Source organism: Sorex araneus, chromosome 3 (genome assembly GCF_027595985.1).
Source record: "Sorex araneus isolate mSorAra2 chromosome 3, mSorAra2.pri, whole genome shotgun sequence".
Classification (NCBI taxonomy): domain Eukaryota; kingdom Metazoa; phylum Chordata; class Mammalia; order Eulipotyphla; family Soricidae; genus Sorex; species Sorex araneus.
Genome location: NC_073304.1, coordinates 54312339 through 54384427, shown reverse-complemented (window position 1 = coordinate 54384427; position 72089 = coordinate 54312339). Strand labels below are relative to the sequence as shown.

At 37.8% G+C, this 72089-nt stretch overlaps 1 protein-coding gene across 1 annotated transcript; it reads right to left on the bottom strand.

The window, feature by feature from the left end:
- Positions 1–12003: 12003 nt before the first annotated feature.
- On the bottom strand, positions 12004–39256 carry FSCB (fibrous sheath CABYR binding protein). Its single transcript, XM_055132082.1, is given in 3 exon segments — positions 12004–12144; positions 12146–12577; positions 39182–39256. Coding segments are annotated over 3 exon segments (648 nt in total).
- Positions 39257–72089: the final 32833 nt, after the last annotated feature.

Sequence of the window (72089 nt, the reverse complement as noted above, 5' to 3'; positions counted from 1 at the left end):
ACTGCTGCAATCCACAGCTTTGAGTTTTAATAACTCAGTGAAAGATGTAAGTCTATAGAATAAAATAACGTAGAAATTTGTGTTCTGTGCAACATAAATTTCTCAAAAGAAAAAAATGCCTCACACTTGTTTTCATCTATTTCAAAGCATTTAATTTTTTTCTTACTTAATTCATCAACTTTACTAAAACTAAGGTCTAATATGATCTGCCCCTATTCAAAGCTACTGTTTTATCTCCCTGCAAAACACAAAATACAATTTGTCCCCCAACAACATTCATAGGCACGTTATGGAAGTGGAAGCAAGAACAAAATGCTTCCTTCCTTTTTCTAAGTGTAAGATTTAACTTATACTTATTACTATTTATATAATATTTCTTTCCCTAGAATGGGCTTTAGCCAATCTAAATAAGTCTTCTTGATTTTAGGGTGCCAGCTAGGAGAGACCCTAATAAAAAGACTCCAAGACATATCATAGTCAGAATGATGGATGTCATAGATAAGGACACAATACGGCAAGCAACAAGGTCAAAGAAGGACATCACATAAAAAAGAAGCACCCCTTACATTTACAGCAGACCTATCAGAAGAAACCCTTCAACCCTTCTACACTGCTGGTGGGAATGCCGACTGGTCCAGCCCCTTTGGAAAACAATATGGACACTTCTCAAAAAATTAGAAATTAAGCTTCCATTTGATCCAGCAATACCACTTCTGGGAATATATCCTGGAGAGGCAAAAAAGTACAGTTGAAAAGACATCTGCACTTATATGTTCATCGCGGCACTGTTTACAATAGCCAGAATCTGGAAAAAACCCGAGTGCCCAAGAACAGATGACTGGTTAAAGAAACTTTGATACATCTATACAATGGAATGCTATGCAGCTGTTAGAAAAAATGAAGTCATGAACTTTGCATATAAGTGGATCAACATGGAATGTATCATGCTAAGTGAATTGAGCCAGAAAGAGAGGGACAGACATAGAAAGATTGCACTCATCTTTGGAATATAAAATGGCAGAGTAAGAGACTAATACCCAAGAATAGTAGTTTATAATACCAGGAGGTTGTCTCCATGGCTTGGAAGCTAGCTTCACACGCTGGGGGAAAGTCATCCCAGATAGAGAAGGGAACACCAAGTAAAATGTGATTGGAAATCCCGAGTGGGGTGGGAGATGCATGCTGAAAGTAGACTAGAGACTGTACATGATGGCCACTCAATACCCCAATTGCAAACCATGACACCCAAAAGGAGAGAGAGAGAACAAATTGGAATGCTCTGCCACAGAGGTGGAGTGGGGTGGGGGGGATGGGGTAGGGGGATGGGAGGGATACTGAATTCATAAGTGGTGGAGAATGGACACTGGTGGAGGGATGGGCTCTCAAACATTGCATCAGGGTAAAACAAGCACAAAAATGTGTGAATCCGTAACTGTACCCTGACTGTGACTCACTAATTAAAAAAGCAATAAATTATTTAAAAAATAAAAATAAATAAAAATTAAAAAATATAAAAAATTTTAAAAAAGAAGAAACCCTCCAAGCCTGAAGACAATGATGTGATATAGTGAAAAATATATGAATTCAATGAAATGAACACCTCAACAAGAATACTTTATCAAGCTAAACTCTCACTCAAACTCAAAGGAACAATACACTATTTCATGGATAAACAATAGCTCAGGAACTTCATAGACTCAAGACCAACCTTTAAAAAAAGACTAAAGGGTCTACTGTAAGACAAGAAAAACCCCTAAAAGCACAACAAACTCCTACAGAAAGATAGCACAAAACGCCATGACAATAATCTCTCTCAATGTCAAGGTCTAAATGCACCAATTAAGAGACATAGAGTGGCAAAATGGATTCAGAAACTGAACCCAACATTCTGCTGCCTACAACAAACACATCTGAATAGTCAAAGCAAACACAGACTCAATGTAAAAGGATGGAAAAGAATCCTACAAGCAAACAACTCTCTCAAAACAGTCATGGAGGCCTTACTAGTAACCTGTAACATAGATTTCAGGTTGAAAAAGATTAGAAGGGACAGCGAAGGCAATTTTTTACTAATCGATGAATATATAAAGCAGGAAGAAATCACTCTGTTAAAGGAAAAGCACCCAATGAGGGACCAGCTAAATACTCAAAACAACTGCTAACAGATTTTAAGGAAGATGTTGCTAGCAAAACAATAGTAGTTGGAGACTTCAATACCACCTGAACACCTCTGGATAGATCAACAAAATTAAAACTCAGCAAGGAAATATTGGCTTTGAAGAAAAAATAGAAGAGAGAGGGCTAATAGATCTATAAAGGGCTTTACACCCCCATAAAAAAGAGTACACAGTCTTTTCCAGTGCACATGGAACACTTTCCAAAACAGACCACATGCTGGGTCACAAAGCATACCTCAATAGAATCAGGAAGATAGAAATTGTATCATCTTTTCAGACCATGATGCATTGAACATAGAAGTTGATCATGCACAGATGCAGAGAACCAAATCAAACACCTGGAAATTAAACAACTCAATGTTGAACAATGAGTGACTCAGGGAACAAATCAAGGAAGAAATCAAAATGTACCTGGAAACAAATGAGAATGAAGACACAAGCTACCAGAACCGGTGGGATGCAGCTAAAGCCGTGTTAAGGGGAAAATTTATAGCTCTGCATGCACATATCAGGAAGGAAGAAAGGGCCCACATGAATAACTTGACCTCACAGCTCAAGACTTTAGAAAAGGATTAACAAAAGGAACCCAAACTAGGCAGAAGGAAAGAAGTAATAAAACTTAGAGCAGAAATCAATGACATGGAAACCCAAAAAACAATCCAAAAGATCAACTAAACTGAGAGCTGGTTCTATGAGAAAAATAAACAAGATTGATAAACCACTAGCAAGATTCACAAAGGAAGAGAGAGAGAGAACCTTAATTAAACAAATCAAAAATGAAAAGGGGGGCATCACAACAAAAACCAAGGAGATTTATAAGATCATCAGAAATTACTTTGAAAGTCTGTATGCCATGAAACAAGAGAACCTAGAGGAAATGAACAAATTCCTGGATTCCTATAACCTCCCAAGGCTAAACCAAGATGATTTGTAATAACTAGATAGACCTATTACTATCAATGAAATTAAAACTGTAATCAAAATTCTTCCAAAACACAAAAGCCCAGGTCCAGATAGATTCACTTGTGAATTCTTCCAAACATTTAAACAGGACCTATTACCAGTTCCTTTCAAGCTTTTCCAGAAAATCGAGGAAACAGAAACACTCCCCAACAGTTTCTATGAGGCACATATCACCCTAATACCAAATGCGAACAGAGATATGACAAAAAAAGAAAATTATAGGCTGATGTCTCTGTTGAACACAGATGCAAAAATCCTCAACAAAATATTAGCAAATAGAATCCAACAACTCATCAAAAAGATCATACCCACAACCAAGTGGGATTCATCCCAGGGATGCAAGGATAGTTTAACATTCAGAAGTCAATCAACATAATCCATCATAACAACAAAAGAAAAGATAAAAACCATATGATCATGTCAATAGATGCAGAGAAAGCATTTGACAAGATCCAGCACTCATTCATGATGAAAACTCTCACCAAAATGGGTATAGAAGGGACCTTCCTCAATATAATCAAAGCCATCTACCACAAGTCTATAGCAAGCATTATACTCAATGGGGAAAAAAATTAGGGCTTTCCCTCTAAGATCAGGGACAAGACAAGGATGCCCCCTATCACCACTTTTGTTCAATATAGTACTGGAAGTACTTGCAATCTCAATTAGGCAAGAAAAAGACATTAAGAGCATCTAGGTAGGAAAGGAAGAAATCAAGCTCTCACTATTTGCAGATGATATGATACTATATTTAAAGAATCCCAAAGTCTCTACCAGGAAACTCCTAGAAACAATAGACTTAAAGTAAAGTTTCAGGCCATAAAATCAATAACCAAAAGTCCATGGCGTTCCTATATGCAAATAATGAGAGAGAATAAAGTGATGCAATCCTGTTCACAATAATGAGTCAGAAAATCAAGTACCTCAGAATCAGCTTAACTTAAGGAGGTAAAGGACTTGTACAAAGAAATACAAAAAGAAATACAAAAAGGATACAAAACATTACTTCAAAAAATATAAGAGGAAACAAGAAAATGAAAACATATTCCCTGCTCATGGATTGGGAGAACTAACATTGTCAAAATGGCAATACTTCCCAAAGCATTATAAAGATTTAATGTGATCTCTATAAGGACACCCATGACATTCTATAAAGAAGTGAATCAAACACTTCTGAAATTAATATGGAACAACAAACCGCTATGAATAGCTAAAGCAATTTTAGGGGAAAAGATGGGAGGCACCACCTTTCCCAACCTGAATCTCTACTACAAAGCAGTAGTAATTAAGCTAGCATGGTACTGGAACAAAGGCAGAGCAGTAGACCAATAGAACCGGGTTGAATATCCTTACACACACTTTCAAATATATGATCATCTAATCTTTGATATGGAAGCAAGAAATGTGAAGTGGAGCAAGGAAAGCCTCTTTAATAAATGGTGCTGGCAAAACTGGACAGTTACATGCAAAAAATTGGCTCAGATCTCTACCTAACACAATGCACAAAACTCAGATCAAAATGGATTAAAGACCTAAACATCAGACCAGAATCCATAGGGTACATTGAAGAAAAGGTTGGAAAAATGCTCCATGACATTGAAGATAAATGTATCTTCAAAGAGGACTTGCCACTAACCAGGCAATTGGAAACAGAGATAAACGAATAGGACTATCTTAAAATAAGAAGCTTCTGTACCTATAAAGAAACAGTGACCAGAAAATAAAGACAATCTACAGAATAAGAAAGGATATTCACCTGCTACCCACCTGATAAAGGGTTGATATCAAGGATATACAAGGCACTGGTTGAACTCCACAAGAAGAAAACATCCAACCCCATCAGAAAATGGGGCAATGAAATAAACAGAAAGTTTCTCGATGTTGAAATCTAAATGGCTACAAAACACATGAGAAAATGCTCTACATCACTAATCATCAGGGAGATGCAAATCAAAACAACAAGACATCATCTCACACCACAGAGACTGGCCCACATCCAAAAGAACAAAAGCAACTGGTGTTGGTGTGGATGTGAGGAAAAAGGGACTCTCCTTCACTACTGGTGGGAATGCTGAGTGGTTCAGCCCTTTTGGGAAACAGTATGGGCAGTCTCAAAAAATTAGAAATTGAGCTCCCATTTATTTGACCCAGTAATACAACTTCTGGGAATATATCCCTGAGAGGCAAAAAAGTATAGTAGAAATGACATGCACTTCTTTGTTCATTGCAGCCCTGTTTACAATAGCCAGAATCTGGAAAAAACCCAAGTGCTGAGGACAGGTGACTGGTTAAAGAAACTTTGGTATATCTACACAGTGGAATATTATGAAGCTGTTAGAGAAAATGAAGTCATGAAATTTGCATATAAGTGAATTATCATGGAGAGTATCATGCTGAGTGAAATGAGTCAGAAATAGAGGGACAGACATAGGAAGACTGCACTCATTTGTCGAATATCACTTGTATCACTTATCGTCCTGTTGATCTTCGATTTGCTCGCACTGGCACCAGTAACGTCTCCATTTGTCCCTGTCACATGCTAGTGCAGCCCAATGATATCTGCTTGCTCCAGGAACAGGAAGAGACTCAAATCGTTCATTCAGGGATTTGATGAAGAAATTTGACCACCTAGTTGGTGGGTGGCCACGAGGTCTTCTTTATATTTGTGGAGTATAAAGAAACAAAATGGGAGACTAACACCCAAGAATAGTAGAGATAAGGACCAGAAAGATTGTTCCATGGCTTGGAAGCTGGCCTCACATGCTGGGGGAAAAGTCAGCTCTTATAGAGATGGGACCACCAAGTAAAGGATGCTTATAGGACCTGCTTGGGATGGGAGATATGTACTAAAAGTAGACTATAGACCAAACGTGATGGTCACTTAATACCTGCATTGCAGACCACAACACCCTAAAAGAGAGAGAGTAAAAGGGAATCTGCCCACTACAGAGGTGGGGGAGAGGATTGGGGGGAGTGACACTAGGAACACTGGTGGTGGAGAATAGGCACTGGTAGAGTAATGGGTACTCAATCACTGTATGACTGAAATGTATGCACAAAAGTTTGTAAATTTGTAACTGTATCTCACGGTGATTCATTAAAAAATTAAAGCACTGTAGCAGTGTCGCACTGTCTTCCATTGTTCATTGATTTTCTGGAGCGGGCACCAGAAACATCTCCATTGTGAGACTCGTTGTTACTGTTTTTGGCATATCTAATACATCATGGGTAGCTTGTCAGGTTCTGCCATGCAGGTGGGATACTCTCAGTAACTTGCCAGGCTTTCTGAGAGGGACAGAGGAATAGAACCCAGGTCAGCCAGGTGCAAGGTAAACACCCTACCCGCATGCAAGGCAAATTGCTCTACCATATTAAATTTCATTTAATTTTAAATAAATTTTTTTTAAGTTTTCTTGATTTTTTTGTAATCAAGTTCAGAGTCAAGATGGTTTGTGAAGAAGATTCTGGCCTCTAAACTTAGTAATTTCTTCTCTATCAATGCAAATTATTTCCATATATGAATTCCATAAGCTAAGATTTTCCTATATAAGTATTAAATATATGCATTGCCTGCTTTTAAAAATGGATACTATAATGTGATATTTCTACCCAAATTCTGAATCTATCATAGGAACTTTACTTAATCTCTCTACACCTTATTGTCAAAGTACCACAAGAATGTTACTTAATTTCTGAAACACGTTAGTTTCTTCATCTGTGGATAAAAGCATTTAGTTTTGACATTGGCTTTAAATTAGACTACATGTTTGTATCTTGCTCTATAATTTACTCACTTTTCTATACCAGATAAATGGCTCATCTTTTTTCAATAATTTTCACTATTTTTAATACAATTGATTAAAATGCATCATAGGGTTGTTAATAAACATAAAAATAAATTCTGCAAAATGGTGTGTAAAGATTGATTTTTCTGACAACTTAATTAGTCATAGTATCCAAATAATCAGTCAAACACCTTTCTTGATATATTATGTAAAGAGATTATTTTTAGATAGAATCAACATTTAAATCAATAGACTTTAAGTACAAGAGATTCTTGAGTATGAGACTCAAATCCATAGTAATGGGGTCTTCATTAATACCCCAAAGTAGGAAGAAATTCACTTCCAGATTACCTTGTGTAGAATTTGAGCTGAAATATCAGTTCTTCACTGATTTTGAAGACTGTTGGCCTGCTCTGAATATTTTAAGATTTCTGTCTTCAACAACACACAAATCACTCCATTAGATATTATTTGATAATTATCAGTGTTGGGCCAGAGAGATAGTACAGAATGTAAGGCATTTGGCTTGCATGTGGCCAACCTGGTTTGGTTTCCTGAGTCCCCAATACCCCTCCCCTGCTAGGAGTGATTCCTGAGCACAGAGCCATGAGTAAGCCCTGAGGACTTCTGGGTGTAACCCAAAACCAAAAAGAAAGAAAGAAAGGAAAATGATTTATCAGCTGTATTAATAAATTACACTATGTAAAAGAATATACTACCTGGCATATAAAAATAACCTTTTTCCCGGGTTCTATTTCCAGCATCCCATATGGTCCCCTGAGCACTGCCAGGGGTAATTCCTGAGTGCAGAGCCAGAAGGAACCCCTGTGCATTGCCGGGTGTGACCCAAAAAGCAAATAAAATAAAATAAAATAAAGTAAAATAATAAATAAATAAAAATAGCCTTTTTGGTTTTTATGGTGTTCCTAATTATTTAAATCTCTCAAATACCAAATGTAATTAGAACTTTTAGAGTACATTTTAATCTGAAAACAGTGGGAAATGGATGAATGAAAAGATGGTGTATTAAGTAATATGTCACTTTAAACTCACATATATTATAAATATCTGTGTTAACATAATTTAATGTTAAAGATATTATTATGAAAAATCCACTTGTTAAGTAGAAGAAAATCAGAGTAAGAAGTACTTGAAAAAAATATCATAAGTCTAGTATGTTTGGTGGTTGGGAGAAGAGGGCCTGATGAGGTATTAGACACAGAAACACAAGTATTTATTTAAAGTATTTGAGAAGAAGTACAGAAAAGCTATCAATTGAAGTGGCATCCATCAGTCAACAGTTAAAATCCTTTACCCATAACAAAGCATATTTGTGTGAATATCAGGTAATTTCTATGATTCAATGAATTATCAAAACTGAAAGAAGCTTTGACAGTCTGATAGAGTCCCCCAACTTTCAACGTGTTGAAATAAATCAGAGACATCTTAATAACAATTCCTTAAAATCATGTGATTTACTGAGTAAAATAGCACATGATTTAAATGTATATAAAAGATTATTACTAAGAACCTACATTTTGTGATAAATTCTTGAAGGTAAAATAAGTAACTCACAGAATATATATATATATGTATGCATATATATATTCTTATAATTACACAGGGAAAAGTTATGTAGTTTAGAAGACAAATATCTCTGGTCCATAACTTTTATTATGTATGTGCATATGCTGGTGTCACAATTTCTGAGCTGTTTCTGTATTCTGAAAACTAAGTATTAAAAGTTGTTTTTCCATTAAAATACTTATGGAGAGTTTCCTTTAGAAGGGATCACTAAGAAAATGATGACTAGAGGAACCAGTTGGGATGGGAGATGCATGCCGAAAGTAGATAATGGACCAAACACGATGACCTCTCAGTGTCTGTGTTGCAAGCCATAATGCCCAAAAGTAGAGAGAGAGTATGGGGAATATTGTCTGACATGGAGGCAGGGGTAGGGTGGGAAAGGGGGTGTATACCAGGGATATCGGTGGTGGGGAATGTGCACTGATGGAGTGATGGGTGTATGATCATTGGATTGTAACCCAAACATGAAAGCTTGTAACTATCTCACGGTGATTCAATAAAATTAAAAAAAAAAAGAAAAACATTAAGAAATTTAAAACACACACAATACCATTAAAGAATGACAAAATTTTTGTTGTTTTGCAAAAGTAACTATTTCTATGTTTATTTCTACTTAAGTCAACAAACATTAAATAAATCATTTTATATATTTAAAATAAATAAATAAATAAAGTAAATGAAGGAAATGCTCTGAGGGAAAAACCCTGCACTATAAAACCAAGCTCCCGGAAGAGAGCGACACAGAGAGTCTCTTGCCCCTGAACCTGGCTGTTTTTCCTGGGGCCCCTCGGAGTGGGTGGGCTTCATTTTCCCTCGGCCGAAGACCTCTGGAACCTAGCCACAGTCATGCTCAAGGCCCCTCTCCACATGTTCAGATGAGCCTCACACATGAAGTTTCCTCAGCAGAGGAACCCAGGTGTGAAGGACCTGGGGCTGAGACCTCCAAGCCTGCTTGGATCTGCTCTTCTGCCCAGATTCCCCATTTTCCAGTTTCTAAATGGTCACACCTGGGGTCTGCCCCCGGCGCCGTGCAATCCCAGCAACAGCCAACATCCAAAGACTATAAAACCAAGCTCCCAGAAGCGACATCTTATAGCCTACTTCTCCCTCAGGGAGATCCTGGCAAGCTACCGAGAGTTTTCTGCCCGCATGGAAGAGCCTCGCAAACTCCCCATGTGCCAAAATCAGTAACAATGATGAGTTTCATTCCCCTGACCCTGAAAGATCCTCCAATGTGGCACCACTGGAAAGAACAAGTAAAGAGAGGCATCATTGTAAAGGACAAGTAAAGAGAAGCTTCTAAAATCTCAGGGCTAGGATGAATGGAGACGTTACTGAGACAGCTCGAGAAATTCGACGATCAATGGATGATGATGATGAAGTGATCATAGAAGAATCCACAGGTATCATTTAAGATTATCAATAGCTAGGATCAGAGAGATATACAGGTTTTAAGTACTTGCCTTGCATGAGGCTGCCCAGTTCAACCCCTAGAATCCCATTTTATCTCCTGGTCAAAGAGCCAGAAGTAACTCCTACACATCACTAGGTGTTGCCCAGCTTTCTTCCCCCAAAATTGTTAGCTTATAATAGCATAGCAATTCAATTTTATTCCAAGTTTCTCTTCATTACGAAAACAGGAATATGCTCTCAAGTGAACCTAAAAATATATATTATTAATTTTGACATTTTCAAAAACATTTTATTTATTATTGTCATTATTGAAAGAAAATTCTTATGATCAAGTATACATCCCTATCCAGATATTGAAATGTAAAATATGTACAAATATACAAAAGAGACAAACTTCAAACGAGAACTAAATGCTTGCCTTAGAGATAATCATATAAAAAATAAGCAATACAAAGAATTATAAAGAGAAACAAAACACTACCTAACTTAATATGTGTGAGTAAAGCTCAAGGAATTTAAAGTAGATGAAGGAAATGCTATGAAGGAAAAAACTGCACTAAAAGCTATATTATTCTTAAAGATATGGTAGAGAAAAGGAATTGTGGCTATAAAGTATACTTGACCTTGTCAACAGAATTTGTATGAAAAGAACATTTTTGGTTATTATTTTAATATATCTTATTTCATTCCAAAATAGATATTTTATGTACCCTAAATTTGAATGAAAATACTACATTAATTCAAAACTGCTGTGTTTATTGCTGATTTTCCAAAATGCACTCACTCTTTGGAATATCCTCTCATTTGTCTATTTCCAGAACCACTTACTAATGTTTACCCTTTCCCAAAATATGTATATCCAGAACTCCCTAGCACCTAATTGCTAGTTTAGTTAAGGCCTAACCATGGCTAAGGAAGGGGCTTTTATTCTCTCATTTTGGAGATGGCATCCCTTTTTCAATAGAAGTATTATCTTTACTGGCGTCAAGCAAATTATTAGAATTAGGATCATCCAGAAATTCCAAAGATGATGAGTTCAATCGAATTACTGGGAAATTTGCACATTCAGAAGGTTGAAACTCAAGAGTCATATCATATGTCAGTTGCTTTTGAACCAGAGTTTTGAAAAATTGATGGAAACATGCCATTAGCAAGTGTATTTTTTATAGAGTTTCTTGTCTTATATGCCTATCCATTTGGTGGAGGTTGATCTTCAGTGGGGACCTCTTCAGCAGAGCTCTTCTCAGACGCTAGAGTCTGAAATTCAAATGAGGATGTATCTTCGTATAGTTGAGACTGGACTCCTGTGGTGTCCTTCTCATTTTTGAGAGACTGAAATTCAGCCAGAGATTTTTCAGGTAAATGTTGAAATTCAGTAAGGTTCACCCCAGCTGATAAAATCTGAAAGGCAACTGAGGTTCTTAATCTGTCTTTTTGAGACTGAAATCCTGCTTCAAAATTCTTATATTCTTCAGACTGAAGTTCATAGAGACTTTCTCCGGGTGATACAGACTGATATACACTGGAGTCCTCATTTATTACAGACTTGAAATTGGTCTCTTCATATAGTTGAGACTGAACTTCTTCTCCATCCTCATTTTCTACATAATAATAGTCAACTAGAAGGTACTTGGGTAAAGTAGACTGAACTTCAGCAGAGTCCTTATCAACTGAGGCTTTCTCTTCAGATAGTTTAGGCTGAAGATCTGCTGCATACTTTTCATCTTCTAGAGACTGAACTTCAGCTAGAGATTCTTTAGGTGGTATCAACACTTCAGCATGGTTATTCTCAGATGCTGACAACTGAAATTCAACTGGGGCTTCTTCGGTTGGTGTAGGCTGAAGTTTACCAGATGACTCTTCAGTTCCTGGAGACTGAACGTCATCATAGGCTTCTTCAAAAGAGGAAGGTTGATCTTCAGCAGGGTTCTTTCCTGTGGTAGTGTCCTCAACTACAGCGGACTCTTGTATCAGAGGCTTATCAACTTTCAAAACTACTTCAGTATTTTTTATAGTGTGTTGACTGAAGACCCTATGATACTCCCTTGTTTAATACCTTCATAGCTAGTTGTTGCTTCTTAAAATTGAGGATTTTCACTAATGAAATATGTACCTGAAGACTTCTGTATATCTTCCTTTGACCTTGAAAGATAATATGGTCTGCCAATAATCTCAAGTTCTGACTCAGTGAAAAATGTTTGCTGTCTCTTATCTAGTTTTTTCTAACTGAGGATTGTATATTATTACCAAGAACACAGTGCAACTAGTCTGCTGAGACCTATCTCTTTTGAGTTGAACTGTCTGTTTCTTTTCTACTTCATGAACACTCTCTGGAAATTCTTGAGCTTTCCCAACAGTAACTGGCTTTTCTTCAGGTACCAATGTCTCACCAACTGACTCGACTTCTTTTTCTTTTTCCATGTTGTTTGTCTGCTGAGATGCATCAACCTTTTTCTGTCCAATCTTTCTTTGTCCATTTTTTTTAATTTGAGAAGACAGTTTATTAGTCTCAATTTTAAATTTGCTTCCAGGGATTTTATCATTACTAAGAGTACTTTTGGGGTCAGATGATTGCACTAGGGGAATATGTTTTCTTTTTTCTGTTTCAGTCTGCACAAATTTTTCTACCAGTGGTTGACTAGGTTGTCTTCTCTTTCAAATTACCTTCCTACAGGCTGAGATACTTTGATCTGGTCTACCACTTTCTTCCATTATCTAAGACAGGTGAATTTTAAACTCATCATTTTTTAAGAAAGTGGTCATTAAGAATTATGAATGTACCACATGATTATCCCTTTACATTCTTTCAGCATTGTTCTATATAGTTCCTTCAGAAATAAAAGAAAACATGAAATATTGCATTTTATACTCCACAGTTGTTGGAGCTCACCCAATTCAGTAATCATCTTTCTTAGTTAGTTTATGATATGACTGAATCTTGCTTCTAGAAGTTTCCTTCAAGGGTCTGTGACATCACAGCCAATTTTTCACAAAAGGTTCGATTGGTGGTATTTCCAACACTTTAAAAATCATTAAAGTAATATTACAATACTCTTTTATTCTGTCACTGTATCACTGTCATCCCGTTGTTCGTTGATTTACTCGATCAGGCACCAATAATGTCTCCTTTACACTCAGCACTGAGATTTTAGCAGCCTCTTGTTACTCATCTTTCCCAATGATTGGACGCTCTTTCAGGGTCAGGGGAATGAGACCTATTGTTACTGTTTTTGGCATATGGAATATGCCACAAGTAGCTTGCCAGGCTCTGCCGAGTGGGCAGGATACTCTCAGTAGCTTGCCAGGCTCTCCAAGAGGTATGTATCCCTTTACTGTTTTGGGGATATGAATACGCAATGGGGAGCTTGCAGTGCTACCCCATGCGGGTAATAGACTCTTGGTAGCTTATCAGGTTCTCCAAGAGGGAGAACAAGGCTATTAGATGTTGCACAGCCGCTTTTTGGCCGTGTGCTTCTGGGATCTTGGTCTTATAGTCTCTGGATGTTGGTCATTGGTGGGATTACACGGGGCTGGAGGCAGTTTGTGGGTGTGGCTGCCCAGCCACTGGAAAATGGCGGGTTCTGGGTGAAGAAGGCCTAGTCCCAATCCGAGCAGGCTTGGAGATCTCAGCCCTGGGTCCTGCACACCTGGATTCCTCTGCCGGGATCTTCATGCATGAGGCACATCCAAACTTTTTTATTATCATGCCCTTTTTTAATTTTTAATTTTTTAGATAATGTGGTCATAATAGTTTTAAAATTTAAGGTATTGTACAAATTTACTTCAATCCTCCACCACCAGTGCGCCCATTACCTTCTACCACTAGCTTTATGTCACCTCTGGTGTGATCTTCATTCTTGGTTATCCCTTCCTTAATTGTGTGTCAGTTTTTTAATCAATGACCATGAGTTTGTCAGTGCTTGATACTATCAGTTGCCTTATTTTGTTTTTCTATACTACAATGACAAGATAATTCAATATTTATCATTTGCCTCTGTTTAATTTTTCTTAGCATGATAACCTTAAGTTCCAATCCAATTGCAGAAATTATAAGATTGTACCTTTTCTTGTAGGTGCATAGTATTTCTACAATTTCTTTAACCACTTATTTGTATTGACCATTTGGTTTATTTCTATACCCTGGCTACTAAGATCTTCAATAAATATTGTGCACACATAATTTTATATTAATATTTTTATATTTTGGATTTTGATGCCAAAAATTGGAATTACTGGTAAAGCTTCATGAAATACAATGAGGAAAGCATAGATGAAACTCTACAGGATTTGCCCCTTATAGGTGTCTTCAATTTGACCAAAAAAGGTCAAAGACTCATAGGTGTTTTCATTGCAAAGAAAATAAAATCAATAATAAACAAACAGGACTACATATGATTAAAAGTTTTGTGGGTTTCATTCCCCTAATGTTCTTGGATGCCTCTTTCCCTGATGTCTGTCCATTCATGATGCTAACCCTCCTGGTAGACACTTCTGCCTATTCATGTCAGAGAATCTACCCATTTTTCCCCTAGCACAGGCTATTATTGCATTTCAGGGCAAAAATCCTATTTATACCTCAACCCCTACACTGAAAAGTCTCTGAGGCTTTATGTAACTAGTCCTTCATTTCTAGTTCCACAAACCTCTTACTCAGGAAAATATACTGACAAAGGCTGTTATGGTATAAGAAATCACAAGGTCTCATATTATAGCTAGAGGAAAGGCAGTGCCAAAAGAGTTTAGAAAGCAACCCTCTGGACCACAAAAATCACAAAATCACAAACCATAAACAGCAAACTTTTGCTGTAAAATGTCCAGAATGGATTTTAAAGAACATTTATGTGAATCCTAGAGTAAGCCAAAAATATTCACCCTTAGGGTGAAGAAGACACAATAAAAAGTCTGAATAGAAGTTCACCAAGTTCAATGGATGAAGAATATAACCTGGAAGATCCTAATCATTCCAACCAGCTCTATAATCTCTGATATAATGACTTTAGAAACATTTTTGGGCAGAAGATATCTGCTCCCGGGTCCCCTTGAGCCCAGTGTCCAAGGTCACAATCTACCACATTACCTGGGTTACGTGGGACTTCACTCATCTGTGAGGCTCAGCCGGAGCATGAGGGAAGCAGTCTACAAGTCTATAAAGTTAAAAACTGCTACCATTTTGGACAAGGATTGGGACTTGGGGTGGACACATCTGAATTTGGTGGTGGGAAGGTGAGAGGGTGGTGGGATTGGTGTTTTAATATTAAATATAATCAAATATTGTGAACTAACTTATAAAATAAAATAATTAAATCTTTTAAAAGACTTATAGATATATACTATTTTTGAATTTGGGGCTCTGAGGCCAATTGTTACTGTTGTTGGCATATAGAATACGTGACGGGTAGCTTGCTAGGCTCTGCCGTGTAGGCTCAATACTCTCGGTAGCTTGCCGGACTCTCCAAGAGGGACGGAGGCTTTTAGGGTGCCCTTCAATCGCCCTTAAAGGTGTTACCATGGTTCACACTAAATTTGAACCCTACCAAATATGGTTTGGGAATAATAGGTATTAAGTGTTTTATGGTGTGTTGTGCTGCCCTTTGCAGCTGTGCGGTCCGGAGAGCAGCGGAGGGTGGTAGTGTCTGGGTAGTGGATGTAGTGGGGTAGGCCAGTAAGGTATTTATCTTGGGTGGGATGGGGCGATTTTTGAATTAAATTGAGAAATGTCTTTTTCTACCTCAGGAACGTCAAATAGTACATTGCTTAGTTGAAGTAGCTATTTTTCGATTTTCAACTCTGTTCTCTGTAACCTACTTTCAAAGACAATTAGAATGCAGTACTCAGAATGCTGGAGCCTATTTTCAATTAATTTGAGAAATCCGCTGACAATATTTATGTGGCAATAGTGTATTGATGACTGGTTTATCATTAAAAACGTTAATGTTAATGTGAAATTCTGAGTTCTAGAGATACTTATCTATATAATCTCCTCTCTTATGTCCTTGATTGTCCACAACCAGAAGAGCCACTATCAAAACATGTAGAAAATCAAAATCAATACCATATTTTTCTTTGTAAACAATTGGAAATATTTTTATTTTCAACTGTTTCAAAATATCCAAAATTTGAAAATCCAGGATATTTAATCTAAGTATTTGTTAAGCAAGATACCAAGAGTATCCCACCCGCATGGCAGAGTCTGGCAAGCTATCTGTGGCATATTCGATATGCCAAAAACAGTAACAAGTCTCACAATGGAGACGTTACTTTTGTCCACTCAAGCAAATTGATAAACAACGGGACAACAGTGCTAGACAGTGCATTTTTTTGTTTTGGGTTTTTTTGTTTTGGTTTTTTTGTTTGTTTTGTTTTGGTGCCACACCCAACAGTACACAGGGGTTACTCTAGGATCTACACTCAGGGGTTACTCCAGGATCTGCACTCAGGATCTTACTCCTGATGGTACTCTGAGGACCCTAAGGGATTCCATGAACAGAAGCCAGGTTGTCCTTGTTCAAGGCAAATTCCCTAACTTCTTTACTATCACTCTGTCCCCAAATAAAATTCAGTTTTAATGTATTCTGTCCCAATGAAGATAAGAAATTTTAATTGAGGGCCTTGAGTAATAGTACAACATATAAGGACCTTGCTTAGCATATGGGCTACAAAAATTCAATTCCTGGTGTCACTGATATTCCCCCAAGCTATGCAAGGAGTAATTTCTGAGGGTAGAGTTGGTATTAAGACCTGAGCATGGCCAGGTGTGTCTCCCCCAATTTTTTAATTTAAATTGAAGATTTGAAAAAGTCCTTAATTAAGTAAATAGAAAAGATACTATCATAGATTTAGTAGAAAGATAATATTACAAAATATATAATACAAAATTTTACCAGAAAAATGAAAATTGATAAAAAGTATACAAAACATTTTCCTTAATCCAAGAAAAGTGGAAAAGACAATAAGCTTAAAAAATAAAGTCACAAAAGCAAGTTATCATAGACTGTTGGTAGGAATGTACATTGGTACAGCCTCTATAGAAAACATTACAAACTGTCACTGTCACTGTCATCTCGTTGCTCATTGATTTGTTCGAGCAGGCACCAGTAATGTCTCTCATTGTGAGACTTATTGTTACTGTTTTTGGCATATCCAATACGCCATGGGTAGCTTTCCAGGGTCTGCCGTGTGGGCGCAATACTCTCAATAGCTTGCCAGGCTCTCCGAGAGGGGTGGAGGAATCGAACACGGGTCAGCCGCTTGAAAGGCGAATGCCCTACTGCTGTGCTATTGATCCAGCCAGAATATCACGAAAAATTCTTAAAATATTAAAAATAGATCTGTCATATGACCCAGAAATGCCACTTTTAAACATCTGTCAAATAATAACTTTTTAATATTCTCATACATATTAATTGTATACTTTAATGTTATGAAGGCACTGTGATTTATAAAGTTATTCATACATAGTTGAGTTTTAGGCATATTGGTTTCACGCACCATACCCAACCACCAGTGCCAATTTCCTTTTACTGTTGTCTCCAGATTCCTCTTCTCAGCCTGCCTCTCCCATAGGCATAATTTTTAATTTGGTTGTAGCTTGGGTCTCAGGCTTTCAAAATTATTGGATCCGTGAGCTGTATTTTGGATTCACCACCAGGATCTTACCATTCTACAAGGAAGTGATCATCGACATAAAGAGACAGGTTCAGCAGGGCAACACCATTTTACCAAAACTCTTCAGTGCCACCCTCGAGAACATCTTGTGACAATTAGAATGGAAAGGAATACGAGTCAAGATAGACAGTTGGCAACTACACCACCTTCTGCTTTGCTGATGACATAGTTCTAATAACACCAAACATTAGCCTAGAGGCACAAATGGTGGCCGACTTCAATCGTGAGTGTGGAAAGGTCAGACTACAGCTAAATCTCACGAAGACAATGTTCATGAGAAACGGACTAGTTCCTGATGAGCAAATATAGTTCCCTTTTGTTCTCAATGGAACAAACATCTCTGAACGCAGCAGTCATGTGTACCTAGGTAAAGAACTCAACATGAAGAACAACCTGGCACCTGAGCTGTGCAGGAGGAAGAGAGCAGCGTGGAACGCCTTCAAGAGAGTTGAAGAAGTTTGGAGAGTCTCTCCCCTAAAGTCAGACCTGCTGAAAAGGAAGCATTAGATAATTTGTTTTCCATTGCTGAGGATGAAGAAGTATGAGGTCGAGTGACCACACTTAGCGGCCTCTCAGTTTTGGGTTTCTGTAATTTAGTATTTTAGTAACTAAGTCCAGAGAGATATCTGCCAGAAGTTGCATCGTTGCCAACTTGTACTTCTCAGTTACATTATATTCCACATATGAGTGCAATCTTTCTATGTCTGTCTCTTTCTTTCTGACTCATTTCACTCAACATGATACTTTCCATGTTGATCCACTTGTATGCAAATTTCATGACTTCATGTTTCCTGACAGCTACATAGTATTCCATTGTGTAAATATACCAGAGTCTCTTTAGCCAATCATCTGTTTTCGGGCACTCTGGTTTTTTCCATATTGTGGCTATTGTGAACAAACAATAGTGAGTTTTGTTGAAATATTGTATGCAATCAAAGTGAAAGTAAAGTGAAATTTATTAGTTACACAGGCGGGGGGGGGCTTAGGGTGGGGGGGCTAGGGTCGTGGGGGGGCTTGGGGTGTGAGGGGGTGGGGTGGAGCTATACTGGGATTCTTGGTGGTGGAATATGAGCACTGGTGAAGGGATGGGTATTCGAGCATTGTATAACTGAGATTTAAACCTGAAAACTTTGTAACTTTGTAACTTTCCACAATAAAATATTAAAAAAATAAATAAATAAATAAATAAATAATAAATAAAAAAAAAACAAATGTGGTGTGCTACTCTTGGAATATTAGTGGTATGATGTAAGAGATGTGAGGCAGTGTGGTCCAAGAATAGGTTCATAGCCATTTTGCGTAAGAATAGGTTCACTCCTGGGTGAGGCTAGGCCTGAATGAGTGGAGAACGGCCTTGAGCATGGCAGCAGTTTAGTTCTGGATGTTTTTGGCTGCCAAGTCTGGCTCCTTTGGGGTGAGGCAGGGCCTCACCATCCCCTCTGAGTTGTAATGAATTAAACAGCCTGGCACGGGGTCCCACAGCATAGTTATGGTACATTGTTTTATACTCTCTTCTAAGAGATTTATAATGAGTCTCTGGATCATAGCTTTTGATGAGATTATATGGCACCAGCCAGAGATGGCTTGTGGGCATGACTACCAAGTTGCTGGAAACAGGGGGATGTGCGGGGGGAGGGGGGGAGTGGGGGAGAAAAAAAAAAAGAGAGAGTTGAAGAAGTTAAGAAGACAAAGAACCTCCAGCTCCAGGCACATCTTTTCGACTCCACCATTCTTCCTGCACTAACATATGCCTCAAAGACCTGGGATCTATGAAAACAGGATGAGAACACTACTCTGGTATCCCAAAGAGGAATCAAAAGAGCTCTGCTTGGAATATCACGTTTCACTCAAGTGAAAGAAGGAATCCAGAGTTCTGACCTCCATCGACAATCAGGAGTCAGGGATGCTGTCTCGTTTGCCAAGGTGTCAAAAATCAGATGGGCTGGACATGTAATACAATTTGGAGACAACTGCTGAACTAGAGCTATTACTGACTGGATTCCACGAGATGTCAAAAAACAGCATGGCTGCCCACCTACTAGATGGTCAGACTTCTTCGACAAAACCCTGAATGAACAGTTTGAGGCTCTTTGTGTTCCTAGAATGAGCAGACGGCATTGGGCTACACTAGCACGTCACAGGGATGAATGATGACTTACTGGCGCCCGCTAGAGAAAATCAATCAACAGCGGGATGACAAGTGATACAAGTGGTTATCATATGTGCGTGTATATATATATATATATATATATATAGAGAGAGAGAGAGAGAGAGAGAGGAGAGAGAGAGAGAGAGAGAGAGAGAGACCATACCTCTATAACACTTATATACCCAAGGCCTCAGCCCCCCCCCCCCCATTGCTTTCTGTTACCTTTTCTTTCTTGCCCTGTCTCAATTGCTTTCCTACCTATTTCCATCTCCAACAATACTCTAGGTTTAAGGGTTATCTAGGTAAAATTACATATTAAAAAGATATATGCATTCTTATCTTCATCACGAAACTGTTTAGAATAGTCAAAGTTACATTGGTAAAGAATCCAAGAACACAATAACAGCCCAGTGGATAAATATGTAGTTTTTATATATAAAGGAATATTTTTTAAACCTAAATAAATAACAGTGATGCTTTATACTCATGAAAAGAGTGTGTTGTTTGTCTTGTTGATTACTTGAAATTTTGTATTCCTACAGATGTTTATATTTTTAAGAGTTTTCTATTTTTCTATATTATATGGGCTGGTGCTATAGCACAAAAGGTAGAGTGTTTGCCTTGCATGCAGCTGACCTGGGTTCAATTCCTCCGCCTCTCTTCGAGAGCCCAGCAAGCTACCAAGAGTATCCCGCCCACACAGCAGAGCCTGGCAAGCTACCTGTGGCGTATTCGATATGCCAAAAACAGTAGCAATAAGTCTCACAATGGAGACGTTACTGGTGCTCGCTTGAGTAAATCGATGAACAACGGTACAACAGTGAGTGCTACAGTGCTACCCTGCTATTAAAAAAACTTAAATTTTGTCTTTTGCTACAATATAGATGGTACTGAAGAAAATTGTGCTGGTTCAAGTTAATCAGGAGAAAATTACTGGTTGTTCTCTTTCATATTTAAAAGAAATGGAACTATGGCCAATAAAAATAAATTCTTAGACTCTGACTTCCAAACTAAGGTTGCTAAAACTGATTCCAGAAGTGAGGTGTCTAAAGCAATAGAGTATGCTGAAAGGATTGTAGTGTCTATTGGAATATCAGGAGAAATATTTATACTTCGGTGGTGGGTGTGCATGGTAACATTGTACCTCTAAATTATAAACATTTACACCTTTATAAACCAATATCTTCTCAATAAATTATTTTGAAATTCAGTCACAAAAGATATAGTAATAACATACAGAAATAATTATTATTAATTAATTCATGGGAATAATTTTTAATTTAGTTTTTCAGTACTGGGCCCAAAAAATGTGAATGTGTCATTGAATATCTCCCTTTCTTTGACATTTAAAAGTCATAATTTCAGTTATACAATCTAAGCCAAATAAGTGAGCACTTTCCACAATCTTTGACCCAGATTCTGAAATAGCCACTCTGCTTGAAGGGATCAGTGAATATTTATTAAGTGTAATAGGAAGAATGTGTTTAGGACCATCTATTTATTCTACATCTGAAAGTTCTCTGCTTTTAGTTTTGTCAGTTGTGTTCTACTGTGGCATATATTTCTAACATTTAACGAAGTGAAATAAACTATGCTTATAAGATAATTAACACATATTGTTATCATAATTGCTAACAGTTGGAAAACAAGATTCCTAAGGGAGCTGGAGATAAAGAACTTGGTAATACAGATACTATCACAGTGATTGTACTTTTTTTTTTTTTGAATGACCGAGGTCATGAGAGAAACTATAAAAGTTGAAAAACCTGCTATCTAAAGACACTTTGAGTAAAATGTAGCAAAAGAAGTTCTTGAAGTTCTTGCTAGATTTTCAATTTAACTTTTTTCTTCTTCAACAGAGAAAAGGATTTTTTTCTTTTGAAAAGGATTTAATCGCAAATCTTCACATGGGTTGATACATCCTCAGGACTTAAGGACTGGTTCTATTAAATAATTGGACAAAACAACTTCTGAGTTCTGGAACTGAAACTTCATAAGATTGAATTCCAATATACTGTAAGACAGCAAGACTGTCATCCCAGAATACATGTTGGGCAAAAGTTGATTTCAGGGCAGGGGCCCTAAAGGTAGAACATAGTTACCTTTGTAGAGATATTTTTCTTGCCAGTCAGTTTGTTCTAAGCTACCCTTATCTTGTCCAATACCAGGATGTTCCCATTCAGCAGAAAACTGCAAGATTAAAGTCAGCACTGTGTTTAATTTGAATAACTGACAGTGAATACTATCAGATATTGCCTAAAAGGGAAATATCAAGGATTCCTCAGAAAGAGAACAATAAAAGGTTATTTCAGCTGAAAGCAGCTAGTTTTGACTGACACCCCAACTTCCATAATATAGAAGAAAGAGCTGGCAGTCAATATTGAAACCAAGTCAAGAAATAATATTGGTATAAATACTTATATGATTTAAACTATAAATGATAAATTCCAGATAATAGAAATACTTATAAGAACATTGCTTTTTCTAAAAAGTTTATATTAAAACTAAATTTAGCTAGAGAAATAAAGGACTTAACAATGTTGCCTATTCAGTTCTTTTCAATCTACATAAGAAATTCAAATTAAGCACTGGTTATATAATCAATCAAGTACTAAAGAAAAAGGATGTATTATAGGAGTCAGAGGAAGAGTTTAGTAATATGCAATGTTCCTATTCTCTTTCCTAACTCCACTATAATGATTTAGGAATTCTGCTTTGGAAAAAACATAGTATAACAGTAATTGAAAGGAGCGTAGTAATTTCTTTGGGTCATTGTTTTCTGCTGAGCGCTGGGTTAATCTCTTTTAGTAAGGTTATGAGCTATGTGAGGTGAACTAAGATTTACATGCTTATATAGTCATGTTCTGTGACCATGTTCTGTGACCATATTTTTATAGAGAAATTTTTTAACTAGAATAGTCCAAACCAAAATATCTCTGGGTGATCAGGATATATCAAAGTAACAAAGACTACGCTTCACATATCTGAGACACTTCATTCGTTCCCTGAAAACTCCAAGTAAAATCAATAAAGTAAAGCAGAAACAACAACGAAAAAACAAATTTAGAATGTTTGATCTCATGGTAAACTTTTTTAGAACAAAAGTATCATTGCTTAATTCATGCCATCAGAATTAAATTTAATCATAAATTAATTAAATTCTGAATTAAAATTAAATTAGAATTACTTTCAGAACAAAAGTATCATTGCTTAATTCATGGCATCAGAATTAAATTAAATTTATTCATTTAGGAATGAAATTAATTTTTCTAATTTTAAAAACAAAAATATTTTTGTTTAGCATAAAGCAGTTCTAATAAAAAGAATTTTAAAATAAATGGCAAGTCAATATTCCTTTTGATAGCACAGTGGGTAGAGTGTTTGCCTTGCATGCGGCCGGCCTGGGTTGAATCCTCCATCCCTCTTGTAGAGCCTGACAAGCTACTAAGAGTATCCCGCCTACACAGCAGAGCCTGCCAAGCTACCTATGGTATTATTTCATACGCCAAAAACAGTAACAGCAAGTCTCACAATGGAGATGTTACTGGTGCCCACTCGAGCAAATCGATGAGCAAAGGGACAACAGTGCTACAGTGCTAATCTAAGGAATTAAAATTCTTATATCAATTTAACATTTCTCTTCTCCTAAGATAACTGACAAAAGAATAAGTTCACATGTAGAGTTAAAGTCCAACATACAAAAGAAAAAATAAAATATAATAAAACACTTATTATGTTATCATTATCATCAATAAACAGCAAACTCTAGATGTAGAGTATATAAGTTAATCAAATTCTATTAATGATAAAGTTTATATAGCTGTGTAGATTATGTATTGGGTTACTTCCAGCTTCAGTTTTGCCATAGATAATTGATTTATGAATCTAAATATATAATTAGCTTTGTATGCAACAATTTAAATACAAATTTGTATTTAGTATATAACTTTTTTAAATGTCTTATTTGACATTATATAAAAAGGAAGCATCATTCTGAAAGAAATAGGGAAATTTAAATGTCCCAATTGTATGGAAGCAAAAGTACTCAAGCAGGACAGAAACTATTAAAAATGCAAATTTGGCAATTTAAAGGGCTATTAAAAATTCTCTATTAGAAAAACACCAAAGTTTATTCCAAGAAAAAATAATCTTAGAACTATTCTCCAGGGACAAATTAGGGACTTATTGAGAAAGAGCTATAAAGAAAAGCTTGTGTTCCTTCTATCCATTCTGATTTTAGATCGTGGATAACTATAGAAGTTTTCCACAAATAAACCCACACAAATTTCTATACAAAGGTGATTAGTTAAATTCTACTTGTGATATATCTGCTTCATTTCCCAGAATAAGCCTACTTATTTGCTTCTTTATCCTGCAGAATTCTTCACTTAAAGAGACAGTGAATGACTCCAAAATCAGAGTTCCCACAATAGAAAGATGAGATCCAAGATATGGCTGTGTTTTACCCAGTTGATAGCTTATCTTCTAAATTTTTGTTCCTTGCTTATTTGCCCTTGTTTATCTTATATCTTATTTCCAGAACTTGCTATCCTAAAATAGGCCATGGTATCAAGTAAGTTAAAAAATTCCTCAGACCTTCATTTCTAAGTGCGTAACCTAGCACTGTCATAGCACTGTCTACACTGTCATCCCATTGTTCATTAATTTGCTTGAGCGGGCACCAGTAACGTCTCCATTGTGAGACCTGTTGTTACTGTTTTTGGCATATCGAATATGCCACGGGTAGCTTACCAGGCTCTGCCTTGGGGGCGGTATACTCTCGGTAGCTTGCCAGGCTCTGCAAAAGGGATGGAGGAATCGAACCAAGGTCGGCTGCATGCAAGGCAAATACCCTACCTGCTGTGCTATTGCTCCAGTCCTTGTAACCTAATAGCACATAGTAAAAATAATTGGAAAATTTAAAAGTATATGTAATTTGTACAATTAAGATATTTGAAATAATTCCCTGTTTAAGGGATTGAATGTCTTAAAAACTAAAGTTCTTATTCAGCTTAAACAACAAAAATCCTTCTGCACTGGACATGCTCAGCTCTTGCTGAAAGGTCAAATCTCTATATGGACAATAGATGCTTCTGCACACACAAATGAAGCATAGCACATGACTCTGGAGATTCATTCTAAAAGTATGACTTGTCAGCTCTAGCATTACAAGGCATTAAAACGCAACCACTGTTCTATGATGATAACATTGTCCCTAACTACTTGGCACCAGAAGTCATACTGGAAACCACAGACAGCAATAAAAGGCAGGCTGGCTAAATGGAATCCTTATACTTCCAGATTTCAACATGACATTGTACTATATCACATTCAGAGCATGGCTGGATCTCTTTAACTAAGCGTGATGCCTAGAGGGCTCAAGAGAAAATGTGATGATGCATTTTAAAAACTTGGAAGGTAACTCGTCTCAACTCTAAATATAACTTTTCTGCCTCCAATCATACAAATAAGCAAAATATTGCTACTCATCTTTTTCACTTTCTGTTACTTTAAAGGACTTGTATAAAATAGTTCTCTTCCCTGACAGTATTGGAGTGAATATCATATAACTAAGTAAGTTCAAATTTGGAACTATAGACTCAAACTGAGATTTTGAATAGATATTAGTTAATATCAAGTACTGTCACTGTCACTGTCGTCCCATTGCTCATCAATTTTCTCGAGCGGACACCAGTAACATCTCCATTGTGAGACTTGTTGTTACTGTTTTTGGCATATCCAATATACCACAGGTAGCTTGCTAGGCTCTGCTGTGCGGGTGCAATACTCTCGGTAGCTTGCCAGGCTCTCTGAGAGGGACGGAGGAATCAAACACGGGTAGGCCATGTGAAAGGCAAATGCCCTACCACTGTGCTATGGTTCCAGCCCAATATCAAGTACATCAAAACAAATTGACTACTGAAGTTGCATAAAATAAAATAAAATTAAAAAATTTTACTTCTAAAAATTAGTATTGGATTCTGATTATTTAAACCAGGAAGTGCACACTTATATGTAAGCTGAATCAATTCTTCATACATATATATGTAATATATGTATATAAGTAATTACAAATACAAGCAACTTCTAAAAACTTCACTGCAGAAAGTATCTTCAAGAAGAGTAAGTCTTTCCAAAGTAACAAATACAAATTTGCATGCAAATATCTTTCAGAGAATAAAAATTTATTTAATTTTACAGTATATTTCAGCATTCTACTATTTCATTTAACCATCACAATACTCTATTAATTAGTAATCACTATTTCAAAGTGTCAGGGAGCTGCTGCAGAGGATAGGGTATTTGCCTTGCATGCGGCCAACCTTGGTTGTTGTGTGAATATTCTTTCGGTCAGAGGCACAGAGACAAGACACACGAGAAGAATGTATAGAGCACGGAGGGCCAAGGCATTGATCTGGCTCGAGACAAAGAGCAACTACCAGAGGCCTCCTTTTATTCTATTTTTTAGTCACTTACATCCTAATGACTTCATGACAGAGAAAGACTCACTATCGAGAGTACAACAGTTATAGGATAAGCATTCATCAAAAGAACATCAGGGTATATACATTGTCTTATCAAAGCTATGTTGTCAAAGCTATGTTGCAATGATTTAAAACATCAGAGGAAGATATGGAGCTGGACACATAGGCTCTACAATTATGTCCCCCACATTCTTATGACTGGTTACACATAGGGCAAAGATAAAGCTCATACTGATATTTGAAGATCAAACCAGATTAAGGATGTGTAAGAGAGGGGGAACTGCTGCCTTGTACTGCCAAGATAATGTGTGACCAGGCGGGCATATGAGAGCATGCTGTACCTCTCCAGATCATCTGGATTCATATGTTTTATCTTGCCCACTTAATATAAAAGTGGGGCCTTGGTTCTGCTTCCTGATTGCAGGGCAGCAGCCAGAGGCTCATCCTAATGTCCTGAATTAGCACAAACAATCCCTTAGTTCCCCCACGCACTATCAGGAGGGATCCCTGAGCACAAAGACAAGACTAAGGCCTGATAACCATGAGGTATGTCCCCCCAAAAAATAAATTATTGTTATATTACTGTATCCAATATGTCGAAAACAGTAACAACAAGTCTCACATGGAGATGTTACTGGTGCCCGCTTGAGCAAATCGATGAGCAATGGGGATGAAGAGATATTACTGATGAAGAAACTAAATATTTGATAATTTACTTACCTTGCCCAGAATTACATGCTAGTGAGTGCTTGACCCAAGATTCAAAATTTTTCTGATTCCAAAATCGACCCACTTAATATATCACCATTTTTATCCCTTGGTTGATAGTACTATAAACTCAGCATTGCACATGTCTATAATGAAGTTACTCCGATAGAAAATTCTGAGAGTCTTAATATGTGTCAAAATATGCAGTAGCTAGTGCAGACTGTCACTCTTCCAACTCAAAATGAACAAAAAAAAGATGGCATAAAACAGTAGGATAAAAGCAAGAGTAAAACTAAAGTTTTACATGTGTAGTTGTGAGCAATGAGGCAGGGAGATATTCTGACGGCTGCTGATGACAAGCAGATTGGCTGCTACAGCACATCACCTCAGGGATGAATGACAACAAGAGCTCTTAGGAATGGTTTCAACCAATACACCATTTTTGCAGTAACTGACTCAAATAAGCATTCACATTTCCGGTGACTTTCTGGATGGAGACAATTTGACATTTCAACAAACACACAGAGATCTCTTCACTGATGTATACTGTACTTTTACTGTTAATCATAGTTATTTATTTCTGATTTTTATTGGTTTTTATGTTTTCACTCTAAGTATGAATGATTTGCTCCTTCCTAATCAATTCTCTTTCACATAAGAAACTTGGCAAGATTGTAACATACATTGTAATTCTGCAACCTGAATAAATTTGGTGTCTGATTTTCAGTCAGCAATAAAAAATAAGAGTCTTTTTAAAATCTGGTTCTCTGATAATGATTTTGATTGAAAGTTCAAAGATGTGAATGTGAATTTCTACTGTAAGTACGCCCAAGCATTCAAAAAAACTCACCTCATGCCACAATGCTCGTGTTCATCCCTATAGTCATAATTGTCAACAACTACTAAAGCCTTTGATTAGGTACTTGAACACAATCAGCAGAGGATCATGAGACTACATCCATGGGTTACTACCATCAATAGGTTACTAACATCCCATTATTCATTTGCACTGAAAGTCAGCACTACATTTAAGTTCAAGTATGATTAGGCTGGTCCTTGAATCTCACTTTTGAGAGTTTATTTCCTTAAACTATGCCTAAAGCCCATTCTGTATCTGTCAAGAGAAAGAAGCCATACTAGTTATTGGAAATGAGAGAATCATACTATATAAACATAGTTTGGAAAATTAAACAAAGAGCCATAGAGGTAAACTCAAGGAGCAGTCACTACTCTTAACAGTTGATAAAGCAAAAAGAAAAGGTTAGACAAATTGCTTCTGGAGATGGCCCACGCCCATATCTCTGACCTTCCGCTTGCTTATCTGACCACTAAGGTGAGCTTAACCTTACAGTTGACATCCCAGGGGCCTTTGTGGAACTGGAAGCAAATTCCCCTCCCTTCCAGCTGGATCCCAGCAGCCTTCATATCAGCCCTTTGCTATCTCAGCGGGCCATCTCCTCTGAACCAACACAGGACAGCTCTGCTCATGCAGCTCAGACTGCTTACACTTCTACTTGCTGTCACCTTGTGAAGATAAGAAAGAAAAAGAACACCCAGTCTAATCCCTAAGAGACTCCCAGGGGGGACTAACTACAAAGATTCACCCTCAGCACAGCAGAAGCACAGCAAACAGAACAGAGAAGGTGCATAGAAGCTCACCAAGCTCAGCGAGTGAAAATAATACCCAAAAAAAGCTCTACCAGGACCAACCAGCTCAGTAAACCCTCAGAGAATGTTTAGGATGTTACTAAATTCTATGAAACTATGGCATGGGTAGTCAGCAAGGCACAAGAAAGTATAAGCACAGAAATGAGAAACTGCTAACAGAAGTAACAGAAATGAAGAGGATTGTAGGTAATATTTTTTTTAAAAGAAAGATTTGAACAGAAGAATAGCAGTAGCTGAAGAAAAAATAAATTGTCCCAAATGAGATACAGGAAATATTTAGAAAACAACAGAAGATGGGAAAGAGTTTGAAAGGAAATGAACAGCACACCCAAGAACTCAAGGTGACCATGCTTTCCCTCTTTCATGTTAAGAAAAGTCAGATATTCCTAGTATGTCAAAGAATTTTATACATTTTCAATAATTAACTAATGTTTAATTTATACAGAATGGTCTACATTTGTTTAGGATATTTTTTACATCCATACAGATCTTTATTACAATCTTTTACTTAATACACAGATACAGAATCATTATCTATAACATTCTCTAGCATAAAGTCAGTATTCTCTTTTCAGGATAAAGAACACCTTTATAGGCCTATTCAGATTTTCCCTTAAACTTTCTTAACTTGACTCTTAAGTAAATTGTTTCTATGTAGGATTTTTCTATTCATGTCAATTTCAAGATTAATATAATTATTAATTATAATATTTTACTTAATATATTACATATAATTTAATTATTCTATAAAATATATTTATATAATATACAAATAAATAGTAGTACTGTTGTCCCATTGTTCATTGATTTGTTCAAGCAGGCACCAGTAACGTCTCCATTGTGAGACTTGTTACTGTTTTTGGCATATCAAATACACCACAGGTAGCTTGCCTGGCTCTGCCGTGCCGGCAGGATACTCTCAGTAGCTTGCCAGGCTCTACAAGAGGGACAGAGGAATCAAACCTGGGTCAGCTGCATGCAAGGCAAACACCGTACCCGCTGTGCTATTGTTCCAGTATATAAATAAAATAGAATAAATAAAAATAAAATATAATTATTTGTACTATAAATTTTACAAGTTTACATACGAATTTATATACCTGTGAAAAGAAATAGAAAGCTCTTGAAAAAAATGATCTACTATTGATTTATAATTGTGTGGAATTTAGCTTTATTCACCTACATGTGTGTAGGTATCACCACCTCCAGAATAATTTTTTTTTCGCTTTTTGGGTCACACCTGACGATGCACAGGGGTTACTCCTGGCTCTCCACTCAGGAATTACTCCTGGCGGTTCAGGGGACCATATGGGATGCTGGGAATTGAACCCGGGTTGGCTGCAAGCAAGGCAAACGCCCTACCCGCTGTGCTATCGCTCAGCCCCCCAGAATAAATTTTTTTAAAAGATTTTTTCATATATGAGAAATAAAGAAACATAATAAGGGAATGATCGATAACCAAAGTCATCAAAACTGGAAATTTTTGTTGATAGAACAGATCTTATATTGTGGTGGTGGAAAGCTGGGAGCAGCCCTTGGGACACCAGAGGGATGCAGACATTCTGGTGAGAAGTGAGGTGTTGAAATGATGTATGTATGCGTATGTATGCACAAAAAATATAATTGACAGTATTCTAATCCCTGTTGCTCAATAAAAATGTTTTTTAAAGAAAGAACTGCTTCTTTAAAAGTGAAGTTTTGCTGATTTTCTGATGAAATATTGATGGAAGCAGCCTGTATACTGGGTGGAGCGAGTCTCTCCCCTCTTTTCCTGCCATTCAGAGCATTCTAGTGGCCCCTCCTGACTTGGCAAAATGTTAGTCAGCCTACAAAGAAGAGAGGTGAGTTGCAGTGTCTGTGCTCCAACTAAGAGATAGTTGATAAATAAGCAAGATGTAGTGTAATGTTGACCCATTCATCAATCCAATAAATATTTTAAATACCTAGCAGATACTTCTAAGCATTGAACAAAAGAATAAAGTTCCTGTTGTCACTGAGTTAATGCTGTGGTGTGGGAGAGATAATAATAAACAAATCCACCAATTAATACTTCAGGTGGTAGAAAGTGCCCTGAGGGAAAATAATCTAGGATAAAGACATGGAGGACCCAGGACCCAGGGCAGTATAGAAGCAATACAGATGAAATATGGAGCTTGAAATCAAATTTCCGTATTTCAATCTTACTTCTGCTTCTTACAAATCTATCCACTTAAGCAAGTTATTCAAACATTCCTTCTACATGATGGAGATGACCTATTGCAACTACTGAAAATATTAAAGGCATATCTATAGTGTCTTTGCAATATAACAAAAATTACATTATTAAAGAGTAGTATAGTTCTGTGACAAAGACTATGAAATTGTTTAAACTGAGGAGCATGGGTGTTTAAGGTAAAAACAAGAGAGCGAAAGAGAGGTATTGAGTCAACAAGAATAAAGAATATAGTTACCAAGACAGAGGTAAGAGAGATAAAGAAAAGAAAACAGCCACTTCTTGAAGAAGTCTGTCAAGAAAACCACATCTTCAAGGCGGAACCAAGTTTGAGTTAGATTAAAAGTCTGAAAGCTGTGTTCTTAGGTGATACTGAGAGCAATTTTGAGAAAGAGAGTACTGAGGTGTCTGAGAGTAATTTATCACATAGAATATCTCTTTCTCCAAAAGTTAAATCACTGTAGTTATAATAGTTTTTCTGAGGTAAAAAGACCAAAATACCTACCAACTATATATATATATATATGTGTGTATATATATGTATATATATACATATATATATTTGTGTTATTCCGGTTTGCAAATTATTCTGTTATCCAATTTCATTTTTCTCTCCTAAAAAACTGTGACACTGTCAGGCAACATACATACAATGAAATAGAATATGGGAAAACCTGGTACTAATTTAACTAACTGCATATATTTGAGATTACTAGTAAAGTGATTGATCCAGAAAACTAAACAAGAGACCTAGATGCTTTCACCTATGTGTAAAATGGTGTTACCTGATGGTGTATCTGAGTTTTTTTTAGTTGGAAGCAATATTATTTTAACACAAATTATTCTTCCAGATAGTATTGCTTATTGGTCACCCAAAACAATGTTGCTTCACAGAGGACATTTCATTTTGAAAAAAGATTTCTAAAATATAGCTGTTCTGCATACAGCTTATGTACTTAAATCCTAAGATGGCTGAAACAAAAGCCTGCCCACAGTTCTCCTATCCAGTATCATAGTAGGTATAATTTCCAAACACTTTGGGGAAATTCTACAAGGCTCTCCATATAACTGCTTAAAATGAAATAGCTTTCCAGGATGACAGGAAATCAGAGTTCATTTCCTAAAATGACATATTTTATCTAAAAGAACCCCATGCAGTCTCTTACTTTACATATTTGAACAATAAAATAAAGTGTCTTCCTCAAGGGCATACAAATTCACACCTAATTAGTAAAGAAGACAGGCTAACACTTGGTTTATAGGCATTTTCCTTCAGATTTTTGGGCAAATGGAATAGAAAAGGCAAGCAATCTGGTATGAAAACTGACATTGAAAATAAGAAATAGTGGTAGAGAAGACATCTTTTACAAGAGGCATATGACAAAAATAACTCCTGAGATTACATAATCACTGTGTAAAATGCACATATATTTTGCATATTTCCCAAATGACTTGGCTTAAAAGTTTAACTTTCACAGCTTTTGTTCTACCTATAGTCTCTGCATTCAAACTAATTTGTAAACACCTTGAAGACAGTAATTCTTTCTTACAAGTCTTTGTATTCCCTTGAACCAGCATAAAGCTGGACAGTAATAGTTACCCAGTAACTGCTCCCTATGGTAGTTGATTGCATTGCTTGCCCAGTCATCTTTTGAATATGTAAATTATTTAAATTTTTTTCTTGTTGGTTTAGCAAAGTAACTGAGCTTTTCTAAAGCAGTCTACAGACACATTGATTTTCATACTCAATTTCAACTCTAAACTGTATGTGCTGTTTTATTTAGAAAATGATTTTACGTCATTCAGTCATTTTTCAGCAAAATTCGTAAGTCAAATTGCAATTTAGGTTAATATAAGCTAAAATACTGGAAGTTAGGAAGTTCTGTTTTAAGGAAGACTTTAGCAAACAAAGGCCATTTAAATAAAATTCCATATAAAATAATTTAGCTGACTTGAAAAGCAAGAAAGGGAAAAAATACATGCAAAGAACTAGATATAAATGGAGCACTTCTGGTTTCTATGGCAACCAACATAAATGAATACCTTTTTGACAAATGAACAAGCAAAGTTGAAGAGATGTAAATTTATGAGAAAAAAATCCAGGACTATATATGTAGAGGACTTTACAGTTTTACTTTAAGTGGAATAGAAGTTTTTGTAAGATGCTTTTGGTGGAGGCGGGGGAAACGCTTGTTTTTTCTTTCAGTTTGGTTTGGTTTGGAGACCACACTTAGCTATGCTCAGGGATCACTCCTGGTGATGGTGGTTGGGGGAATCATACTCGGTACCAGAAGTAGAACTCCCTTGGCGGCACGCAAGACAAACATCCTACCTGATATACATTCCTCCAGCCCCAAGAATTGCAATTTAAAAACATCCCTATCTCTACCAGTCTTGCTCAGAGGATTTTTTTTTAATTTCTTGTTCTGTCTTTTGAGTATTTTCCTACAACACAAATATTTATTAATAATAAGCAATGAAAGATTTAATGTCCACTGCATAAGTGGTTGTGATTCTAGAGAGAAGCCAAAGAAGCTTTGGTTCTCCAAAATTCCTCTGCTCCCCAAACTGCTTTACCAAAGTAACTCTTCAGGGAATAGTATACCCAACAAAACGACTTACAGAAACTTTATAAAAATAGTGATAATATAGCCCTGTAAAAAACTAAGGCATGAGTGCCCCGGAAACAACGAGGACCCAGCTGGTTGCTAATTTGTTACTGTTTATTCAATCTTTGAACTTCCATCTCCCACACTCACATCTCCAGCCTCTCTCTGGATCTACTCGGCTACTTTTCTCTAGTCTCTCCTTCCCCATGTCTCTCTCTCGGAACCCCTTTATGCTCATGGCGCAATACATTGACATCACCAAAGGCACCAAAAGATCTTACAGGAAGAACATTGAGGCAACATTATTCTCTTGTATCTGCAGGCCAGTAATCTAGGCCTCCAGAAAGAAGATACAAAACAAAAACCGAAGCCTTCTTTGGGCTGAAAAGCACTCGGATTTACATACCAAACACTGGGCTGGGCTGCCACATGAAATCTACATTGTCAATTACAAACTAGGCAGCACCTGAAATCTACATCCCAAAGACTAGGCTGGGCCAGAGCCTGGAATCTACAATGTAACAATTCAAGCTTAAAAGGTTCAATAACAATAGCAGAACACCTATTCTCTAGGACAGATACTCTTTCAGCAGGACCCATCAATGATGAAATCCCATGGTTGTGTTTCTCCTCTCCTTGTCCAACAAACATATGAGCATTCATAATATTAATCCTTTTGTATGGGCATAGAAAGAGATGCATTAAACTTTTAGAATTGCTCTCCTGGGGTCATCGCAATCTCAGACTACAGTGCTCAGGCCAGATTAGTCTTTCCTATCCCTAGCAGGGTCCTAGTCTCCTCATTACTTTAAGATCATGACAGCACTTGTCCATGATCAGACTCTTAAATTATAGTTAAGAATGAGGCACTTTGGCCATTAAATTAAATTATAGTTAAGTTAAACTATTAAATTATAGTTAAGAATGAGGCACTTTGGCCCATCTCGATGCCAGGGTAGCACATAACTTACCGCTTGCCCTGGGTCCGTCTTGTCCCCCGTTGGGACCCTGCCTTTTGGAGGGCTAGGAACTGAGGGCAACCAAGGCTACAGTCAAGAAAGCAGATGCCCAGGAATTAATATTATTCAAAGCCAATTAAATCCCAATTGCAAAGGCATATTAATAAATGTCTTTCTTTGTCCATACAAAAAGGACCTGCTCTGAATAAGCTATGGAAAGAACTCAAGGAGAGGAGAAAGACATTATTTACAAGTCAACAGAACACTAAGAAAGAAGCTACAAATAAACACAGAGGAATGGGAGCACTGTGACAGGAGTAACCCAATAAACCTAAACTACCTGAAGCTATGTAATCCTACACTATACCAAATAAGTGTTCTTAGTTTTATACATGGGGAAGAGAAAGAACTATGTAAAATTATTTTCAGTGGCAAAGTGAAAAAAAACCCAGATACTCTGAAACTTTGATGAAGTCCATAATATATCTATGGACTGGAGTGCTAGCACAGTAGGTAGGGCATTTGCCTTGCATGCAGCTGACCCAGGTTTGATTCCTCTGTGGCTCTCGGAGAGCCCTGCAAGCTGCCGAGGGTATCCGCCCGCACAGCAGAGTCTGGCAAGCTACTCGTGGAGTATTCGATATGCCAAAAACAGTAACAAGTCTCACAATGGAGACATTACTGTTGCCCGCTCAAGAAAATCAATGAACAATGGGATGGCAGTGCAGTGCTAACATGCATATATATTCCATGTGCTAAAGAATTAGATATGTAAATAAGTAAATGGTGCCTAATAAAAATAATTTCTTACAAATGACCTTTGTATTCATTCATTTAAAATATTTAGAGGTACTAGAAATGTAAGGACGAATGATATTTCCTATTGCCCAGGATATTCTTTAACAGAGGTAAAGAATAGTGGTACTATTGAAATGTTATATTTACCTACAAATTCAGTATAGAATTTCAGAAGCAATTACAAGAGTATTTCAAACACAAGAGGCAATGTTCTTGAAATTTCCTGAAATAACATATTTTCCAAAATTCCTATTTTTTTCTAGTTACAAAAGTACTTATAAAATATTCTTTTTTAAAAATTGTCTAGAAGAGATATTTTAAGAAGAATCATATTTCTAGGGAATGATTTCCAGCAGCTCAGGTTCCTTTCAATTGGTCTTCACATATTACACTTCTCTGCGTGGAACAGGCTGGCACTTCAGTTGTTTCCAAGTACATCTCCTTTTGGCTTCCCTTTTTTTCCTGATCATTTTCTTTCATGCGTGCTAAGTATAAATATTAATCTTTTGGCAAAAATCATGGTCTTTACTTGTTTACTTTAACAATGGCATGTTGGGTAGCACTGTAGAGTTTTCCAGTTTTGCCATGCTTACATTGGTGGAGTATTCCTCTTTGAATAGTGCCCATCCCCTTTACATCTATAGTATCACTTTTGTTGTAAATCTGCATGTATGTGATGAAAGGGATGAAAGGAGCAGCTCCAAATTTTCTAAAAGGTCAAGAAAACATAAAAGAGTATCTCTCTTCTTTTCCTTTTTGTGTTGATAATTTATACAACCAACTTGTACATGGTAGGTTCTGGTGGAAAAGAATACTAATATTTTTATTAAATTTCATACACCAAATTTCCATATATAGCAATAATCACTAATATGTAGCACAGTCTTCCTTTATCAAATTTCTGCACAGCTTTGCGAGCTCGGACGTTAGTTTGTGCTTGCCTGAGGCTCTCACCAAACCATGTTGACAAATGAGCTCGAGAGTTTCCAAAGACAGGCGTCTGTTTGTGGCTTTCTCACTCTCGGCATTCTTCGCACAGTCATGGAGGTGCTGGGGCAGTCGATCGTATTCCTTGTCAATGTTGTCAAGGACAGCATCTTCCCACGTTGCTGCAATAGGGCCAAAGAGCTCCCAGTTGGTCATAATTCTGGAAGTTGCCTTTGAGGAAGACCTCAGAGAGAAGAGCAGCAGTGTTGGTCGATGCAGCAGAAGCTGGGAAAAGTATTCACAATGCTCGCCTGTCCTTCGCCAACTACAAGACCAAGATGACTGCCCTCTGACGTCCTGATGGACCTATCACATCTTCCAGAAGGGCAGTGGAGAGGATTATTCACAACTTCTACTCGGATCTCTTTGACAGCCATGTCCACCTGCCCACATACCAAATTCCACAGGATGGATATGTCGTTTCCAAAGTCCTCCCTTCCTAAATGCTACACACCATTTCATTGGTAAAGACGCATACAGCACCTGGTCCAGACAAGGTGAACACCTGAAGAATCTGCCACCCGTACTCGTCAATACACTGGCTTGACTCTTCACACACTACGTGTCTGAATGCAAGGTTCCGTCCCTGTAGAAAACCAGTAGGACCATTCTGTTGTACAAGAAGGGAGACATCCGCGACATTGGCAACTATCACCCAATCTGCCTGCTGTCTGTCGTCTACAAGTTGTTCACTCGAGTCATCCTGAATAGAATAGGTAGAACACTAGACAAAGGACAACCATGCGAGCAAGCCAGGTTCCGAAGAGGATTCAGCACAATCGACCATATCCACACAGTGACCAAACTCATTGAAGTTTTGAGAGAGTTCAAGATGCCGCTCTAACATTCATCTACTGAAAGAAGGCCTTCGATTCTATTGAGACTGAAGCGGTCATCGAAGCCATAGCCAAAAAGGGTGTTCAAACTCAGTATATCAAAATCCTCCGAGAGCTGTATTGTGGATTCACCACCAGGATCTCACCATTCTACAGGGAAGTGATCATTGATGTAAAGAGAGGGGTGTGGCAGAGTGATACCATTTCACCGAAACTCTTCAGTGCCACCCTCGAGAATGTCATACGACAACTGGAATGGGAAGGAATGGGAGTGAAGATAGACGGTTGGCAACTACACCAGCTCCGCTTTGCTGATGACATCGTTCTCATAATGCCAAACATTAGCCAAGCGGCACAAATGCTGGCCGACTTCAACCACAAGTATGGAAAGGTCGGATTGCAGCTGAATCTCAACAAGACAATGCTCGTGAAAAACAAACTGGTCCCTGAAGCTCCATTTGTTCTCAATGAAACGTACATCTCCGAATGCAGCAGCTATGTGTACTTGGGTCAAGAAATCAACATGAGGAACAACTTGGCACCAGAACTGCACAGGAAGAAGAGAGGAACGTGGAATTCCTTCAAGAGAATCAAAGAAGTGGTTAAGAAGATGAAGAAACTCTGACTCTGGGCACATCTTTTCGATTCCACCGTTCTTCCTGAATTAACATACGCCTTAGAGACCTGTGCCCTACGCAAACAGGATGAGAATGCTATTCGGGTATCGAAAAGAGGAATTGAAAGAGTTATGCTAAGGGTATCACATTTCACTTAAGTGAGAGAAGGAATCGGAGTTCTGACCTCCGTCGAAGGTCAAGAATCAGGGACGCTCTCTCATTTGACAAGGCATCAAAAATCAGATGGGCCAGTCATGTAATGCAATTCAGAGATGCCCGCTGGACTAGAGCTGTTACCAACTGGATTCCACGGTATGTCAGAAGACTGTGTGGCTGCCCACCAACAAGATGGTCAGATTTCTTCGTCAAATCCCTGAATGAACGATTTGAGGCTCTTCCTGTGCCTGAAGTAAGCAGATATCATTGGGCTGCACTAGCATGCAATGGGGACAAATGGCGACATTACTGGTGCCCACTCGAGCAAATCGAAGATCAATGCGATAAGTGATACAAGTGATGTAGCACTGTAGCACTGTCCTATAATAATCATTAATATATGCAAGAAAAAGTAATTTTATTCTTTTCCTCACTGTAATAGAGTATAATGGAAAAATTTTCTTGATTTATTTGACCAGCAAAAATATTAGAGGGGGGACACACTACAGAGATGTCTTAACTGCGGCAACTGGAAGGGCTATGGGTGAGTGTCCCTCCCCACCCCAACAGAGCTTTCGCAGCCAAAACCCTTCAGAGCTCAATCGTTTCCATGCTTAGAGCCACTCTCCACCTGATGGGATAAGCCTCACCCAGGAGTGAATCTGCAGAAAAACCCAGGTATACAGGACCTGTGACTGAAAACTCCATGCTCGCTCAGATCAGGAATGGGCCTCTTCCTCCCATCTCCCTAGTTTATCAGTAGCTTGGTAGTCACACCCACAAAATGCTCTCGGCACCATATAATATCATCAATGGCCAAGATCCAGAGACTCTGGAATAAAGCTCCCAGAAGAGAGCAACATATACCCTACCCATGAGTGAATCTGCTATGTAATCATATTCTAAATGTTAAAATTCCTGGGCTTCTCCTACTCTCCACAACCGATGAACCAAGAATAGCACACAACATGTGATGGGGTTTAACAAACATTTTAGCAATCTCTTATACAAAGGCTTAATGGCTCCAGGATGAAATACTACAACCTCTACACACTTTCCTCTAAGTAAACTTTATTGAACTGTTTTTAACAAATTACTCATAACAAAAATTAATTGTTTCAGTTCTGCGGGAGAGCATGGTTTGGGATTTGGGGTGGAAACATTTGATGTTTGGTGGTGGGAAGGTGCAATGGTGGTGGATTGGTGCTCAGATATTAAATGTAATGAATTATTGTGAACAACTTTATAAAAATAAAATTAAATTAAGAATTTTAAAAACTATATTAGAGGAGAAAAGGAAGGAGCCTCCCAAATGGTGCTCATTGGCCATCTCCGAAAGATTCTCACTCAATTGGACCAGGGATCCAATACAAGGGTTCAAGGATGTGCTTAACTGCTGGGGATTACCTGGGCCACCTCACCAATGCTGGAGCTCCTCGAGGGTTGCACCAGGCGATCATGTGGTACCGAGGATGGAACCATGTCTTAGTGCCTTCCAAAAATACACCTTAGCTTTTGTATTTTCTCTCTGACTCCAGTCACCTAAAATTTCAGTGTTTCAAGAATGATACTACTTGCTTTGTTCTATTAAAGAAGAGTACAAATCTTTCTGGGAGGTGTCAGACAAGTTTTTGCCCTGCTTGCTGAACATCTAAAACCTACCTTTCTTCTTTAAGCCTTCTCTATACTGCACTGACCTCCAGAACAAAAATTCCAATTCTCTCTCTTTTCAATCTGACTTAAAAGAAAACCAATATTCTAAAATTGTCTCTGTGCCCTATGAGAAGACAGCCTAAAACTAAATTTCATTAAGTATTTTAAATGCTTTTGTAATTTTTCCTCTTTGAACATGTTAAAAGTTTGCAAAAAAATCTTTTTACTGTCACTCTTAAATTTATAGGACATGAGTTAGAAAAGGAATAAATATTATGATACTAAGAACTTCTTCAGTTCCAAGACTGCTTTTTTCATTTTGTTCTTCCATATGAGTAGTATAAAAGGACACTGTAGATATTGTGTTTGATTTAGAAATTATGGGAATTCTAGTACTATGCAATTCAATAGTTTTCCTGATAATAGAATTCTTTCTTTTTTAATGATAATTTTCCTGTGTACTAGGCTTAAGTAGAGACTTTAAACAGTATTTTAAACTCTGCTATACTTGTTCACATGATTGCAATTTCTAGTGTACTTTATTTTTCTTTTTAAATCAATATTGTCCATCTCTTAAGGAATTCTTTTAACATTTATTAGAATATCCATATAATGAATTCTTTTAGCTTTTGTTGTAATATGGAAACCACTTGAAACAAGGTATGAATGAAATTGTAGATTCCACCTTGTTCATTTTCCATCTCTCAGAAATAATTGTGCTTAGTGTCCAAAAACACTTGTTTTATGTAGTTTGCTGCATGTATTAGGAGGCAAATCTGGACCCTATGATGCCCTCATGGTGAAAGTGAAAGTCTTAGTCATGCAGATAAAAAATTTAAGCAGCATCTTAGTACTGTCACTGTAGCACTGTCATCCCATTGATTTGCTCAAGCAGGCACCAGTAACGTCTTCATCGTGAGACTTGTTATTGTTTTTGGCATATCAAATATGCCACGGGTAGCTTGCCAAGCTCTGCCATGCGGTGGGATACTCTCAGTAGCTTGCCAAGCTCTCCGAGAGGGACGGAGGAATCGAACCTGGGTTGGCCGCGTGCAAGGCAAATGCCCTACCCACTGTGCTATTGCTCCAGTCATAGCTACTCATTAAATGCTGATAAATCCATTGGTCTTAGTGCTGTAATAAAAAATATGAAGTAAAATTATTTGTGCTTGCAAAGAGACAGGCTGGGGTGGTGGGTGGGAAACAGAGGACATTGTGGAGGGAAGGACACACTGGTATTGGTGTTGGTGTTGAAACATTTAAGACCTGAAACAACTGTATTATGAACAAATTGGAAAATCATGGGGTTATAGCAATAAAATGATAATAATAATAATAATAATAAAATTTAAGCAGCATCCAATGAAATCTATGTCATATCCACCATTATCATCTTTTTGCTTGATTTTTGTTTTATCAAATATATAAAATAGGTGCAACATGGTATTAACAAAGGAATTTTGTCTGAGTCAACAAAATAGAGAATACATCATAAGGAAATGCATGATTTACAAAAATATTTATAATCCTTACCCTAAATTTGTAACTTGTACTGAGAGTAAGAAAGGATTTGGAATTTAAGGAAACTTTTTGAAAGATAGTCAAGGTTGTGTTATTCTACTCTAAGAAGGAAGAAGTAAGCTTTCATCTCAGAGAAAGGGATTTTGATGAGATAATAAAAGGACTTAATATATGTCCTTGCAACTAGAGCACCTAATGGTTCAGTATCTACTCATCTGTGCAATCTAAAGCATGTTTTCCTCATTCTTGCTGTTCCAAAGACAGAGAAAGTAAAGAAATCCTAAATTTCATTTGACTTGCACTTCCAAAGTATATGAAACCCCTAAGCAGGAGAGAGCTGACCTTCAGTTACAATAGACCTCAATCCAACCAAAATAAAATCCACCCAGAGGCAAAAATAGATCACAGAGGCAAGAATCTAGGTGCTGCTACATTACATTAACTGAAAAATAAGTAAATGATTAGGTGCAGATTCAACACATTGTCTCCTTTAAAGAAATATCTCTCAGGAATTATATGTAAAGTAGGCCAGACATGTCTCTCTTGCTTTACTCATAGCCAACCTGCATTTGATCCCTAGAACCAAACATGGTCCTCAGAATCTAGCCAGGTGTGATTTTTGAGTAGTTAGGATTAAACCCTGAGCGCCACTAGGTATTATGCCCCCAACCTCACCACCCCCACAAAAAAAAATACCACCATAAAATTAAAAGAAAGGAATTAAATAGCATTAGCTTAGATGAAGTAGCTTTAGCACTTACAAGAGAGATTAATCTCTTCACCTCTCAGCTAAAATCAAGTGTAGTACAAATGAGAGAGGCTTTCTTTTTGAACATTTTTTTATTGAATCACTGCAAGATAGATCATTACAAAGATGTTCATGATTGAGTTTCAGTCATACTCCTGATAACTCGATAACTCATTTTTATTCAGCATGATACTCTCCATTACCATCCACTTATCAGAAAATTTTATGACTTCATTTTCCCTCACCACTGCATAGTATTTAATTGTGTAGATGTACCATAGTATCTTCAACCAGTTATCTGTTCTTGGGCATTCAGATTGTTTCCAGATTCTGGCTATTATGAACAGTGCTACAGTGAACATTAAAGTGCAGATGGTGTTTCTGCTTTATGTTTTAGGGCCACCAGTGTATATTCCCAGAAGTGGTATTGCTGGGTCAGATGGGAGCTCAATTTGTAGTGTTTTGAAGAATATCTATAATGTTTTCCAAAAATGGCTGTACTAGTCAGCATTCCCACTAGCAATCAAGGAGGGCCACTCTCTCCCCACATCCATGCCAGTACTGGCTGTTCTTGTTCTTTTGGATATATGCCAGTCTTCTTGGCATGAGATGATGCCTCGTTGTTGTTTTGATTTATTTTTTTGTTTTTTTTTTATTTTAAGATTTTTTGTGCTCAAGTCATATAACTGCATTATGTTCCTTCTCTACAGGTTAGTCTGGGTTTTACTTGGAAGTAAAGTTACAATCCACTGTGGAGAGTTTGAGAAAACAAAGCAGATCTTACTATTATAAGTGAGACAGAGTCGGAATCCAGTCTCATTTCTCTTACCATTTATTATTTCAGGGGCCACTCTGAACCCCTCAAAAGCTTTCCAGTAAAATCCATCATAATTTGACCAACCTTGGAGATGCTGAAAATGCAAGAAAGACGGAAGAACCTTGATTTACATCTACCTTATCAGTCTAGGGATGAAGTTATCTGATGTATAAAGACACTAGAGAATAATGACTTGACTTAGGGAATTAGGAAGAAGAAAAGGATGGTGGTGAACAGCTGATTAGACAGAGCTAAAAAATGAGCAAGAAAATACCCATGTGGCATATCTGAGAACACAGTTGCCGCATGCTATGGTCATAGTTTCTCTTGGGTTCAAGGCCTTTCTATTGTAGCTTTGGTCTTAGTGGTGGGGTAATAGCTTCTCTTTCACTAATGTGTGTATGTTTTACCATTTGCTATGGCTCTCCTAACATAATATACATTTTGGAAAAGTGTCTTTTATTTAAGTCTCCAGTGTCTGAGCTTCTTTTTTTTTTAATTTATTCTTTTAATGAATCACCATGTGGAAAGTTACAAAGCTTTCAGGTTTAAGTCTAAGTTAAACAATGCTCAAAAACCCATCCCTTCACCAGTGCACATATTCCACCACCAAGAATCACAGTATATCTCCCCCATCACCCCCCACCTCCCCAGCCCCCTACCCCGCATGTGTAACTGGTAAATTTTACTTTACTTTCACTTTACTTTGATTACATTCAATATTTAAACAAAAAACTCACTATTTTTGATTTGGAGTTTGTCCCCCCTAAAGTCGACCTGCTGAAAAGAAAGCATTTGATAATTTATTTTCCATTGCTGAGAATGAAGAGATATGAGATCGAGAGGCCACAATAGCAGCCGCACAAGTTTGGATTTCTGCATTTTAGTAACTAAGTCCAGAGAAATATCTGCCAGAAATTGCATCATTGTAAGCTTGTACTTCACAGCTACTTTATATTCCACATATGAGTGCAATCTTTCTATGTCTGTCTCTTTCTTTCTGACTCATTTCACTCAGCATGATACTTTCCATGTTGACCCACATATATGCAAATTTCATGACTTCATGTTTTCTGACAGCTAAGTAGTATTCCATTGTATAGATATACCAGAGTTTCTTTAACCAGTCATCTGTTTTTGGGCACTCTGGTTGTTTCCGTATTGTGGCTATTGTAAACAGAGCGGCAATGAACATAGAAATGCAGATGTCATCTCTACTATACCTTTTTGCCTCTCCAGGATATATTCCCAGGAGTGATATTGCTGGGTCAAATAGAAACTCAATTTCTAACTTTTTGAGAATCGTCCATATTGTTTTCCAAAAGGGCTGAACCAGTCGGCATTCCCACCAGCAGTGAAGGAGAGTCCCTTTCTCCCCACATCCACGCCAACACCGGTTGCTATTGTTTTTTGGGATGTGGGCTCCTCTGTGGTGTGAGATGATATCTCATTGTTGTTTTGATCTGCATCTCCCTGATGATTAGTGATGTGGAACATTTTCTCATGTGCCTCTCAGCCATTCGGATTTCTTCTTTGGGAAAGTTTCTGTTTATTTCATTACCCCATTTTTTGATCCGGTTGGCAGTTTTCTTCCTGTGGAGTTCAACGAGTGCGTTGTATATTTTTGTTATCAACCTTTTATCAGATGGTTACTGTGTAAATATCCTTTCCCATTCTGTAGATTGTTTTTGTATTTTGGTCACTGTTTCTTTTGAGGTGCAGAAGCTTCATAGTTTGAGACAGTCCCATTTATTTATCTCCGTTTTCACCTGCTTGGCCAGTGGCATGTCAGCTTTGAAAATACCTTTGGCTTCAATGTCGTGGAGGGTTTTGCCAACCTTGTCTTCAAGGTACATTATGGATTCTGGTTTGATGTTGAGGTCTTTAAACCATTTTGATCTGACTTTTGTACAGGGTGATAGGTGGAGGTCTAAGCCCATTTATTTGTATGTAGCTGTCCAGTTTTGCCAGCACAATTTGTTAAACATGTTTTCCTTGCTCCACTTCACATTTCTTGCTCCCCTATCAAAGATTAGATGATCATATATTTGGGGGGGTGTGTAAGAGTATTCAACCCTGTTCCATTGGTCTGCAGCTCTGCCTTTGCTCCAGTACCATGCTATTTTAATGACTACTGCTTTGTAGTAGAGATGGAAGTTGGGAAGGTTGATTACTCCCATTTTCTTTTTCCCAAGAATTGCTTTAGCTATTCGTGGGGGCTTATTTTTCCATATGAATTTCAGGAGCGCTTGCTCTATTTCTTTGAATAATGTCAAGGGTACCCCTATAGGGATTACATTGAATTTGTACAATGCTTTGGGGAGAATTGCCATTTTGACAATATTAATTCTTCCAATCCATGAGCAGGAGATGTCTTTCCATTTCCTCGTGTCCTCTTTTATTTCCTGAAGTAGCGTTTTGTAGTTTTCATTATACAAGTCCTTTACCTCATTTGTTAAGCTGATTCCGAGGTACTTGATTTTTTGAGGGGCAATTGTTTGATAGTTTGAGGCGCTTTTCTCATGTCACTTTCTTCTCTCTCATTATTTGCATATAGGAAAGCCATGGACTTTTGGGTATTGATTCTATAGCCTGCAACTTTACTATATGAATCTATTGTTTCTAGGAATTTCTTGGTAGAGGTTTTAGGGTTCTCTAGGTATAGTATTATATCATCTGCGAGTAGTAAGAGCTTGATTTCTTCCTTTCCTACCTGAATACACTCAATATCTTTTTCTTGACTAATCGCTATTGCATGTACTTCCAGTACTATGTTGAACAGAAGTGGAGAGAGTGGGCATCCTTGTCTCATCCCTGTTCTCAGAGGGAAGGGTCTTAGTTTTTCCCCATTGAGGACGATGCTTTCCATAGGCTTGTGATAAACCGCTTTGACTATATTGAGGAAGGTCCCTTCTATACCCATTTTAGCGAGCATTTTCATCATAAACGGGTGCTGGATCTTGTCAAATGCTCTCTCTGCATCTATTGATATGATAATATGATTTTTATCTTTTCTTTTGTTGATATGATGGATTATGTTGATTGATTTCCGGATGTTAAACCATCCTTGCATCACTGGGATGAATCCCACTTGGTCATGGTGTATGATCTTTTTGATGAGTTGTTGAATTATATTTGCTAATATTTTGTTGAGAATCTTCGCATCTGTGTTCATCAGGGATATTGGCCTGTAGTTTTCTTTTTTGTGGTGCCTTTGTTTGCTTTTGGTATTAGGGAGATATGAGCATCATAGAAACTGTTTGGGAGGGTTTCTGTTTCTTCAATTTCCTGGAAAAGCTTGAGAAGGACTGGCACTAGGTCCTCTTTAAATGTTTTGTAGAACTCGCTAGTGAATCCGTTTGGACCTGGGTTTTTTTGGGAGGGGAAGACTTTTTATTACCATATCCATTTCCTTGATGTTAGTAGGACTATTCAGGTACTCCAGGTCTTCTTGGTTCAGCCTTGGGAGATTATAGGAGTCGAGAAATTTATCCATTTCTTCTAGGTTCACTTGTTTCATGGCATACAGTTTTTCGAAGTAGTCTCTGATGATCTTTTGAATTTCATTGGTTTCTGTTGTGATGTCCCCCTTTTCATTTCTGATTCGGCTTAAAAGGGTTTTCTCTCTCTCTCTTTCTTTGTGAGTCTTGCTAGTGGTTTATCAATCTTGTTTATTTTCTTGAAGAACTAGCTCTTGGTTTCATTGATCTTTCAGATTGTCTTTTGGGTTTCCATGTTGTTAATTTCTTCTCTAAGTTTTGTTATCTCTTTCCTTCTGCCTGGTTTGGGCTCCTTTTGTTGGGTCTTTTCTAAGGTATTGAGCTGTGAAGTCAAGTTATTTATGTGGGCCCTTTCTTCCTTTCTGAGATATGCATGAAGAGCTATAAATTTTCCCCTTAATATGGCTTTAGCTGCGTCCCACAGGTTCTGGTAGCTCATGCCTTCATTCTCATTTGTTTTCAGGTACCTTTTGATTTCTTCCTTGATTTCCTTCCTGACAAACTCATTGTTCAACATCGAGCTATTTAATTTCCAGGTGTTTGATTTGGTTTTCTGCATCTGTCCATGATTAACTTTTATCTTCAGTGCATCATGGTCTGAAAAGATAGCTGGTACAATGTCTATCTTGTTGATTCTGTTGAGGTATGCTGTGTGGCCCAGCACATGGTCTATTCTGTAAAATGTTCCATGTGCACTGGAAAATAATGTGTATTCCTTTTTTGGGGGGATATAAAGCCCTGTATAGATCTATTAGCCCTCTCTCTTCTATTTCTTCCTTCAAAGCCAGTATTTCCTTGGTGAGTTTTAATCCAGAGGTGATAGGGCGGTGTTGAAGTCTCCAACTACTATTGTGTTGCTCACAACGTTCTTCTTAAGGTCTGTTAGCAGCTGTTATAGGTATTTTATAGGTATGTTATAGGTCCCTCATTGGGTGCGTAGACGTTTAGGAGTGTAATTTCTTCCTGATATACATATCTCGTGATTAATAAAAAGTGTCCTTCACTATCCCTTCTAATCTTTTTCAACCTGAAGTCTATGTTGTCCGATACTAGTAAAGCCACCCCAGCTTTCTTGAGGGAGTTGTTTGCTTGCAGGATTGTTTTCCATCCTTTGACTTTGAGTCTGTGTTTGTTCTGGCTATTCAGATGTGTTTCTTGCAGGCAGCAGAATGTTGGGTTCAGTCTCTGAATCCATTTTGCCAGTCTGTGTCTCTTAATTAGTGAATTTAGACCATTAACATTAAGGGAGATTACTGTTATGGGATTTTGCGCCATCTTTGTGTAAGGGTTTGTTGTGCTTGTAGGGGTTCTTCTTGTCTTAAAATAGCCCCTTTAGTGCTTCTTTTAGGTTTGGTTTTGAGTCTATGAAGTTTCTGAGCTGTTGTTTATCCCCAAAGTAGTGTATGATTTCTTCAAGTTTGAATGAGAGTTCAGCCTTATAAAGTATTCTTGGTGAAGCGTTCATTTCATTGAGTTTTTTCACTATATCCCACTATTGCCTTCGGGCTTGAAGGGTTTCCTCTGATAGATCTGCTGTGAGCCTAAGGGGTGCTCCTTTGTATGCGATTTCCTTCTTTGACCTTGCTGCTTGCAGTATTGTGTCTCTAAGGATGACATCCATCATTATAACTATGATATGTCTTGGGGTTTTTCTGTTAGGATCTCTTTTAGCTGGCACCCTTCGGGCGCCTTGAGTCTGTATGCCCGCATTGTCCAGCTCTGGGAAGTTTTCAGCAATAATTTGTTTGACTGTGGCTTTTTCGTTGGGGTTGGTTCCCTGTCCTTCTTGTACTCCAATGATTCTAATGTTGTTCCTCTTGAGATCATCCCCTAGGACTCTGATTCTGTCTAGAGCTATTTTGAGGTCTCTTGCCATGGTTTGTTTTTGCCTGTAGGTTTTTTGCAGCTCATCTTCAAGCATACTGATTCTGTCTTCCACTGCAGTCATTCTATTGTTGAGGGCAGCCAGAGAGTTTTTGATTTCATCTACTGAAACCTTCATTTCTTTTTGAAGGTTTTTTATTTTTGCTCTCATTTCTTCCCGTATTTTGTCAGCTGTCTGTTGTATTGTTTCTGCCAGGTCCTTCTTTAAGTTGTCAATCTTTGTATTGAGTTCATTGAACATCTTGAGGATTTCAACTCTGAATTCTTTATCAGAGAGGTCAAGTTTGTAGGAAACACCAATTGAGGTTTCTGGACTCCTTTCATCGTCCTCTGCTTGCGGTGGGATTTGCGCTGTTTCTTCATGTTGTTGTGGTGGTATGGAAGAGGACCCTGAAGATGAATATCCCTGTTCCCTCTTGTTGCGAAAAAGGATTGTGGATAGGCTCAGTCAATGGTGGTTGCCTTTTTATTTCTCCCTTCTAGAACCTGTCCTCCCACTGAGATGTTCCTTCAATCCTTACGTGAAGTCTTGTGTTTTATTGTCCTACTGGGCCGGAAGGCAAAACGGCTGCAGCACTTGGGGTCGGCGTGCCGGCCACTCAGCCGGCAGTCCGGAGGGGAGGGAAGCCTGGGGTGCTCAGGGCCGAGGAGCAGGCTGGGTCCCCGTTGTTTTGATTTAAATTTCCCTGATGATGAGTGATGAGAAGCATTTTCTCATGTGCCTTTTGGCCATTTAAATTTTTTCTTTTAGGACATTTCTGTTCATTTCTTCTCCCCATTTTTTTATGGGGTTGAGTGTTTTTGTCTTATAAAGTGCCTTGCATATCTTTTATACTAACCCCTTATCAAAAGGGCAAGGGGTGAATATTCTTTCCCATTCCATAGGTTGTATTTGTATCTTGGTCACTGTTTATTTGTTTTGTTTTGTTTTGTTTTTGAGTTGCAGAAGCTTCTTAGTTTAATGTTGTTCCATTTGTTTTTCTTTGCTTCTGCTTGCTTGGTCAGTGGCATCTTATGTTTCAAGATACCTTTTACTTCAATATCGCAAAGGGTTTTGTCTATGTTTTCTTCCATGCACCTTACGGATTCAATCTGATGTTGAGATGTTTAATCCATTTTTATCTGACTGCTGTGAATAGCATTATATAGAAGACTGAGTTCAATTTTTTTATATGTTGTTGTTGTCCCAGCAACATTTGTTAAAAAGTTATTCCTTGCTCCTTTTTGTATTTTTGCTCCCATATCAAAGATTAAATGATCATATATTTGAGGGTCTTTATCAGGATATTCAATTATAGTTCAATGGTCTGTGGGTCTGTCTTTATTCCAATACTATGCTGTTTTGATTACTACCACTTTGTAGTACAGTCTGAAGTTGGGGAAGGTGATACCTCCCATCATTTTTTCTCCAAGAATTGCTTTAGCTATTTGTAAAGGTTTATTGTTCCATATGAATTTCAGGAGTGTTTAATCAATTTCTTTTAAAAATGTCATTGGTATCTTATAGGGACTGCACGAAATCTGTATCATGCTTTGGGGAGTATTGCCATTTTGACAATGTTAATTCTTCCAATCCATGAATAAGTGATATGTATCCATTTCCTTATGCTCTCTTTTGTTTTTGGAAGTGAAGCTAACTTTCAAACAGTTCATGAGCCCAAACAAGAACCACACCAGGATACCAACACAAATCAAAAGAGAATCCACTTGGTCTTTTACTATTTCTACCGTTCTTTGGGAGAACCACTAATAGAATTTGTAAAGTGAGGAAGAAGGGATACAAAAGCTAATAAGAAACGTTTCAAGTTAAAATACATTTTTACATTGTATCAGCATGGATAGCAGAAAAGTTTTATTGCCATAATGAGATTGTGACATTTAGAGACCATACTTTTCCATTACATTAGAGAAATCACAAATTTCATCCAAATTTTCATACAAAGCAGAGGAAAAGCTAATTCTATAGACTAGGTTTAAATACTCAAGATGGGAAGGATCACAAATAAATTGGTGTGGTAAGCTATACCAGCCAAACAATCACATTCAACATAAATATTATATAAGAACCTAACAAAGGTAAAGATCACAGTGAAGATGTTACATGAGATATTTAAGTTAAATCAAAATTCTCCTATGTAAAAACATACGGAAATGACAAAATAGTTTCATTTATCAGCATAATTGATATATAGAATGACAACAGTTTTACATAAGAGGGTAAAGGAAATGAAAATTAAGGTCTATTATAAGATTTCTAAACAATTTCTATTGTGTCATTGAAGTTGTTGCTTAATTTTATCAACTCCTTTCCGTTCAGTGTAAATATTTTTATTGCAGCAACAATTCACAATCTATTCAACATATAAAATAAGTGCAATACCTGACTAAATTTGATTTTCAATTATTTTTTGTTAATTATAGACATGAAAACTTACTGAAAAGAGATCAGGAATTATCACATTATATATTATAGCCATTTATTTGTGGAAATGGAGCTTGAAATAAACTATTTAGTTCATTATCTCAAGTAGGAGAGCATTGTTCAAGCATGTTGTCCATTAATCATTGATAACCACCGCTTAGCATGCAGTTACGCATGACTGCAAACATGGCTAAATAATGGAGAATCCTTTTCATAAAAAATCATAGTGTATGCAACTTAAATGTATGATTTATCACAGCACCTTTGGCATAGCCCATGGGAAGATCTTGAGATGGAAAATAATTTGATAATAAATCTCCACATGTTTTAGAACATAGTCTTTGACTGACCAAATCTTCATTGCTTTCCTTTTGCTCATATGTTATCTCAAATAAAATTTTTATTAAGACACCAATGCAACAAATTCAAACATATCCCTTCTAGTATTTACCTCCATCTTTTCATATGATCTTATAACAAATACTGATTTTATATGAAGAACTACTTCCTAATTGCAAAAAATTCTCTCATTAATGCTAAAAAAGGAAAGTATCCAAATAAAAGTTTGTACAGGGTTTGAATTTTCATCTTTCTCAGTTTTGAAATGTTAGAATTAGACTTATTTTACTTTAATGAAAGAACAGTGAATAATGTTTTTGTTCTTTTGGGTCATGGGGAAAAAGTTATAATAGTAATGTAGTTACCTACCAACTTTATTAGTAAAATATTAAATTTTTTAAATAGTAGCACTATTCAAAATAGTGACAATATCAAAATGCCAGAGGTCTTCAACCAGCCATATCCATGCTCAAGGCTACTCTCCACATGTTCAGACGAGCCTCACACATGAAGGAACCGGCAGAGGAACCAAGGTGTATGGGACCCGGGGATGAGATCTCCAAGGCTGCTCAGATCGGGACTGGGCCTCTTTCACCCAGATCCCCCACTTTGCAGTAGCTAGGCAGTCACACCCAGAAACTGCCCCAGGTGCCATATACTCCATCAATGGACAACATCCAGAGACTATATAAAACAAAACTCCCAGTAGAGAGTGATGCAGTCTCTTGCCCCCACACCTGGCTGTCTTCACCGGGGCCCCTCGGAGGAGATGGGTTGTGGCCGAGCAACATCTAATAACCTAGTTCTCCCTCTTAGAGAACCAGACAAGCTATGGAGAGTCTATTGCCCACTTGAGAGAGCCGCACAAGCTCCCCATGGCATATTCATATCCCAAATACATTAACAGGTATATACATACCTCTTGGAAAGAGTGGCTTGCCGGGCTCTGAGAGTATCCCATCCACATAGCAGAGCCTGACAAGCTACCCATGGGGTATTTGATATGCCAAAAACAGTAACAATAGGTCTCATTCCCCTTACCCTGAAAGAGACTCCAATCTTTCAGAAAGACAAGTAAGGAGAGGCTGCTAAAATCTCAGTGCTGAGTGTAATAGAGATGTTACTGATGTTCGCTCAAGTAAATCAACGAACAACGGGATGACAGTGATACAGTGATCAAAATGCCAAAGTTCCTATAATAAAAGCATCATAAAGGAATACAGAAAACTATGAGAATGAATAGTATATAATTCATAATAGATTAGTCTCACAATAAAAAAGAAACAAGTCCAAAATGTCTTATATTCTATATAATAACGCTCATATAAAGTGAAAAAAAAACACAGCAAAACTAAAATGTTAGAAGACAGGATTTGGTTACTTTGTGTACAGGGAACTCTAATGGAAGTAATTAGTGACATATATAAAAAATGTTTCTGAGGTGTTGATAATAATATGTTTCTTGATTTTTGTGTTGACCTGAGAAATATGTTAAATTTATAAAAATTCAATTAATCATATACTTATAGCTGTGCATTTCCTCTGTGTACATTTCAACAATTATTTATCATACTTACATGTAGAAAGAACATCTACACATATTTTCATCTATGTGAAACAGGTCATTTGGAAACATCTAGTCCAAGGAAAATAAACTAAAACAATTATTTTAAAAGAGTTACTAATTCATTTATAAAGGTATCAGAAGAAGTAATCATTGTTAACTGATCAAGTCTTTTTGGTTTGGGCACCAAAATCCCAAAGTCTCTTCATGTTTCAGCTCCCAAATACCATATCTGTCTCTTTACTTTCATATCTCATTTAAATATTCTAAACTATCCTGCATTTGTCTACATAAATTTGTTAAACCCACATCCTACATCCTAGGATATATAGGCTGTGGAATTTAGATATTTGTCTAAATTTGCCACTGTACTTTCTCTAGTCTAATGGTTTTCTAACACCAATTTAATATCATCCATCAGTTTCTATTATGTTACCTCAACTTCACCCTACTACTAAGACAGCTGTGAACACAGTTTTGACTTTAACATTCTGTTTCATATTTTACTTAGTAGGAAATTCAGTTCACACTCCAGTTTCCATATATAACTCCCATATACCAAGTGGCCCTGAATAGTCTATCACAACATCCTGTTGAGAGAATAAGACTGTACAGAAATATTTAAAGAAAGTACTTCTCTTAGAAATTTGAAAGGACACTTGAGTAGCATTTTTTATGGATTTTTATATTTTAAAAAACTTCTATTTATATACATGGATAAGATTACCAGGAGAAGTAACCATGATTAATTTTAGGTATCACAAAAAATCACGAAATCATGAAATCCCGTTAATCACCAATTTCTCGAGCGGGCTCAGTAACATCTCATTTCGTCCTTTCCCTGAGGTCTTAGAAGTCCATCTTGACTCGGCCCTCCTAACGATGTTGCACTGGGGCTCTTCAGGGTCAGGGGAATGAGATCCAACTTGTTACTGGATTTTTCATATGAATACACATGGGAAGCTTGCAAGGCTGTCCCATGTTGGCAGGAAACTCTCAGAAGATTGCCAGTTTCTCCCAGAGGGAGAAGAAGGCTAAAGATATCACAGGGCCGCTTTGCGGCCACGTGCTTCTGAGTGCTTGCTTTGAAGTCTCTCTCTGGATGTTGGCCATTGATGGGATTACACACACCTGGGTTCTTCTGCCGGTACCTTCATGCATGAGACCTGTCCGAACATGTGGAGAGGGGACTCCAGCATGGCTGTAGCTAGGTGGTCTTCGGCCACCAGGAGCTCTGCTCGGGGTGGGGAGGGAAGCTGGAGTCCATCCCCTCCGAGGGGCCCCGGGGAAGACAGCCAGGCATGCGGGCAAGAGACTCTCTGCATCACTCTCTTCTGAGAGCTGCTTTTAAGTCTCTCTCTGGATGTTAGCCATTGATGGGATTACACACACCTGGGTTCTTCTGCAGGTACCTTCATGCATGAGGCCTGTCCGAACATGTAGAGAGGGGCCTCCAGCATGGCTGTAGCTAGGTTCCGGTGGTCTTCGGCTGCCAGGCGCTCTTCTCGGGGTGAGGAGGGAAGCTGGAGTCCATCCCCTCCGAGGGGCCCCGGGTAAGACAGCCAGGCATGCGGGCAAGACACTCTCTTGTATATTTTAGGTATAACAGATAAAATACTAACACTAAATTAGCTTTTACTATATTCCAGCAACAGACCTACTGCTTTTACATGGATTGCTGAATTTAACCCTTACAAGTGACAAAACACTCTCTCCTTGACTGAAGTTTACTCAGCTCTATATTGGACCACATTTTGACTTTGGTTCTAGTTCTATATTAAATAGTCTCGCTAAATCAAATTAGCTTGATACCTGATCGAGTGTTTGGCCTGAACTTAGCAAGAACCCTATTAGATGAGTTTAACAGGACTTCTCCTATCCTTGGTCTTATATAAGATATATAATCCCAAAGGCACAAACAATATAATCTATAAAACCCTATATAATTCCATACTAGAGCTTCATATATTCCATGTCTTCTGTTAGTACTTTTCTAAACACTAAACCCATTGCTGCATTTCTTCTCTTAGCTATAAATTCTCAGCTGCTTCCATATATTCAGATTTGAATTAAAACTCTCTTCCTAGTTATGGTCATCATAATCACTTTTTCAATAATCTTTTAAAAAGTCTTCACATCTTAGCAAGTGCCAGAATAACACAACCACCACCTGTGGTGTGTAAAATTTATGACCCCATCTTACTAAGAGAAAATGGAACTTTGACAATTCAAGTAAAACATTCAATCAAGTACACACAGTAAAAATCAGGATAAGAAAGAAGTCACTGAGACTTCAGAGACAAAGCTCAACCACTGCTCGCAACAGGAAAATGTTGTTCAGTTTAAAATTATGTTTCAGTCACAGAAAGAGTTCAAGCGGGGTGATGTTAGACTAGACGTTTATGGCTTATGAAGATATAGGTTAGCAATAGAAAAACATACTAACTTAATCTCTCTCAGACAACCTCTTTTAAAGGGAATGATGCTTCATGAACTTCAAAGGAAACAAAATTTAGTGTCATGGAAACTTAGCAAGTGAAAATAAAGTGGGGGAAATGTAGTGTTAACAATACACAGAGATAGTAAAACCTTCAAGTTCACTGGCTTTTTTGTTGACAAAATGTAGGTTGCTGCTGAGAATTTTAATGAAAGAAAATATATTAGCTTTTACCCATAGGTCAGTGAAATGCACATTAGGGACCACTTTTGTTACATATCAGAAATTCTTTTATTAGATATTATGCGTTTCTTTCACCCTCTGTGCTAGGCAAACTAGCAGGTAAAAAAAACAAAACCTTCATTTTCTTGAAGGTCATGCTTCAGATCAGAAAAGTAGGTTTAAGAGGTAAGCTACCCAAGAGAAGAATAAGAAGGATTTTATCCTTTCTCAAGAAGACACCAAAACTGGAAGGGCCATCCGCAAGGTAAAAACGCAGTTATTGTGATATAAGTTAAGAAGAAAATGGATCTCCTGAGTGGAAGTCTGAGGCAAAGAAAGGAAAAGGAGAAGGACATCCGGGGTATGGAGAAAATCAATGTTTGAGTCACTATTGCCACTGCATTTGAGCCTATTTCAGAAGTTTAAGGACTTCTCCAGTAACTTGATTGAGCCCAGAGCATTTCTCAAGTCCTGCAAGGACTGTTCTAAAGCTATAGTACCCCAGAGCACAGAAATACATGAATTTTTGTGCATGAGCACTGTGGGACATAAATCACAATTTCTTCCTTTTTGTTTTCCAGAAGAAAATACTGTGGTACTTATGGCAGCTGTCCTCAATAGATGAGAATGTTCTAGTTTTTGCTTTCTCCCTTTGCTCCTTCCTCCATAGTTAGAATATGGGCAGGATGCCAGCAAGTTAAGTTGAACCAATAGAACTACATCATAAGATAATAGCTTTCAAAGTATAATTTTAAGACTAGAAGCATCAGCATCTATTGAAAAATTGTAAGAAATACAAATTCTCAGGTCCTACTGCAGACCTGAATCAAGACTCTGGTGATGAAGTCCCATAGATTCTTCATATAAGTCTAGTGTAAAATAAAGCTCAGTAGCTTTTGATAGGAACATTTAAAAAACAATAAAACAAATGTAAGAAAAGTCTATTGACCTCATAATGCATAAGCAATAGCTTCATAGATTGAGCATGTATATATTTTTGAACTGCTATAGAAGAAATAATATTTTCAGGTCTCTTTGTCTGACAACTTACCCTATACTTATTATTACAAAGGCTGTATCAAAGTTTTTGATCCAACTCCTAAGTTGTCTCAACTTCAGCCAATAACTCAAAGACATATAGAAAGTTACATAATTGCATTTCTGTCTAATCCCAAATAGGTTTCCCTTTCCATTATAATTAATACCTTAGCCTCATTTGTAAAAATGATATAGAGAATAGAGGAGAGAGAGAGTACAGCAGGTAGTGTACTTGCCTTACACGTAGTTTGACTCCCAGCATCTTATTTGGTCTCCCGAACCCCACCAGAAGTGTTTCCTAAGCACAAAGCCTAGAGTAAGCACTGAGCAGTGCTGGGTGTGGCCCGAACCCCCCTCCCCCAAATAGGTATGGAAAATCCTTCATCATTTTAAGAATAATTTTGGGCATAATTTCAAACAAAACCCAACAAAAGAAATAAATGCCATTTCTTAGTTCCAAAATGTTTGAGCTAAATATAAAGGTACCCTTGCTGATCAAGTCAAGGAAAATCTTAGTCCTTTATGCAAGATCAATTTTCTTTGAAAAGGTGTCAGGCCTGAATCCATAAAGTATATAGAGAAAAATGTAAGCAGAACCCTCCATGACATTAAAGCTAAAAGCATCTTTCAAGATAAAACACCAATGACCAAGCAAGTGGAAACAAGCATTAAAAAATGGGACTACATTCAGCAATGGAAAACTAATTATCAAATGCTGCATTGGCAGTAGGGCTGTCTTTCTTGGAGGGAAAACTCCAATAATAGTGAATGTTGTGTTGAAATATGGAATGTAATCAAGGTAAAGTGAAAATGAAGTGAAATTTATCAATTAAGCAGGCAGGGATGGGGGGTGAGGGGCGGGGGTGGGAGCTATACTGGGGTCTTTGGTGGTGGAATATGGGCAACAGGTGAAGGGATGGGTGTTTGAGCATTGTGTAACTGAGACATAAACCTGAGAACTTTGTAACTTTCCACATGGTGATTCAATAAAAAATAAATTGGACTACAGTAAAATAAGAGGCTTATGTATCTCAAAAGAAACAGTGATCAAAAAACAGAGCGAGCCCACAGAATGGGAAATAATATTTACCCAATACCCAGGTTCGATTCCTCCGCCCCTCTCGGAGAGCCTAGCAAGCTATCGAGAGTATCCTGCCCACATGGCAGAGCCTAACAAGCTACCTATGGCATATTCAATATGCCAAAAACAGTAACACAACCAGTCTCACAATGGAGACATTACTGGTGCCCACTAGAGCAAATCGATAAACAACAGGATGATAGTACTACAGTGCTACCCATCTGGTAAGGGGTTAATATCCAGGATATACAAGACACTAGTAGAATTTTTTTTTTGGCTTTTTGGGTCACACCCGATGATGCAAAGGGGTTACTCCTGGCTTTGCACTCAGGAATTAACTCCTGGCAGTGCTTAGGGGACCATATGGGATGCTGGGAATCGAACCCGGGTCAGCCGCGTGCAAGGCAAATGCCCTACCCGCTGTGCTATTGCTCCAGCCCCAACACTAGTAGAATTTTACAATAAAAAAACCTCCAAACCCATCAAAAAATGGGGAAAATAAATAAACAGAAGCTTACTCAAAAAAGAAATACAGATGGCCTAAGGACACATTAAAAATGCTCTACATCGCTAATCATCAGGGAGATGCTAATCAAAACAACAATGATATATCATCTCACACCACAGAGACTGGCACATATCAAAAAGAACAAAAACAACCAGTGCTGATGCGGATGTGGGGAAAAAGGGACTCTCTTTCATGGTTGGTGGAAATGCTGACTGGTCCAGCCTTTTTGGAAAACTATATGGGAATCTCTTCAAAAACGAAAAATTGAGCTTCCATCACTGTATCACTGTCATCCCATTGCTCATCGATTTGCCAAGCGGGCACCAGTAATATCTCTTTTGTGAGACTTGCTATTACTGTTTTTGGCATATCAAATATGCCACTGGTAGCTTTTCAGGCTCTGCTGTGTGGGCAAGATACTCTCAGTTGCTTGCCGGGCTCTCCATGAGGGACGGAGGAATCAAACCCAGGTCAGCCATGTGCAAGGCAAATGCCCTATCCACTGTGCCATCGCTCCAGCCCAATGATATGGTGAAGACACCAAATTCTAATGAAATACAAAAAAAAAGAACATGCAGTTAGAATATAATGAAATAATGGCTTACATATTCATCTGTAAATGTACTTTGTAATTAAGCATTAGGGCAAAAATATCAGGCCAGAAAATTAAAACAAGTTTCCCAGAGATAATAACCCCAGGGTTCAATCTACATAAGATATCAGGAGGCAAATGAATAAGGTAAAATTATTTTAGAGAGAAATTAAACATGTATGAAGTTACAAATAGATTATTAGTAAATTACAAGTGGTTAGAATGACTTACAAATAATTCATGTGATTACATAAAAAGATATAGGGCAGTACAGTTTCATTTTATTATAAATATTATGAGAAATATTTAATATTTTATGTGGAAGATTGACATTATGCTTAAGTAGAAATAAAAATACAATAAAAGCAATAAAATTTGGAATAACTACTTTGTTTTTACTTTGTTTACTTGAATAAAAAACAAAGTATTCCTAAACAGAAGGGAAAGAGAGATAAGATTTAAGAGATAAGAAATTACTCATCTTCTAGCTGGAAGACTGCTTCATGAGCGGAGGGGAGAAGGCAGATCGAATAGAGAAAGGATCATTAAGAAAATGATGGCTGGAGGAACCAGTTGGGATGGGAGATGCATGCCGAAAAATGGACCAAACATGATGACCTCTCAGTGTCTGTGTTGCAAGCTATAATGCCCAAAAGTAGAGAGAGAATATGGGGAACATTGTCTGCCATAGAGGCAGGGGAAGGGTGGGAAAAGGGGGGTATACTCAGGATATTGGTGGTGGGGAATGTGCACTGGTGGAGGGATGGGTGTTTGATCATTGTGAGATTGTAACCCAAACATGAAAGCTTGTAATTATCTCACGGTGATTCAATAAAATTTTAAAAATTTAAAAACTAAACGCAATTATTCAGCTTCTTAAGATCTAGTGAATAATTCTCAAGAGAGAAGTGATAATCAAAGTTGTCCAGGAATATATAGCTCTTAGGATGATGGTGGTATTCACTGAATTAAAGACTTCAGAGGAGGAGATTCAGGAGATTGTGTAGAAATATTGGTTAGTTGCAACACCAAGTTTGTTTCATTTGGCAAAATATATAAATGCTTATTTATTTTTCCTCAAACAGTATCCTCAAAAGTATCTTCAAAAATAGAAAAAATCTCAGATAATATATTATAAGTTGATAAGCATATAGAGGGCCAGAGTGATAGCACAGTGAGAGGGCATTTGCCTTGCACTCAACCAACCTGGGTTCGATTCCCGACATCCCATATGGTCCCCAGAGAACCACCAGGAGTCATTCCTGAGTGCAGAGCCAGGAGTAATCCCTGAGCATCGCTGGGTGTGACCAAAAAAAAAGTAAAATAAGCATGCATATATGCATTATTCTTGGGAACAAAGGTCATTTCACCAGATCAACTGCATACTTACATGATATGATACTTTGCTTCTACATCAGAAAACTACAACCTTCAAATATGTAAAGTCAACAAGTGCTCCAGATCCAGGTGGCAGGAATAGTTGGACCCAGGAGGGGTGTAGAGGAAGTTACACAACAGAATTCAGACATAAAGCATGAAAATGTAATACCATGGACCCATCAGAAAGAAACAACAGAAGAAACAGAGGACCAAACTATAATATTAGAGAGTATACACTCAGTATTTTCTCCCACTCACTGATGAAAAGAGGGTCATGATGGGCAGAGAGATTGTATGGAATGTTTTGCAGGAAGCTGACCCTAGTTTAATCCCTGACACCATATTGTCTCTCAAGCGTTGCTGAGTTCAGTACCTGCAGGGTTTGAGCAGCACCACATTGTGGGTCCTAACATTGAACCAGCAGTCCTGTTGGTTTAGTATCCCAAGAGTAGCTGTGACACCCTGAACATCACTTGAAAGACCACCCTTCACAGACCCTTAGTATAAAAGAGTTCTCATACCTACACAATTCATCATTGCTGTAAACTTTGGTCTTGATTTCTATTAGAATTATATATTAAGTACAACCAGAATTTGAAATTGAATCATGGTCTGGAATAGCAATCACCTGTACACCGTGTTCACTGCCTGAGATAGATAGGAAAACTTGAGTCTGATTGACAGCCGAGGCAACTGGACCACTCCCTGGTCCATAATATTTTCCACAGTCCAGCAAGCTATCTTTTTTTTATCTTATTATAAAACCATATCATTTTGAGTTCTACTTAGAAGCAGAAAACCATCTCCCTATGTCTGGAGTGAATGTAAAGAAAGATAATCGAGTGCAGCCCTTGATAAGACAGACATCTATGGAGAAATTGCCTATTCCAACAAAATAGAAGCTCAGCTTGGTTGATGTAGGAGATATGCATAAATATTTACTCCTGGGTGTCTTGGTTAACCAAAGCTTCTAAATAATCCTACAAGAAATATTAATTAAGATTGCCAATCGTGGAACCAGACCACCTAGGTTCCAATTCTAATTCCGCTATTTTATTTCTGCTGCTTTAATTCTCTAAGTTCCCTGTGCCTCTGTTTCCTAATCTTGAACATATGTGGGATAATGTTACATCAGCTTTGTGTGCATCCTGGCTAAATGCATTAAAAATAAAAAAAAAATAGAACATTACCAGGCACCCTGTGAGGGTCATGTATTACTGATGCTATACATCCTGAAAAGGAGAACGGTATGTGGAAAGCCCTGATTAAAAATCAGCAGCAACACTGCCAGTTCCAGTCCATCCTAAAGTTTCCCCACATCAGCATGCCATCAGCAGGATAAATTGGCATTCCTTCAGGTAAAATCTGCAATAAGCGGCACAACATAAATCACACTCTTACAGCATGCAGCAACAACAAAAATGTTACCTTCTCTCTTATTCTCTATATTTTGACCAAGAAAGCTACTTCGACAACTTCTATCTTTGCTAGGAACCCATATTCATTTTTTGGTCGTTCTTATGTCTTAAACACAAGAACCTTAAAAAAACTGGTCACCTCTGTAAAAAACTAAGGCTCACCGAGGGGCACTCACGGGCTCTCTGGGCGGCTCTGTCTCACTCACCGCCCGCGTTCGGTGCCCCGGAACCGCAATGTGTGCTGTTGGTCGAGGGCAGGCGATGGAAGGAAGAAGGACAGACTGGTTGCTTGATCACTTTATTTCATTCTCTCTCTCTCTCTCTCTCTCTCTCTCTCTCTCTCTCTCTCTCTCTCTCTCTCTCTCTCTCTCTCTCTCTCTCTCTCTCTCTCTGCTTCTCTCCCGCTCTTGGGGCGATGGAAGGAAGAAGGCCAAACTGGTTGCTTGATCAGTTTATTTCATTCTCTCTCTCTGCTTCTCTCCCAGCTCTCAGTCTCTCAGGATCTGTGGATCTGGCCCCCGTGGATCTGGTCCCCCAACCCACTCTTCCAGCCTAGTTAAATCTCCACAGCATCAGGGGGTTGGGGTCTACACCTAGGTGTGGTCACAATCAATAGGGTAAGGTTCCTTTCCCTTAGGGGATGCTTCTCCTAGGACTTAATTCTCTTTCAGCAGGAGGATTCACCCAAGAGTGGAGTCCCATGAATGTGTTTCTCTTCTCCTCAGCCAGCAAACATATAAAAATTCATAATATTAATCATTTTGTATGGACACAATAAGAGATGCATTAAAGCTTATGGAATTGCTCTGCTGGGGCCATCTCAATCTCAGACTACAGTGCTCAGGCCAGATCAGTCTTTCCTATCCCTAGCAGGGTCCTAGTCTCATCATTACTTTTGGATCATGACAGTATTTGTCTATGATCAAGCTCTTAACTTATAGTTAAGAATTAGGCACTTTGGCCAGGCCCATCTCGATGCCAGGGTAGCACATAACTCACCGCTTGCCCTGGATCCTTCCCATCCCTCGTCGGGACCCTGCTTTTGGGGTGCTAGGAACTGAGGGCAACTGAGGCTTAAGTGGAGAAAGCAGATGCCCGGGAGGGAATAATATTCAAAGCCAATTAAATCCCAAAGTTACAAAAACATAATATTGTCTTCTTGTGTCCATACAAAAAGGACATTGCTTTAAAGTAAATTATTCAAAAGGCACAAGAAGAGGAGAAAGGCAATATTGACTTATATAATATAAATTCAGTATCCTAGGAAGGTCTGACCTTACAAATTAGCAGAGTCAGATTAAGGGAAAGCCTCGGATTAACTCTTTTGGGGAAGAGAGCATGGAGAAGTGATTATAGCTAAACAAAGGGATGGGAGAGATTCGGGAACACCTTGATGGGTGTGCCTGGGGTAAGCCTAAACTCCAGGAAAAACCGGGACAAGCTACTCATGGCAAGGAGGGAGAGGACAAAGTAATGTCATCCTACACACCTCAATCTTTACAGGCATGTTTAGAGTAAGGGAATAAACAATATTGATTCATGAAAACATAAGGACATTCTCCATGGCCTGAAAAACGCATCCATTATAGGACTGTCACAATATGTAGTATCACAGAGTTCCTTGCAATTCAGGGATAATTGCAATCCCCATAGTCATTGGTTTACTCAAAACTTCTCACACTTGGAAAATTATCTAACCAATATCCATCTGATAAGGAATTAAAATCAAGATATATAAGGTACTGATAGAACTGTACAAGAAAAAAACATCAAGCCCATCGGAAAATGGGGAGAAGAAATTAAACAGAAGCTTCCTCAAAGAAGAAATACAAATGGCCAGAAGGCATATTTAAAAATATCATACTCATCAGGGAGAAACAAATGAAAACAACATCGAGATATCATCTCACATTACAGAGACTGGCACACATTAAAAAAAAAAAAAACAAGAATAACCAGTCAACCAGTAGTGACGTGGTTGCAGAAAGGTACTCTCATTCATTGTTGGTGAGAATACTGACTAATCCAGGCTTTTTTGGAAAACAATATGGACATTCCACAAAAAATAGAAATTGAGCTTCCATATGACCCAGCAATGTCACTTCTGGGAATATACCCTGGGAGTCCCAAAACACACAATTGAAACACCATCTGCACCTCTATGTTCATTGCAGCACTATTCACAATAGCCAGAATCTGGAAACAACCTGACCGCCCAAGAACAGATGTTTGGATAAAGAAACTGTGGTACATCTACACAGTGGAATACTGTGCAGCCACTAGGAAAAAAGTCATGAAATTTTCTTATAAATGAATGGACATGGAGAATATCATGATCATGCTGAGTAAAATGAATCAGAAGAGAAACAGACATAGAATGATTGCATCATTTGTAGGATATAAAAAAGAAAAAAATAACAGCATGAGAGTAATAACTGAGGACAGTAGAAACAAGGCCAGGAAGATTGGTCCTCTGTTCTAAGCTTGCCATAAGTAGGGGAGGGGGCCAGTTAAGATAGGTAAGGCACCACTATGAAAATGATAGTTGGAAATGATCACTCTGAGCAAGAATTGAGTGCTGCTAACAGTAGGTAAAAAAATATACATGATAATCTCTCAGTACCTGTATTGCATTTCAAACTATTATGCCCAGAGAGAGAACAGTGCCAGCCACAGAAGCAGACTGTGGTGGGGTGTGGGGTTGGCGAATGGAGGTGGTGGCAGGAGGGAAACTGGTGGGTAGAAATGTACACTGATGAAGGGAAAGGTATGAACATTGTATGGACTGAAACTCAATCATGAACAATTTTACAACTGTAAAGAATGTAAATTAAATTAAATTTTAAAAGGAAAACAAAATAATTCTTACATCTCAGTCCTTTCTGGTCCTATCCTTTCTGTATTTACTCTGTGCATGTGCATATTCAGAGAACTGTGGTTTGGACTAGTTATTCATCCACTAGGGACGAATAACTTTTTTTCCTTTGCTCCCAGTAATAGTTTGTTTTTCCCAATGTTACATACATCTATCATACCAATGACAACTGTTATCCTGTAGCTCATATTGTTCGTCCGAAGTAAGTTTACAATATCTGATTTAATGAACATTTCCTTCCAGCTAAATTAGGATTTCAAACCATTGTGGGTTGTATTTATTTGTTTTGTTTTTTTGTTTTTTTGGGTCACACCCGGTGATGCACAGGGGTTACTCCTGGCTCATGCACTCAGGAATTACTCCTGGTCGTGCTTGGGGGACCATATAGGATGCTGGGATTCAAACCTGGGTCTGCCGCATGTGCAAGGCAAATGCCCTACCCCTTGTGCTATTGCTCCAGTTCCAAGTCACAACGTTTTAAGGCTCATTCTCCTCACTTATCTCAGCAACAATACCTTGGGAAACTTTAAAGAAGTGCTTCTTACATAAGATTAAGGAGTAGAAGTTACAATCCAAAACTCAGGGGTGTTTTTTTGAGGGGGTTATGAAGAGAAAATGTTACTCCTTTTCTATTGATGCTGATGCTTTGATGAATGGGAATTACACACATGCCCAGCTAGTAAGAACTCAAAGTTATCAAAACCCCTAGTGTGATGCTCAACAGGGCCCATGCATTATTTTTTTTATTTTTTATTAAAATATTATTATTTACAAATTTGTTCATCATGATACAACTTTGTAAATCAAAAGTTGTTTTACAAATTTTGCTCCACTGGTGTCCCCAATTAGGGGCACATACATTAGACAATGGTGTTCTTACACTCAGCTATGATACTTACCAAATATTGCACTCCTTTCACTTGCTGTGTTTGGTCAGTGCTCGCCAGAGGTTATACTCTTTAGTTGTTTGCTCACACTCATTCTGGTTATAGTACTCATCAAGGCTAATTGCAATACTCATATAGGAGCCTAATAAGATCACTCTTCCTAGCTGTGGTACTTGCACACCACTTAAGTTGCAGTGCATACGTAGGGTCAAATCCTTTATTTTCTGGTAGTTTAACTTGCAACCTGATTCTGATCACATATCTGATTGAACTTACCACCTCATGGTTTGCAAGGTAGACACTCTAAGTCACTAAGCTACTCTTCTTGATCCAGGAAATATGGTTATTAATCAAATGTTTCCATTGAATTCCATTCTCAAGAAGAATAATTATTTATTTGGCCCCAATTAAAAAAATCTTTGAAATCTGGGATCTATAAAATACTAAATTTTGGCTAGGGAGATAACTCAAAGACCTGGAGTCCATGCTTTGCATACTTTGCATATTTTGATCTCAGTTTGGCCCCTGGTAGTGCATGGTTTACCAAACACCATTCCACTGGAATTCACTGTATCACTGTCATCCCATTGTTCATCAATTTACTCGAGAGGGCACCAGTAACATCTCTATTCCTCCTAGCCCTGAGATTTTAGCAGCCTCTCCTTACTCATCTTTCCCATTGATTGGAGACTCTTTTAGGGTCAGGGGAATGAGACCCATTGTTACTATTTTTGGCATATCGAATACACCATGGGTAGCTTGCCAAGCTCTGCCCATGTGGGCAGGATACTCTCGGTAGCTTGCCGGGCTCTCTGAGAGGCATGAATGAGTATATACACATTACTCTCTATGATGTGTTGCCTGCTGTCTGAACTCCAACAAATATGGTGTGGTGATTATGGAAATTGGGCTGGAAGCGGCTGGTTGGTCAAGAAAGTGTCCTGGAGCGTGTCGGCAGTTGGATAGTGGAGGTTGGCTGCTGGGGCTGGTTCCCTTGAAGTAGGGAGGATTTTCACCCTCCCCCCTCTGGAGTGCCCCAAGTGAAAACAGTCTGGCATGAAGTCCCAGATGAAAAAGAAAGTTTTTAATTGAAACTTGTTCAGAAAGAGTGAGGGGAGAGAAAGGGAGATGTGTTCAAAGAGAATAGAAGCTTCTTCAGAGCAGAAACAAGAATTAACCACCAAAAACCTATCCAGGCGATGACCCTTGGGCTTCATCAGATATGGAACCAAAACAAATGAAATAAATAAACAAATAAAATCTAACTCTTTCACGTGCCCCTTTATTTTGTTGATTATTCCCTGCTAAACCTAACAACTGTAAGTTATACTAATGTAGCTATCTTTTCAAACAGTGAATGAAACAAAGATTATGAAAATCTTCCATTCTGTATATTTTCCATCTAGAGATGATAACTTCCAAAAAAGTCAAGTGGATGCAAAATATTTTCTCAAGTTAACAAGACCTTCCCTCCCCCCAAAACCAATCAAGCAACAAACACTGGATATAAGCTGGGTCAAGGAATATAGAAGTATTCCTAATCATATCAGATCAATATGATTTACCTTTGGTTATCATATCAGCAATATCAGCAATGGTAAATCTCTAAAATTATTTTGTTCGTCTAAAACATGGATAATGCTCAATATATCTATTCTACTACTACTTTACCTATTATTTTATACACATGCATATGTGGGTTGAAATGTCACAGTTCCACTCAGGTAAGTAGTAATAACTCCTTTTTTTTTCCTTACAATGCCATTAATAACAGATAAACTGACATTTGCAACACTCCTGCCACCACTAATCTCTTCATCATCTCACAAGCTCTTTTTAATTCCTCATTCACATTTTCTCTTGTGTTAGTAGAAACCAGTTTTCACCCTTTTAAGGAAATGAGAAAAATAATTGAGGAAATCTTTGGAAATAATTCGGAAACATAATAATTGTTTTTAAAATATAGGGCTGGAGTGATAGTACAGCGGGTAAGGTGTTTGCCTCACATGTGTCCAATACAGTTTCGATCCCTGGCATCCCATATGATCCCCTAAGCGCTGTCAGGAGTGATTCCTAAGTGCACAGCCAGGAGTAACCCCTGAGAACTGGTGAGTGTGATCCAATACTTCAAAAAAAAAAAAAAAAACAAATAAAGGCCAAGAGGATTGGTCCTTAACAGAAAACTTGTCACTAGGCAGGAAGGTGGTTAAGTCCGAGAAGGTACCATTATGACAACTATAGAGGGAAGTGGTTTCTATGGACATAAACTGGCTGTTGAAAGGAGATGAAGTGATAATACACTTTTGGTAGTAGTATTGCAAACCACAGCACATAAGAGAAAAAGAAAAGTGTCTTCCATAGAGGAAGGCAGGATAGGCAGGAAACTGGGGATACGGGAGATGGAAAGTGAACACTGATGAAGGGATTGGTGTTTGAACATTGTATCGCTGAAATGCTCAAGTACAGCAGGCAAGGGGTTTGTCGCACTCCAAAACTTTGTATTTCACAGTGATTTAATATTATTTTAAATCCTCAAATTTTCCTTCTACTGCATCTAAATAAATCCAAACAATTTAGAGATTCGAATTTCCTATTTATCCTTTATGCAACAATTTAAAAAAATTCAGATCCTAATGACAATTCTAAAAGTTTCTGGGGCTGGAGCGATAGCACAGTGGGTAGGGAACAACTGACCCAGGTTGCACTCGGCTGACCCAGGTTTGATACCCAGCATCCCCTATGGTCCCTAGAGCACTGCTAGGAGGAATGCCTGAGTGCAGAGCCAGGGGTAACCCCTGAGCATTGCCAGGTATAACCCAAAAAAGCTAAAAGAAAAAGAAAGTTCACGAGTTTAAGAGTTTTTAAAGTAACTCTGTACTGATTTGTATTCCATATTGCAAAATTAATATGATCTAAATTACCATTTTAATTTTACAGAAAATATAGTTAAGAACAAGAGAAGTTGATCGCTTTACCCATGGTTACATAGCTCATAATTTACATAACTAAAGTTAAATTAACCCAAATTTGTTATTGCTAATTCACTGGTCATTCACTTATACATGTTGCTTTGCCGCTCTTCTATTTTTTAATCTTGTACCAAAATAGGTATTTCTTCTCATTTATTTGTTTTCTTTGTTCATTCCTTTGAAACATCTTTATCCCTCGGAAGGTAAAGCTAGCACATACAGAAAGTGGACTTAAATGCAGGAACACAGAAAGTGGCCATGCTTCATTAAGAGCAAATGGAGTAAACCTATGTGTAGCAGAGCAACAATTTTGCCAGAGCCATCTGATTTTCCATTTTACGGAATCTATGTGTACCTTGCTTGTGTCTCATTAAAACTTGCTATTGGTTCACTGGGGCAATTTTAAGAATTTGGAAGACATGGACTAAAGTTACTGACCTACACATGAGAAGTTAATTGCACTTGAGATTTGTTGACCTATTTACTTTCTTCATACATTTTGTGCCTATGGTAATGAGAACTTGAAATAGACCCTAGTTGGTAGAAAAGACAGTATCATCTGTTTCTCAATTACATTATCCAGCTCAACAATTTCTTATTTATACCAATACTAACTCCACCAGATGGAGGGGAGGATCTATCATATCTATATTTGGCATTTTATTATTTTTTTTCACAAATTTGAAACCCTTACTTATTTTCCTCTTTTGAATTTGCTGGCAGGCGGCAGGCGGGGGGGGGCAATGTTCATTTTCTGATTCAGAAGACACAATTTCTTGCAAGAGATAAAAATATTAAGTCTTAAAATAAGGCAGAATACTCTCTAAAATTTGCTTTCCAATAAAAACAACCTTAAACGTTTTATTATAACCAATTTTCAAGTGACCAATATACCCTAATGTATAATTGCATTTTAGCCATGCTCCCAGAGAGGAAACTGTAAGTGCAATACTTTGGTTTCAAAATACACAGTTTCAAATAAGGAAACACTTTGGCAGCATAGACAATACAGCTTTTAAATGATCAATTTAATACAGACAAAAATGAGACTTTAACTCACAAATTGTTCTATAATTACAATTTTAAAATTATGATATCTGTTAACCACCAATTGTGGAATCACAGCACCATCTTCCTCTTATTAGAGATTCCTCAACAGCCACCATATCATGAACCAAAAGAAAAGAAGATAGTAATAAAAGAAATCTAAATTTTATGCAAACATAAATTGTTTACCCTCTAACACATTGGAACATTAAAGAAGATGGGTCTGATAAAAAGGAAAGAAACATGGATCAAGGAGGAGTCAGGAAGTAATATAGATGAGTCTAATTTGAGGAGGCTAAATTTAGAATTAGGTAGTTTCTTGAACTTATTCTGGAACCCTCACAGAATTTTAAGAGACTATGTAAAATCCCACATACTGTGCCTTCAGTGAAAGTTCCAGAAAGTCTTTGTCATCCCTACATGGGATATATAAGTTCATCTAAACAAACACATGAATGAATAGGTAAAATAATAAACATAGAACTGCCTGTATGATTTGCAAAAGATCACTTACTTCACATATGCCCTATAATTATCTCACAATTATTTCCCTTCCTGCACATCTGACTAAATGTTTAATATAATAAATATAGCTAAATAAAATTATAATTTTATCCTCCTAAGGTCCCTAAAAAAATATGTAGATTACAGGTGTTTCAGGAAAATTTCAAGATAACAAAACCTGTTAAAGCTACTCCAACTCTCATATGTCTCCAATTTAGTATTATCTCTGGGGCCTACAAGCTATCCAAAACTAGAAATAAGTGATATAAGCCCAACAACTTTAAGATATTAATTTTAACTGGTGTTTCATTATTAATTTCTTTAATACCTAACCGTCTTACTCAGAAGAAGTACCAAGATTAATGTGTTTAATTAAAAGGAACCAACTATAGCTGGGGCTATAATACAGAGAGTAGAGCACTATCTTGCATGCAGCCAAACTAGGTTCAATCATTGGCACCCCATATGGTGCTCTGTGCCCACCAGGAGTCATCCCAGAGCGCAGAGTCAGGAGAAATCCTTGAGCACTGCTGAGTTTGACCAAAAATTTTTAAAAATTACATAAAGTTTAAGAAAACCAACTGGATATGAATAAATTTAAATTTCACAGAATCTCCATCTGATCAGAAGGTACCATTCACAAGAATTGCTCAATAACTAAGCAGAATCAGTCACATAAGAAGCATATCCTTTTTAAAAATTTAAATAATGTGATTTACCAAACTGTTTCTAGTACAGTTGTCTCAGTCATTCAATATTCCAACCACCACCACTGTGACCTTCCCTCCACTAATGAACCCTGTTCTCCCTATTCCCAAGTCTGCCCCTTTAGTACCACTAACAAACTTCATGTTCTTCACTATAAATGGCAAATCGTAACAAAACGACAAATAGAATTATAAAAAAAATATCAGTAGACAACTCCAGAACTTGCACACCGAGCACAGCAAACCCAAAGGTAAAGACTCAAAGAAGTCCACCAAGCTCAATAAGTGAAAACAGGAGCACAGAGGGCTAAACAGTACCAATCAATTCAGTAAATCCTCAGTAATGACTTTACTGACACCACTGTGAGGATGTTTAATGAGATCAAAGAAACAAATGGCACACGTAGCCAGTAAAGCTAGCAGTACAGAATGAATGAGTGTTGAAATGAGAAAACTACAAGCAGAAATGAAGAGCATGGTAGGTGATTTAAAACCCTCAATTGAAGCTCTGGATAATAGGTTAATAGCAACTGAATAAAATATTAAAGAGTTCTAAGATGAAATGAAGGAAATTACCAGAAAAGTTCAAAAGTGGAAAATAATCTGAGAAGAAAACAACAGCATACCAGAAAATTACAAGATGAATAAGAATCATCAGAGTCTCTGAAAAACGGGAAGTCAAATCAAATGAACAACAATATTTTAAAAGAATAAGACAGTAATTGTCTAGACTTGATTATTAGAGACACCAAAATATAAGCAAAGGATATACAAAGGGTTCCAGAAAAAATATACCCAACTAGAAAAACTTCAAGACACATTGTACTTAAAATGGAAAATTCCAAGATAGAGATAGAATATTGAAAGCAGCAAGATCAGTAAATTAACTTATATACAAAAGAGATCACATAAAATTCATATAAAATCTGTCAAATGAGACTATGAACCAGAGAGAATGGAGGAATATAGTACAAAAACTCAACAAATGAATATATCACCAAAAATCACTGTATCACTGTCATCCCATTGTTCATCGATTTGCTTGAGCTGGTGCGAGTAATGTCTCCATTCGTCCCCTGAGATTTTAGCAGCTGTTGGGGACTGCTCAGGGCCCTGAACAAAAGAGGACCCAGAAACCTTTACCCTGGACAAACCGGAAAATTCCATTACCAGCTTTGCATGACCTGAGGCAAAGGTGCCCTTGTGACAAAGGAAATAGCCAAACTCAAGAGGTAAAAGTAGCCCAGGGCAGTTAACTAAGAGACGCCATAAAAGCCCTAAAGTAGAATGCTCCTGCCAGATAAACCCTTGCCTTCCTCTCCCCACTATTTCTCAATCTACTCTTGAAGAATGTTGTAAGCCCACCTAATACACCCCGAACCTTTCCTTATTTGGTCTGAGAAGACACTTCCCTGATGATTGACAACTTATGTACCAACCCCCTGCTAAGAAAAGTATAAAACCAGCATGGCAGTTAATAAAGTTGCCCTTGATCAGCATGTGTCGTCTTGGGCCCCCAAGTTTTATTTCAGGTCGGAACCACTCACAGAACCCACCCAATTAGGAGCGCTTTCCACTGTTGTCTCTCCGCGGGCCGGAGAGATCTCCGGGGGAATGCGCAAGCAGCCTCTCCTTACTCATCTTTCCCAACAATTGGAGGCTCTTTCAGGGTCAGGGGAATGAGACCCGTTATTGTTGCTGTACTTGGCATATTGAATATACCACAGGGAGCTTACCAGGCTCTTCCTAGAGGGCAGGATACTCTTGGTAGCTTGCTGGACTCTCCGAGACAGATGGAGAATGTATATTAGAGAATATATGTTCGCTATCTTAATGCTCACTAGCAACTTCCCTGCCCAACAACAAAATTTTCTTCCTTTTCTTTGATAGTGTATAGGAACAACATCGGCATAAGTGTTGGATTTTCCTGCATTGCCTGGGATTACTGTTTGGAAGAAATATGACTATAATTATTTTTTTCAGTGCCTGGAATCAAACTCCAGGCCTTCCACATGCAAAGCAAGTGCTTTACTACCAAACCATACCTTGACTCTTGCTTATTTTAATTATTTATTTGGGGGCTATACCTCCTGTGCTTACGGTTTATACCTGACCATATATATGGGGACCATATATAGTGCCAGAGATCAAACTAGGGTCAGCTACATGTAAGATAAGTTCCTCAATCCATGTATTAAGTCT